At 42.7% G+C, this 60,948-nt stretch overlaps 2 protein-coding genes across 2 annotated transcripts; both read right to left on the reverse strand.

Moving 5' to 3' along the window:
* Window positions 1-22,327: 22,327 nt before the first annotated feature.
* On the reverse strand, window positions 22,328-35,471 carry LOC146658416 (dysbindin-A-like). Its single transcript, XM_085422041.1, has 10 exons — window positions 35,319-35,471; window positions 34,437-34,490; window positions 30,930-30,980; window positions 30,731-30,791; window positions 28,288-28,420; window positions 27,605-27,737; window positions 27,249-27,271; window positions 26,990-27,136; window positions 24,272-24,397; window positions 22,328-23,076 (listed from the first exon to the last, which is right to left on the reverse strand). The coding sequence occupies exons 1-10, from the start codon at window positions 35,372-35,374 to the stop codon at window positions 22,808-22,810; spliced, it is 1,053 nt and encodes a 350-aa protein (XP_085278167.1). The 5' UTR covers window positions 35,375-35,471; the 3' UTR covers window positions 22,328-22,807.
* Window positions 35,472-37,000: 1,529 nt separating this feature from the next.
* LOC146658417 (uncharacterized) lies at window positions 37,001-53,519 on the reverse strand. The gene is made up of 8 exons (XM_085422042.1): window positions 53,060-53,519; window positions 45,799-45,925; window positions 44,272-44,932; window positions 43,944-44,067; window positions 43,341-43,513; window positions 40,588-40,725; window positions 40,254-40,471; window positions 37,001-38,936 (listed from the first exon to the last, which is right to left on the reverse strand). The coding sequence occupies exons 1-8, from the start codon at window positions 53,062-53,064 to the stop codon at window positions 37,779-37,781; spliced, it is 2,604 nt and encodes an 867-aa protein (XP_085278168.1). The 5' UTR covers window positions 53,065-53,519; the 3' UTR covers window positions 37,001-37,778.
* Window positions 53,520-60,948: the final 7,429 nt, after the last annotated feature.

The following is a 60,948-nucleotide window of genomic DNA, read 5'->3' on the forward strand; positions in this document are numbered from 1 at the left end:
TCCTTGGGACATTTTTGTCCCCAAAAGAAATCCTATCAAAAATGTGTTTTTTATTCATCAAATGATCTGAAAATAACAGAAGTTATTCACTACTATGCTGTGCACAATTGGAGTTTTAAGTAATTTGATTTATTTATGGGTTTTTTATTGGATTTTATGACATCTCTTGTCCCCGGGGACAAAAAACGTCCACAAAGTACAAAATGTTGCAAAGGGCCATATTTTCACACCATACTGCTTTCAAACATCTTTGATCTTGGGTCACTGATGTGTGGGGTCAAACAAAGGTCATAACAACAACAGGCAGCACAATGAGGAGGCAGGTGCTCTACATTCAATCCAATTTCATTTATATACCACAAAATCGCTACAACAGTTGCATCAAGGTGCTTCATATTGTAAGGTAGACCCTACAATAACACATACACAGAAAGTTCCCCTCCATTGCACTGGAGGCTTGTGAGCTAATTTTTTTACCATGTTGTGCAAAGGAAAGACCGGTAGAACAATGCATATATTGTCCTCTGGTGTAATGAGGAGGAAGAATTCATCTTCAGGAAGATCCAGGGTTAGAAGATAAAGAAAATATTGCAAATATTTAGATCAAATATTTAGATCATCAGCTCCGGCAGCTTCAGGTGGGTTTTGATGAAGCTTTTCACTGTAGTCTCCGCGTCTTCTCCAGCAGATTCTGGAATACCAGAAAATACGAGATTATCTCTCATGCTACAGGCTTTTAGATCATGTTGAATTCTCCCAATTCTTTGAATCTTTGGGCTGAAGGAAGGACAATACTCGGTGTATAAATGCTCAATCAACAATCATTTATTTCCATACAATTCAACAGTCAGAGCATTACAACGTCCGGACGGGAGAGATGCCTGCAGAGGTTCGACAGCATGTCTCAAAATGGTGGCAACTTTCACAGACTTTTATAGCTAGTCACAGCCCCCCTCTTTGTCATAAAAGCTGCATCTTCACATGTTTTTCTAATTCTTAGCGAGCCTGGCTCCTGACCTTGCCTCCCTGTCTTTCTGTGTGAAATTGGAAGGGGGGTAAAGAATGTGGTTTTATCTCTTCTGCCCAGACACCTAGTCTCCCTCTTACAGCCTTCTTCACATGATTCAGCAATAAAACATCTCAAGAAAACAGTGTCAGACATTCACAGCTGATCAAGGATACAGAGTAATGCACACTTTGTCTAATGAACTACAAATGATTATGTTTCTTTTATTCAAGAGTATAATAGAGACTAAACTACATACATAGCACACCATTAGAACTAAAGGATAATATATGGCCTACAGCTGTTAAGCTAATTTACTACATTGACTACTGGTCATAAAATGGCATATGTTTAACTACTAGTCTTTAACAATCAATAACTGTCTCTTTTTTTATTTTCTCTATTTAGCTGGGTAACATTACAGTGAGACATTTCACTGACCCTGAAACAAATGCTTCCCAGGAAAAAACTACAAGTCGTGACCAAATTCTTTCACCGTGAGTGGCAGCAATGTCCATTCTACAAAATTCTCCGTTTTCATGCCTGTGGAGTTTATTATATAGACGTGTTGGAAGTGTAAAGACTGTAGCTGTGTCCCAAAACATCGGCTGCATCCTTCGAAGGACCCGGCCCACGTAGACCACGAAGGCCGGGTCCTCCGAAGACCGAGAAGACCGGAAGTGCGAGACTGTGAAATGGGACGGTCTAGCCTTCAGATTTGTGTCACCGCTGGGACGGTGGAGTTTAATAAACTCGGCCGTCTGCTCCTTGCTATCTAAAATATAACAGGACACTGGCGTAAATTCTCACCGTCTCATATTTCTGTTTAATCAGTTTTCTGTTTGACGTTTATTCAGCTGTGTGAAAATCCCGGAGGAACCCACCCGATGGATTAATAAAGTTGTATTTAATCTAATAACTTTGATCTCAGCCAAACCGATTTACTCCAGAACAAACAAAACACCGAAAAAAGCCCAACAATTACATTTTTAAGTTATCTGAGTGACTTATATATCATGTTTAACCTGAGTAGCGAAAAACCGGAAAACGATGACGCCGGGAGTCCGCTGCTCTCGCCGGCTGGAGTGACCATTGAACCCCCTGGCTTGCTATCGAGCGGGTGGGTAACAGACGTCGCTGAAAACGTCGGCACACTTTTGCAAATATACGATGTCTTGATAAACCAAGCAGATATTTGTAATTTACACAGCTACTTTCTCCCCTGGAAATATGTTAAAAGTTTATTTTGTGACCCAGAAAGATTAATAAGAGTAATTTTAAAACTTAGTAGCGGCCGCCATTGTTGGCAGCTGAAATTTGGCTGGGCTGCGCTGAATTCTGGGATATGGTGGGCCACGAAGGACACACCTGACCCATCCTTCAAATTCGGGGAAATGAAGGACACATTTGAGGGCTGCATTTCGAGCAGCCTTTGAATTGGGACAGCCTTCGTCGCGTCACTGTGACGTAATCGGCCTTAAAATGTGGCCTTTAAGGCTGCAGACCCTGAATTGGGATACAGCCAGAGTCACTACCCGATCCATACCGGAAACCCGATCGGTACCACGCATGTGCAAAACACCACTACTTCCGCTCGAAGCATTTTACGATAGTTACGGGTCAGAGTATCTGTTAAGATGTTAAGAATAATAGGTATCTCTTAAAATATTTTCTATAATGAAACATTTCAAGTTAATGTACGAAAAATAAAAAGATAGGTACAGATCAGGACTCCCCGATCCTTACTGCACATGTGCAGATGTTTTCTTCTTCTTCTGTTTCGTTTAACGGCAGTTAAACAAGTTTAACATTCAGAAACCTAAAGTATGTATCAGCAGCAGAATGTTTGTTACAGTTACATGAAGCTTTGAGTATTTTGGATTAGTAGCACTGCTGTGTTTGTTGCATCATATTGCTGTAATTGTTTATATGCTTTATACACGTCCTTCTCAAAAAATTAGCATATTGTGATAAAGTGCATTATTTCCTGTAATGTACTGATAAACATTAGACTTTCACATATTTTAGATTCATTACACACAACTGAAGTAGTTCAAGCCTTTCATTGTTTTAATATTGATGATTTTGGCATACAGCTCATGAAAACCCAAAATCCCTATCTCAAAAGATTAGCATATTACATCCGACCAATTAAAGAAAAGTGTTTTAATACAAAAAAGTCAACCTTCAAATTATTATGTTCAGTTATGCACTCGATACTTGGTCGGGAATCCTTTTGCAGAGATGACTGCTTCAATACGCCAGGATCCTGTTTGTGGACTTCAGCTCTGCCTTCAACACCATCCTTCCAGACCATCTCCGAGGCAAGCTTTCCCAGATGAATGTGCCTGATCCCATCTGCCGGTGGATCACTGACTTCCTGACGGACAGGAAGCAGCATGTGAGGCTGGGAAAGAATGTCTCGGACTCCCGGACCATCAGCACCGGCTCCCCTCAGGGCTGTGTTCTTTCTCCTCTGCTCTTCTCCCTGTACACCAACTGCTGCACCTCCACCCACCAGTCTGTCAAGCTAATCAAGTTTGCAGATGACACCACCGTTATTGGGCTCATCTCTGACGGGGACGAGTCTGCCTACAGGAGGGAGGTTGAACGTCTGGTGTCCTGGTGCAGCCACAACAACCTGGTGCTGAATGCCCAGAAGACAGTGGAGATTATTGTGGACTTCAGGAAGCACACAGCCCCACTCCCCCCCATCATCCTGACTGACACCCCCATCACCTCTGTGGACTCATTCCGCTTCCTGGGTACCACCATCACCCAGGACCTGAAGTGGGAGCCCACCATCACCTCCGTCATCAAGAAAGCCCAGCAGAGGATGTACTTCCTGAGGCAGCTGAAGAAATTCAACCTGCCAACACGGACGATGATGCAATTCTACACCGCAATCATCGAGTCCATCCTCGCCTCCTCCATCACCGTGTGGTACGCTGGAGCCACTATCAGGGACAAACAGAGACTGCAGCGTGTTGTGCACTCTGCTGAGAAGGTGATTGGCTGCAGACTCCCATCTCTGCAGGACCTGTACACCTCCAGGACACTGCGGCATGCAGCTCAGTCACAGCTGACCCTTCTCACCCTGGACACAGTCTGTTTGACCTGCTCCCCTCAGGCAGGAGGCTCCGGTCCATTCGCACCAGAACCTCTCGCCATAAGAACAGTTTCTTCCCCTCTGCTGTTGGACACATGAACAATAACCGTATGACTGTTCCCGCCACTAACACATGACCCTACGCTGTGTTCACTGCATCATTCCATGTTTTGGCACTGATCACCACCTGCACTCATGTATATATCTTTCTACGTAGCACTCTTAATTCTTATTCTTACTTTTATTTTTTCATGTCTATTTAAGCGCAATTTATGACAGTATGTTTGCACTGAAGCACCGCAGCAATTTCCTAATGTTGTAAACCTGCTCAACATTTGGCAATAAAACCCTTTCTGATTCTGATTCTGATTCTGCTTCAATGGGGCATGGCATGGAGGCAACCAGCCTGTGGCACTGCTGAGGTGTTATGGAGGCCCAGGATGCTTCGATAGCGGCCTTAAGCTCATCCAGAGTGTTGGGTCTTGCGTCTCTCAACTTTCTCTTCACAATATCCCACAGATTCTCTATGGGGTTCAGGTCAGGAGAGCTGGCAGGCCAATTGAGCACAGTAATACCATGGTCAGTAAACCAGTTACCAGGGGTTCTGGCACTGTGAGCAGGTGCCAGGTCGTGCTGAAAAATGAAATCTTCATCTCAATAAAGCTTTTCAGCAGATGGAAGCATGAAGTGCTCCAAAATCTCCTGATAGCTGCATTGACCCTGCCCTTGATAAAACACAGTGGACCAACACCAGCAGCTGACATGGCACCCAGACCATCACTGACTGTGGGTACTTGACACTGGACTTCAGGCATTTTGGCATTTCCCTCTCTCCAGTCTTCCTCCAGACTCTGGCACCTTGATTTCCGAATGACATGCAAAAGTTGCTTTCATCCGAAAACAGTACTTTGGACCACTGAGCAACAGTGCAGCGCTGCTTCTCTGTAGCCCAGGTCAGGCGCTTCTGCCGCTGTTTCTGGTTCAAATGCGGCACCTGTAGCCCATTTCCTGCACACGCCTGTACACGGTGGCTCTGGATGTTTCTACTCCAGACTCAGTCCACTGCTTCCGCAGGTCCCCCAAGGTCTGGAATCGGTCCTTCTCCACAATCTTCCTCAGGGTCCGGTCACCTCTTCTCGTTGTGCAGCGTCTTCTGCCACACTTTTTCCTTCCCACAGACTTCCCACTGAGGTGCCTTGATACAGCACTCTAGGAACAGCAATTTCTTTCTGTGTCTTACCCTCTTGCTTGAGGGTGTCAATGATGGCCTTCTGGACAGCAGTCAGGTCGGCAGTCTTACTCAGTTTTGAGTAATGAACCAGGCTGGGAGTTTTTACAAGCCTCAGGAATCTTTTGCAGGTGTTTAGAGTTAATTCGTTGATTCAGATGGTTAGGTTAATAGCTCGTTTAGAGAACCTTTTTGTGATATGCTATTTTTTTGAGATAGGAATTTTGGGTTTTCATGAGCTGTATGCCAAAATCATCAATATTAAAACAATGAAAGGCTTGAACTACTTCAGTTGTGTGTAATGAATCTAAAATATATGAAAGTCTAATGTTTGACCCATTTAGCAGAAGTCAGCCTGTTTAAGGCTCTGATATCTATTCTGTGTGACTTACAGCAGTTATGACATGGTCTGATTTTCTCACCCAATAAAGGAATATTTCATATATCAGTCTGCTCTTCATTCTATCAGAAACAGTTATCACAGCTCGTACATTTTCCTTTTTACACATGTATGTAAGCATTGAGCCAAATTTAGTAATGCCAACGTATTAATCACGTCATCCTTTAAAAAACTTACGTTCATCACCCTGGGGACCGTTTTCTGCCACGCCCGAAAAATGCTATAAAAAGATTATATATTCATATTTTTTTCCACTTTAAATTAGCCAGTCTTTTAAAACTACTTCTCCCTGAACTATTCATGTAAAGTTTTAATTATATTTCGGGGGTTTTAACCCTTTTAATCGCAGTTTAATTACATGAGCGCACCGTTTTTTTTAGCCCCCCAAAACAAAACTAAATATTAAAAAAAAAACCATTTGAAGTAATATTTGATTGTTATTATAATTAGGCCTTTAGATGGACTAAAGATTGGCACCAACCTTCATTTCGATCGCCTTTTTTTTTTTTCAGGACCAGAAAATGGTCTCCAGGCGGCAAATGCTCCTCCTCTAGGCCGAAATAAGTGCATCCTCCCGGGTTAACTCCCGACGATGACCGGGGCATGTTGCGTCGGACCCCTTTTTCCAACACACACGTCCGGTACCACGTCACAACAAATACGTCATTTCCTGTTGATTAAAAAAAAAAAAAAAAGCACCCTCAAACGGTCCTAGGGGCCGAAAATGGTCCCGCCCGATCAGCGGGTGAAGCCGCTGCTGCACGCCGGAAATGAGGCTTCGTTTCCCGCAGGTCTGTTTAAGCAGCCCGCTGTTTTCCAGCCCGGGGTCAAATGTGGAGCAAGGGCGCCACCCGGTGGACAAATAAAAAAATTACAACTCTAAGGCCAGTACTGCAAACGGAAACGGAAACATAACCGATCACGATCGATTTGACCGTAATTTTTTTGCCGTGAAAAATAGCGTTTATAATGGGTTTCAATGGGGCACAAAACGGTCCCTAGGGTGATGAGTGTGAGTATTTTTGCTGCTAAGCCGTGTTAGGCTGATGTAAGAAAATCAGACTGAAAATTTGAATTTTTTACAAAAACGAAACCGGGTGGCAAGTTTGGCTATGCTACACCCAACACAGCGGAAATGGCTTTCATACGAATGAAAAAAGTGGCACAAAAAGAGCCCAGTATGACGTGAGGGTTTAAACAAACAATATTTGTCTCTTATATATAATACATCTGTATATACACTGTCACAGATACTCGACTTTGAGTGAAGATGTAAGGTGACAGGAAATAACTGCAACTTGAATCTTTACTAAACCTCAGAGTTCAAGTTCACTGCTGTAATAACTAATAACGATTAATATAATATTGGCCATATTATATTTACATTACCACAGTGAGATGACTTTAGTCTCATGAGCAACATTAACTAATTGTCATTTACTAGCTAATCTTAAATGACTGTTCAGCACAGACATGAAGCCCAACAATCATGTTTACAGTCCTGTGGTCTCAGCCTCAGATACTCAGCTAATCAAAGTGATGTCATGACAAAAATAAATGACCAACAAAACATTTTTCTCCTTCATTTCTGTCTAGGGTTGCCAACTCCCTGAAAAATAAATAAGGGACACCTCGTGGCCAGGGCCGGGCGACCCAGTTGTCTTCACCCTTCCCAGTGTGGTGAATTTTCTAGCTCTTTTTTTGTGTGTGAAATTATTTTTTTAACCATTTGACTTGAATTTGATTTAAGTAGATGCATATTCTATTCTTTGTGATATGAACACATGTGAAACAAATGATCATTTAGCCATTTATTTTTAGCTCAAAATGACAACATTAACACAATAAAACAGGTCTCCTTCTTAAACAGAAGCCTGTCATGCTTAACTTTTGAGAATATAAGTAAATCTTTCTTTAAAAGAACTCTGTCCTGCTTAACTTAAAATAATAGAAAACAATAGAAAGAAAAATATTCTTGTAACAGTGCACATTTAGTGCATTTAGTACAATTGGCTTCAGCTGAGGTATTATTTCAGCTTTTCTAAAGCTAATCAGCTGCTCCTGTTTGTAAACCCGCTTGTTCCCATGATTACGCATCATAACTCATCATCATTATTCATCTATGTATTACTTTTATGTATTAGTCATCTATTTGTAATCATCTATCCTTGCAGTTGTTTATTACACAAAATAAATTATATTATCACACTTCTGGCCACATAGCGCTGATATTCATTGCACATGCCCATATTAACTTTTTCCAGCCAGGTGTTTTCCTTTTCCCATTCTTCCCTTTCTCTGAGGGGAACAAACATTGCTGCTCTAACGCTGGGCTTACACTGTGCGGTTTTAGGCCCATTTTGAGCCGATTTTTGAGTGATCTTCATCGTGCATCGTGTAGTATACGTGGGGTAACGAGAAGCGATTAACACCTCACGACCAGCTCCCGATCATCAATCGCTCGTGAGGGTCTCATCACAGCCGCTCACACTGCTCGCGCGCAAACACGTAAACGTTGGTGAAAAAGACGGAGCAGCACGGCTGTGCAGCGTGTGATCTGGACACAAGCGATGGAGGCACAACTTGTAGAACTTTGGAAAGCTCATCCGAGTCTTTTCGATGTGGTATCACAAAATTATCACGACCACAACAACCGTGAAAATAGTTGGATTTACATTGCTGCTCAGTCACAGCTGCCTGATCATGTTTTTCATTAGCAATTTAACAAAGTTGATGGTGGTGGTGTGTGTGTGTGAGTGAAAGACAGAGAGAGCGAGCGACAGATTTTCTGTTATAACCTTCATGTTATGGAGGCACAGTGTGAGCACTCAGGTCGCATCAGAGCATCGGGCGTATAGTGTGAGACCTGCATCGTGACCTACCAACTTCTAACCCCTGCGAGTCAATCGTGCAGTTTGAGCAGGAGCTGAATAACGTGACTGAAAAAATCGCACAGTGTCTGCCCAGCTTTAGGTGTACTGTCATCCGAGACTTGCACCGCAGAGTCGGCGTTTGTTCCCCTGTTGGCCATGCTTCTTGTTGTGGTCATCTGTTGTCTTCCGGTATTTTCGCCGCAAGCGACCTTTCCTCGACCAATGAGATGAGCGGTAATCTGAATTGTCATACTCGAATTGTCATAAGTGTGCTGTCAGCTCATTGGTCACAAAGCAGGAGAGGGGCTGGGAATTATGTTTTCAAACAAAGCGTTAATTCCATTAACATTTATAGACTACTTTTGATTCTCACTGTATTACGGGACAAAGTGCGTCCCTTATTAGCTCAATACGGGACGTGAACTTTTGTTTCTAAATACGGGACGATTCCGTATTTTAAGGGACGGTTGGCAACCCTATTTCTGTCACACAAAGCTGTATGTAACGTGTCTGGCGGTTAGTATCATGGTTGCTAGGCAACCTGAGCAGCGCGACAAAGGCCCATTTCACGAGCCTCTCACTTCCGCACTTCTCGTACTTGCAGTACTCACCGTACTATAAGTACCGAGCTCGTACTCCGAAGCATGCGGTCGCTGGATTGGGACACAGCCTGAGAGCTCCTCGATCCCGGATCGTGAGACTGCCCTTCAGTTGTCCAGCTTGCTACAGTGAAGTTAATTGTACCAACGGCTGCCTCTGTTATTTCCCGGCAGGAGTACGGAAGAAGACACGGCACGGGAGTCAGGGGCGCGCACGGAGATTTATTGCGTAATATTTACATCACTGTAAATAAACGCAACTGCATTCATCGCACACAGTCCCGCGTTTTGGGCCCTATTTCCCCCACATCGCCACGGTCTGCCAGCGCAACCGTGACAGATAACTTCAAAGTCCTGCAAATGTAAAACTTTAAAAAGATCACAGCAGCTGAGGACATGTCGCTGTTGTATCGGGATTGTTTAACATTATTTAAAAGTAGGAATTTCAAAAATATCAACAAAGGGAAATTTCACACAGAAAAAGGGTAAAAAAAAAAAGCTATAAATCAACAACTTTGAAATAACCATGGTGGCGTTTGGAGTACACATTGCTGAGTTTACAAGGTGCACCTAAAGGTATCAAGAATTTCCTACCGTCGTCCGCACTTTCAAACGTACACCGCCATGTAGAGCCAGGGGGGGATTCTTATTAAAAGGTACAGCTGTCCGCGTCGGACACCTCCGGGATGGACTTTTCCAGAAATGACAGCGTGTCTGATCCCATTGCGACAGGCTGTCCACTCCAGATGTGGACTGCCAGTCAAGCAGTTTATCTTCCTAACCAGAGACCTTTGCATTCTTAAGCTCTTAACCGCTGCTCCGGATCAAAGCATTACGCTCTGTTGCGTCACTCGGTGACATCACAGTGAGCGAACGCTGCCTTTGATCCAAAAGGTATAAATAGCCTGCTACACCCGCCTACTGACAGAACCTGCCAGCTTCATACTGCGGTCACATTGTTTTGCCCAGGTGTAAAACTTTAGATATATTTGTGAAAAAATGGTTTCGGATTCGTCTTCGTTGTCTTATGACAGTGATGAGGGTTTACAAACGAACGCCCTCATTCAAAGTAAAACATGTAAATACATGGTATATAAGCTCCTCGGACAAGGAAGCTTTGGGAGAGTGGTGGAATGTGTAAAATTAGACACTTTTGAAAGGGTAGCAGTCAAGGCAGCTAAAAGGGAATACAACAAGTTTGCTTGGAAAGAGGCCGCTGCTGTAAAAGAACTGAGTGTTCTGGATAGGGATCGGTGCAATTTGGTAAAGTACTACGAAGTTTTCGAGTACAAACATCGCACCTTCATTTCAATGGAAATGCTAGACATTAGTCTGCATGATTTCGTGACTAAAAGGTCTCGCGGTCCACTGGCTCTCTGTGATATTCGGGTCATTTTAAAGCAGATGTTTGTGGCTCTTACCGCTCTGAAGAGCAGAGGTATGATGCATGCAGACATCAAACCTGATAATATCATGCTTGTAAATCAGTCTCAACAGCCATATAAAGTTAAACTTATTGATTTTGGTTTTGCCACAAGTCCTGCAAAAATTCCACCTGGCACTATTATTCAGGCCCTTAGTTACAGGGCCCCTGAGGTCATGTTGGGCATACCGGTGACTGAATCGGCAGACATGTGGACTCTCGGTTGTGTCGCAGCTTTTCTATACTTGGGCCACCACCTGTTTTTCAACAGGTGTGAATATCAAATGATGCAAGGTTTTGTTCACATGCTTGGTCAGCCTAGTAAACGCATGTTACAGGAAGGGAAGTACAGTACGAAATATTTCTGGATGAGGAAAGGGATAATAGAACGCACATGGGTACTGAAGACACCAGCTCAGTATTCAGCATCTACAGGCACTGTGATCAAACAAAGTACAACAATCACAGACAAATATGCATGCATAGATGATTTAGCCAAACACCACCCACAGCCAAACACAGAATCCAAAGTGAAAGACACAGCGGCATTTTTAAGCCTGCTCAAATGGATGCTGTGTGTGGATCCTGTAAAAAGAATCACACCTGTTGAGGGTCTGGGACATCGTTTCATTACAATGAAACATCTTCCTGAGGACCCTGCAGTAGATTGCTACACCAAGTCATCCTGCACGAGCATGGAAGTGTGCCCACTCCTCAGTCTAGAAAATGAAATCGACAGCTTTGTTACCACCAGTGAAATCAAAAGGAACAGCCAACAGAGCGGTGGGAGATCTAGACGGGCTTCCACTTTTAACAACTGTGTGAATGCAGCTAAAATCCAAAGAAACCGACAGAGAAGAGCAGCTGCACGCAAAAAGAATCTGCCTGCATTTCGCAGGTTGGCATGGCAAGAAGAAGATGACAAGTCTTGTAGTCTGGGTGTCAAAGAAAAGCCTGGGATGACCCAGATACAGCTGGTAGGATCTTCCTCTGAATCCAGTGATTTAGATTCTAGCACAGAAAGTACAGACAGCAGTGAAGGAATAATCACAACAAAGCCTCCGAAAGGTCGGCTTTCATTAGGGAAAAGGATCAAAAACCTTTTCTTAAAGTCCAGTGAAATCAAAAGGAACAGCGAACAGAGCGGTGGGAGATCTAGACGGGCTTCCACTTTTAACAACTGTGTGAATGCAGCTAAAATCCAAAGAAACCAACAGAGAAGAGCAGCTGCACGCAAAGAGAATCTGCCTGCATTTCGCAGGTTGGCATGGCAAGAAGAAGATGACATGTCTTGTAGTCTGGGTGTCAAAGAAAAGCCTGGGATGACCCAAATACAGCTGGTAGGATCTTCCTCTGAATCCAGTGATTTAGATTCTAGCACAGAAAGTACAGACAGCAGTGAAGGAATAATCACACCAAAGCCTCCGAAAGGTCGGCTTTCATTAGGGAAAAGGATCAAAAACTTTTTCTTAAGGCTGTTTTGCTTTTCTTCATATGATGAAGAATCTTAAGATCAACCCTCCCCAACCGGTCGTGGCAGATGGCCGCCCCTCCCTGAGCCTGGTTCTGTCACAGGTTTCTTCCTGTTAAAAGGGAGTTTTTCCTGTCCACCGTTGCCAAAGTGCTTGCTCACAGGGGATCATCAGATTGTTGGGGTTTCTTTCTTATATTGTAGGGTCTTTACTCTACAGTATAAAATGCCTTGAGGCAACTTTGTTTTGTTGAAAATTGTTTTTTTTAAATGTACAAAATAAAATGTAATCAACTTGAATCAACTCTTACTCTCAAGTGTTTTTGTTTTGTCGCTGGTGTCACTGCCTCTCCGTCCGCCACTTTTTGATAAGTGTTAACCTGATCTGCTTCAGATTGAATTGATCGGGGCCCTGGTAGCTCCACAGTTCAACTTGAGGTGACTGGATGAGGGCTGGTCTCAGCACTGCGGTTCTTTGTTGTGTGGTGTGAAAATAAATGGCCAGCTCTTGTTCCCACTGATGCAAATTACGATTTCATGCAGTGAAGTCATAACAACAACCGGTTTAAACTGGTTTGTTGTCTGGATTTTGAATGTCTACCTTTTTATGTTTACTTAGGTTAACAGTCTGATCATATTCTGATTCTTGACAATAATCTGCTTTTCTTGTCACATAATAAAAAGGCATATAACTCTGTATTTACACAAAGTTAGACAGTTCAAATGAAGGTGTAATACACTGATTACAAATCATTTAGCTCATTAATGACTGTAGCTTTTGTATGTTCCTCATCTTCTCCTAGACAAGTGGATATAGTATATATGTTATATGTAGTTTATATGGTTTTGGTTTTATATATGTATTTTTAGAAAATGAATTAGTTCACTTACAGGCTGCCACGGCTTACGCTGCAGAGCATTCTGGGTAGCTAGTTCAAATGGGTTGCATCAGACTCCTGAACTGAAGAACTGAGAAGAAACTTCTAGCATCAGTTTTGGTCAACTTCACAGCACTGATGATAGATCCACACTGTGTGAACTCTTGTCCAGAGCTCTTACATTCAGTCAATTGGCTACAGCTGCCGTCTACAGCTTTAAATTACAATCTGGTTTCTACAAGTCCTGCTGAAAAACCAGTGTCCTTTTCTAGCTACAGCTTCCAATGATAGTGTTCATTGATTCCACACTTTCAGTCTGATGACACTCCCTGCCAAAATGAGAAGCTTTCCAAGCAGATGCAAGAGGGGATTTGCTGACACCTGCTGACGTACTGCCAAAATGACATGATGACATAATGGCCTGCATCAGACGCTATCTGGAATTTGGTCTTTCAGGAAATCTGTCTGTCAGACCCTACAGAGGCTGTGCAGTTAGTCCAACTCCTCCAGTATTGCACAGCAATAAGTGCTATTGCCAGAAGCTTTGCTGTGTCTCCCAGCACAGTGTCAAGAGCATGGAGGATATTTGAGGAGACAGAAAGTTACTCTAAGAGAACTGAACAGGGCTGTAGAAGGTTCTAACACATCAGGAGAACCGGTATCTTCTCCTTTGTGCATGGAGGAAGACGAGCTCTGCCAGAGCTACAAAATGACCTCCAGCAGCCCACTGGTATGAATGTGTCTGATCAAACAAACAGAAACAAAGAAACGCAAAGCAGGAGATGAAGCGCCGCTGAATGTTTCCAAACCAACTTCATTCTGAGCCAAAGACTAGAAAATATGGTGAAGAAAATCTTCCCTTTGGCTTCACCTGCACAGGTGCTGAGGTAGGTCTCCCTGCAGAACTGGTTTCCCTGCATCAGGAGCAGCGCTGGGCTCTTCAAATCACGGACAAACAGGATCCCACATTCTTGATTTTTAGTTCACAAACACTTGTTGTAATGACTAACTGCTCCTGACATGTTGGAGATGTTTGCTCTTTATACAGTAAAGTTACAGCAGGATACAAATAATATCAGGCTGATCCTGCCACGATTTTGTGTTTAAACCCATTTTGCACAGAGAGGCATTTTTTGAAAAATGTATTGATAGCAATGTTGAATATTATTACACAGGAAAAAACAACTACACGTAAAATAATCCCACCGTGACGCCTCTGCCTTTGTAAATGGAGGGACAGTAACTGCGTGTAAACCTGCAGACAGTCAGATTAACAGTATTTTGTCTCTATCTGCTATTCTGCAATTCATCTCATGTAAACAATAACGTGGCCACAGCGTGGCATGGAAAAAGGCACATACCTCTGACATTGTTTGTACATGTAAACGCAAAAAAGGAGTTTTAAAAAATGTCAATTTTCAGTGATTCAAAATGTAATATAATCCACCCACTGTTATCATCTTCAGTGCCCTGTACCAACACAGAGCAGAGCAGCTATCTGAACACTACCCCAACAGAGGTCGATTATCTTGTTAATAATTTCACCTCCTCACTACGTACGACTCTGGATACTGTAGCTCCAGTGAAAACTAAGGTCTCTAATCAGAAGTACCTGACTCCGTGGTATAATTCTCAAACACGTAGCCTAAAGCAGATGACTCGTAAGCTGGAGAGGAAATGGCGTGTCACAAATTTAGAGGATCATCATTTAGCCTGGAGAAATAGTTTGCTGCTTTATAAGAAAGCCCTCCGCAAAGCCAGAACATCTTACTATTCATCACTGATTGAAGAAAATAAGAACAACCCCAGGTTTCTCTTCAGCACTGTAGCCAGGCTGACAAAGAGTCAGAGCTCTGTTGAGCCAACCATCCCTTTAACATTAACTAGTAATGACTTCATGAACTTCTTCACAAATAAAGTTTTTATCATTAGAGAAAAAATGACCAGTAATCATCCCACAGATGTAATATTATCTACAGCTACTCTTAGTACCATTGATGTTAAGTTAGACTCTTTTTCTCCAATTGATCTTTCTGAGTTAACTTCAATAACTTCACCAGTGTGTGAATGTGAGAGTGAATGAATAGTGGCATTGTAAAGCGCTTTGGGTGCCTTGAAAAGCGCTATATAAATCCAATCCATTATTATTATTATAATAATTACTTCCTCCAAACCATCAACGTGTCTTTTAGACCCCATTCCTACAAAACTGCTCAAAGAAGTCCTGCCATTAATTAATGCTTCGATCTTAAATATGATCAACCTATCTCTAATAATCAGCTATGTACCACAGGCCTTCAAGCTGGCTGTAGTTAAACCTTTACTCAAAAAGCATCTCTAGACCCAGCAGTCTTAGCTAATTATAGGCCAATCTCCAACCTTCCTTTATATCAAACATCCTTGAAAGAGTAGTTGTCAAACAGCTAACAGATCATCTGCAGAGGTTTATTTGAAGAGTTTCAGTCAGGTTTCAGAGCTCATCACAGCACAGAAACAGCTTTAGTGAAGGTTACAAATGATCTTCTTATGGCCTCTGACAGTGGACTCATCTCTGTGCTTGTCCTGTTAGACCTCAGTGCAGCGTTCGATACTGTCGACCATAATATCCTATTAGAGCGATTAGAACATGCTGTAGGTATTACAGGTACTGCACTGCAGTGGTTTGTATCATATCTATCTAATAGACTCCAGTTTGTGCATGTAAATGGAGAGTCCTCTTCACACACTGAGGTTAATTATGGAGTTCCACAGGGTTCAGTGCTAGGACCAATTCTGTTTACATTATACATGCTTCCCTTAGGCAGCATCATTAGAAGACATAGCATACATTTACACTGCTATGCTGATGACACCCAGCTCTATCTGTCCATGAAGCCAGATAACACACACCAATTAGTTAAACTGCAGGAATGTCTTAAAGACATAAAGACCTGGATGGCCGCTAACTTTCTGCTTCTTAATTCAGATCAAACTGAGGTTATTGTACTCGGCCCTGAAAAGCTTAGAAATATGGTATCTAAGCAGATTCTTCCTCTGGATGGCATTACCTTGGCCTCCAGTAACGCTGTGAGGAACCTTGGAGTCATTTTTGACCAGGACATGTCCTTCAATGCACATATTAAACAAATATGTAAGACTGCGTTCTTCCATTTGTGCAACATCTCTAAAGTTAGAAATATCCTGTCTCAGAGTGACGCTGAAAAACTAGTTCATGCATTTATTACTTCCAGGCTGGACGACTGCAATTCATTATTATCAGGAAGTCCTAAAAACTCACTGAAAGCCTTCAGCTAATCCAAAATGCTGCAGCAAGAGTCCTGACAGGGACTAGAAAGAGAGAGCATATTTCTCCTGTTTTGGCTTCCCTTCATTGGCTTCCTGTTAATAATAATAATGGATTGGATTTATATAGCGCTTTTCAAGGCACCCAAAGCGCTTTACAATTCCACTATTCATTCACTCTCACATTCACACACTGGTGGTGGCAGCTACGGTTGTAGCCACAGCTGCTCTGGGACAGACTGACAGAAGCGAGGCTGCCATATCGCGCCATCGGCCCCTCTGGCCAACACCAGTAGGCAAGTCGGGTAAAGTGTCTTGCCCAGGGACACAACGACCAGGACAGAGAGCCCAGGGATCGAACTGGCAATCTTCCGGTTACAGATGCGATTCCCAACCCCCTGAGCCACGGTCGCCCGAATTGAATTCAAAATCCTGCTCCTCACATACAAGGTCTTAAATAATCAGAATCAGAATCAGAATCAGAATACTTTATTGATCCCTGGGGGAAATTATTTAAAACGGAGGAAAATACAAGTCAGAAAAAAAAAGAATACGTAAGAAAAAAGAGCTAAACTAAGAGAAAAGCAGGAGCGACTGTAACAGGCTGCACGCTGGTTGGCGCATGCGCACTAATCAGGCCCCACCTTATCTTAATGACCTTGTAGTACCATATCACCCTATTAGAGCACTTCGCTCTCGCTCTGCAGGCCTACTTGTTGCTCCTAGAGTATTTAAAAGTAGAATGGGAGGCAGAGCCTTCAGTTTTCAGGCCCCTCTTCTGTGGAACCAGCTTCCAGTTTGGATTCAGGAGACAGACACTATCTCTACTTTCAAGATTAGGCTTCAAACTTTCCTTTTTGCTAAAGCATATAGTTAGGGCTGGACCAGGTGACCCTGAATCCTCCCTTAGTTATGCTGCAATAGACATAGGCTGCCGGGAATTCCCATGATGCATTGAGTTTTTCCTTTCCAGTCACCTTTTTCACTCACTATGTGTTAACAGACCTCTCTGCACTGAATCATATCTGTTATTAACCTCTGTCTCTCTTCCACAGCATGTCTTTATCCTGTCTTCCTTCTCTCACCCCAAGCTTGCAATGACCGAGGTTTCAGTCTCTTAGCATCTACAACAGATCACTTTAGATCAGATATTACAATGAGAATGCCTCATAAGGGTTTAGTCTCTGCACACAAGACGGAAATATCAGAGGAGAAAGCTGGTCAAGATAGTTTGAGAGAGAAAATCTGTGATATAGAAAGGCATCATAAAAAGCCACATTCCCTCAAGTGCTGCAGAGGGTTTCACATTAAACCTACTGAGGAGCGTAAGACCTTACTGAAGGACAACGGTATCTGTTTTAGATGCTGTTCTTCCAACAGTCACATCGCCAAGAACTGCAACACAACAATCAAGTGAAGTGAAAGGAGGAACCATATCTCTGTCCTTCATCCAGGACCACCCCTTCCAACTCTCTTTGGTCATGGGGGGGGGGGGGGCACAGAAGAGACAACTCAGCCTGCTGTAACATCCACTTGTACTGAAGTGTACAGAGAGGCTAAGAGAGAAGCTTCCTGTCCTAAGATCTGCTTGGTGAAAGTTTTCCTGAAAGTGCAGCAAGAGCAAGTGACAAAGGCTTATGTTGTGCTTGATGATCAGAGTAATCGGTCCCCTGCCAGGACAGAGGTTTTTGATGTTTATGACATAAAGGGATCAGAGTCTCCATTCACACTCTGTACATGTGCTGGAACAACAGAAATGATGGGTGGAAGAGCCACAGGCTTTGTAGTGGAGTCACTGGATGGAGCCACATCAGTCGCGCTGCTGAGAATAATTGAATGTAATAACATCCTGAGTAACAGAGCTGAGATAGCTACCCCTGAGGTGGCAGCAGAACATGCTCATCTCAAAGGCCCACCTTATCCCACCACTCGATAACAAAGATGAGATCCTCGTTTTACTGGCATGTGACCTACTTAGTCTCCATAAGGTGAGGCAGCGTAGAAATGGTCCTCACAATGCCCCATACGCACAGACCTGTGATGGGTTATCATTAGTGTTGTCTGTTTAGGTGATGCTCACAAGCCTGCAACTGTGGATGCCTATCACACTAATTTGCTTGAGAACAATCGCCCATGTCCAAGGCCATGGTTCATATCAAAGAAAATTATGGGTGTAAGCCTGAGCAGGAAGTCTTTCCTACCACTGAAATACTGAGAGTTAATGCATGCACTCTTGGAAGCACTCTCTTTGATACATCTGAGGACGATAACAAAATCGGCCTTTCTGTTGAAGACAAACTTTTCCTAGAGGTCATAAAGAGACAGATGTTCATTGATGACAGCGGCAGGTGGGTGGCACCACTTGCATTTAAGGGACCTCGCCAGCGGCTGCCCAACAGTCACGACCAAGTGGTCAAATGCTAATCCTCTCTTTATCGCACCCTTGAAAAAAGGCCTGAAATGAAGAGGAATTTCTTTGCCTTCATGCAGAATACATTTGATTGTGACCATGCTGAACAGGCTCCTCCACCTGAAGTGGACAACCAGTGTTGGTTTTTACCTACCTTTGGGGTGCACCATCCTCAGAAGCCGGGTCAGATCAGAGTTGGTTTTGACTCAAGTGCAAAGTGTCATGGCGTCTCTCTTAAAGATGCCCTCCTCTCTGGACCTGACCTCAATAATAGCTTGTTGGAAGTATTGTTGAGATTCAGATGTGAAACTGTTGCAGTAACCGCAGACATAGACAGGTGTTTCACAGTTTCACTGTTAGAGAGGACCAACAATCCTGCCAATGACTTCTGTGAGCATCGCATGAAGGTTCACGTGTTTGTCAACACGTAACCAGACGAAGCGTTTCTACGTATATCTCACTAACACGGTGCAGCGAATCAGGAGGATTTCAGAACCGAAACAATGGCACTGTGTTTTTACGAGCGCTAACACTGCTGACGTAGGCACACGCTCTGCGACTGTTGCCGTGGTGACAGTGCCTGGCTCAAGGGACCTGCTTTCTTGTTACAGTGTTACAACAGAAACTGAAACCTATGACTGTGTGGGCCCCGAGTTGGATGATGAATTCCGTATCAGATTATCCATAAATGTATCACCTGCAACAGACTCAGGAAGAGAGCAACTGAGCAAAGAATGGCAGACCAATTTTTAACAAGAAATTGAGAAAATTATTCTGGAGTTTGTGGATTTTGCGCTCTCTATGTAAGGGTAGGAATTTTAAAACAAACTCCAAAATCATTTGGGAGCCAATTTAAAGAAAGTAAAATAGAGGTAATGTGAGCTCACTCGCTAGAGTGTGTTAAAAGTCTGGCTGCAGCACTTTGCATTGCTTGCTTGGTGTAACAGGGATGATTTGTCTAAGCTTATAAAAAGGCAGTGGATGCATAAAGTTTTCTCTAGTTCAGAGGAGATTATAGCTTGCAATTTATAAATGTTCCTTAAATAAAAGAAGCAGCAACATGAAATAGTTTGTATGCGACTCAAAGTTCACAGGCTGGTCAGCATATGAGCAAAAAAGAAGAAATCACATGACTGGTTCTTTTTCCAGATATTTTTTATTGAAATTTATGCATCAATTTTACAGAAGACAAATCTAATAATATGCTGTTTTCCTTTTTGTAGAATGTAAAAACAATATGAGGCATACATTCCCACCTGATAATTACAACAGTGCCAGTAGATCCAAGCTAATAATACAAATAATAAACAATAATAAACTCACAGTGCTATCCGGTTGTTCAGTGATGACGCGACGAATCCTACTTCCGGGTCTAAAGTAGTCTGCGTTTAATATGGCTTTTGTGTTGTTAACATGTTTAATGTTATGTATTTTCTTCTATTTGATCTCAAAAAGCTCCTAAAACAGTCAGTGATCACTGTTGACCTCCCTCGGCTTTTATTACCGCTAATCATTTATTTAAGCTCAGTTTTTAAAACCTTAGGATGTAACTACAGCCCAGCCCATGCAGCAGTATATGAATGACTAACCTCGTATTGTGGATGGATTATCTCAGTTGTTCTCCTGGCTGAAGTTTGGTCCTTTTACAGCATCCTGCCATGCGATTACATTTGTTCCTGACCACCGAGAACACTCACGTTAACTTTTATCCAGTGGAAAAAAAGTTAGCTTGTTTATATTATGCTAACATAGCTGTGTCGCTAGCGGTCACGTAGCACATCATTATATACCAGCTAGCCCAACTTCAGTAGCCCTACAAACGTCACTGCTGTTTAGTTTTCTGTCTTCATTTATGCTGGAAGTGATAACAGAGCTGTACGTTTTAATTTGTTTCCAAAACCCCGCAGTCAGGACATGCTATATTGTATTTAGATAGAAGCTAGCGAGCTAACTCCCTGCTAACTTCTAACTCCGTTAAATGTCATAAATTCCGTTTTCATGGATGCCTGGATGTTAAACTCAATTGTTACACCTGGTAGAGCAGAACGCTGATCATTTTATTAAAGATGAAAGACTTTAGACAGTTTTTCAACTCTCAGTAATGCCACAGTGATCGTTTGATATATGGACCTGCAGCGGAGTTTAGGCCCAGACATGGCTAGTGACGTCAGACTGAACAACCGGATAGAAGTTCAGTTCCTTATTAGTAAGTTATTCAAATTAAAAGAGGGTTTTTACACAGAGGCATTCTGTCAGGACACCAAGGAGAGCAGTGTGTTTCTAGTGAAATCGTAAAACAATCCACTTTCACCTCAAACTGCTCCATAAAGCTACTTGCCTGTTTGAGATTACAGCCATCTTGTGGTTGCAGTTAGTTATCGTTGCGTATAGCTCTGGTCTCCGTGGATCCTGCTGCATAATGTCTCCATTTCCGATGTGTATCCATGTCCTGTTAGCTTGAGCTAATGAAGATGACAAGCCAGCAGCTTTTTCCTGGTTGTTTGCACGTGCACATTAAGAAAGAACCTATGGACTGATATTAAACTGATGGGAGACCAGCTGGCTCTACCTTCACTGCTCTGAGATCATTTTGTCCTAACGATGAAAGGGGTGGAAAAACATTTTTATGTTGAAGAAATAAAAATGATCCAAGGTTTCTGATCACTGCAAAGGTTAATTCACTGAAGTGCATCAGATTCATGTCAATTTGCACAATTCAGCCTGTTCATGCCACTCTATAAAGACAAGCTAAAGCTTTGTGGCGCACGTTGTCTTGCTGTCTATCTTGGCTCCACATACGCTATAGCTCTTAGTTTTGTTGCTATTGGATTTAGACCAGGAAACATCTGGGATGAAAGTCCAAAATAAGAATTAATGACCTGCACACAAGCAACTGCTAAATGAGCTGCAGCATACTGGCAGCCATGCAGCGTGCCTCATTCCTTGGGAAAGGTCACTGAGATTCACAAGACATACATATTTCTGTCCTTGCTGGCTGTCGATGGTTTAGGAGCTGACCAATGGTCAATCTCATCCTCGTCTTAAAACGGATTTTCAGACTCTGTCTAATCAAAGCGCTGCTTTCATTCACCGGGTTGAGCAGCTGACTCTTGTATTGAAGGATAGACCCATTACTAGAGGTGCCTGGTCTAACTCTACTGTCAATCCAATAAAGGCAAATAACCTCCTGTTCTGAATCTTCCAAATCTTCGAGCCTCACTGAGTTTCTCTTTGCAGAAAGAATATTTCTAGCAAAGCTTATCGATCAAGATTACGGCGTCCTGTCCCTGATTTCCTGATTTGCAGCTGAGAAAATACAGATAACAGATAAGCAGTGCAGGAACGCACGAGCAGACTTAAAATGCAACAGTGGAACCTTTGATAGAAAAAACTGAAAGAACAAGAACACGTGCACAGAAATACAGACAGCTCGTACAGCAGCAGTTGGTACTATCGAGTGTTCTGGTCTGCTCGTCTCTGGGGCTTTTCCACCGGTGTTTTTCCCCCAGTGTAGACTGTCCCCTGTCTGTCCCTTGGCCCAAGCTAGTGCACTTTTTTCAGAACATTTTGGTTGTCATCCACATATTGCTGGAATCAAATATTCTAAACAATAACGTGCAAGAGAGGAAATTAACGTGCAACCACATCATCCTCAAATGTAATTCATTAAAAACAAAAACATTACAATATGAAAACCATCCATTAGACATTTGTCTGAGTCAGAAGAATTTATCATCATCAGCTTGCCGGGTTTCAAAACTGACAAAAGATCATAAATTTCACATAAACATGCAAAACACTGCTATGACAGATTGATATTTTTATAACAGGTTATGATTGTGAAACACTTTGCATACAGCGCCCTAATGTTAAAGGCTCAGGTCATCAAATTGGGTTTGTTTGTTTTTTTTTAAACAAACCAACAATGATTTTGGTTCGAATACATTTTTGACCTGCCTACACGTGGTTAGTAGAATCAATTCATTGTTTCAAAAGCTTTACATTTTGAAAAAACAAAGAAAATATATCTTTAAAAAAAGCATTGTAGGCTAACATTTGGAAGATCTTTGAGGACCAGAAAAAGCTCTAAGCCCTGCTAAATCAATGCAGTAGCCACAGGTCCAACATTCAGGCCTTTCCAAGGGCGTAGGTGCCAGTGCACAGGTCTGCTGAACTGTCACTGTCGTCAGAGCCTCTGAGTGTACCAACATCATGGAGACCAACCAGCGCCATATCTGGATGAATATCCTCTTCGTCTGACTGCACCAGAGGCTCATCGCTCTCCTGACTGGCCAGTTCCTCTTCTGGCTGCCAGAATACATCCTTGTTGGACAGCTGGTCGTTTGGGGGAGAGGTTTGGTTCGAAGATTCAGAAGAGCAACGTGTAAGGTCTGGACCTATTAGAGAAGACGAGCCTTATTTCACAGAGTACCCGACAAGCTTAATTTTCAGTCCTCATCTGACCGTAATATTTAATGCTTCCATCATTTATAGCTCCTCTGTAGAGACGAGTTGTGTGTTTTTAAGTAGTTTTAAACTTTGTGATCCACAAAAAGTAAAAGAAGAACTGACTGCGTTACAGTCAGGGTGGGTGCAGCGGCTTCGTCATGTGCGATTCATTTGCAGTTTGGATGCGTAGGGGTCAGCACCTCCTGCTCTGACAGCAGCTGGAGGTGACTGCTGCGTGGGGACCGCCACCTGTGAGCGCTTTGGCACGGGTCAGGTGGCCACGGCAGCACCCGGTGCTTGTGGAGAGTAAGAGCGATACGTGCTCTCATCTCAAAAAGTGGTCATAAGTCTTCCTAATAACACCAGCAAAAGTCGCCAGATTTGTCGCTAGTCACTTTTTTAGAAAAAAAGACGCAAAGGGGGTCTGAAAATCCGCTAAATATAGCAACAAAGTCGCTAAGTTGGCAACACTGGGCAGGGGTCAACCTCAAAAAGAGCTCTTAGATTGTTTTCTGTTTTAGGGTGGAATGATTGTACAGCATACATCTTACTTGAAAGAATGATGGATATTAGTACTGACATTAGTACATATCCATACAGCTGCACTAATACACCTTCAATATTTGGTTAAATGTCCTTTAGCAAGTTTTACTCAATGTTGCTATTAACAAGCTTCTGGCATGATGTAAGCAGGATATTTGACCACGCTTCTTGACAGAGTTGGTAACATTCATTTAAATTGGCTGGTTTACTATCACAGACACAGCTTTTATGCATTTTCTAAATGCTTCAGGTCATTCCAGATGCTTTATATTCACCTTCTTTTACTCATTATAAAACCATTTAGATGGATGTTTGGGATCAATTTCCTGGCTTGTTCTTATGCACTTACTGACTTCCCCTGTATGGACCATTGGAAAAGAACAGTTCAAAGAAATCATGAAAAGTCCAAAATGACCATGACAGCCATGTCCACGATCACTACATGTACACGTCTGACCACAAGTGTGAAATATTGTATTGGAACATTAAACATGCTGATGTTTTGACATGTTTGTATGAGTTTACCAAGCTGATTTTGTTTTGTCAGGATAAATAATTCTGCTTTGTACTCTATGACAACATGTCTTGAGTTGAGATTACCTGATGTCAATGATGATTCAGTAGTGACTTCATCTCCACTGGAGTTGAGGAAGTCATCCAAAGCCTCTTGGTCTGTGTTAGTTAGTGTCACCTGATCCAGAGAGCAAACATCAGCACCTGCTGGCTCTGCAAAAGTAAACGTACACTCCAATTATGCAATTTGCTAAACTTAATATACGAACTCTACAGTTACTGATACATACTACATGTGGCAAACAGTGCATCGTTTCAATCAACAGGGTGTATATTTCACACACGTTCTGTCTTTACACCTACTTTCACTCCTCGTTTCTCCAGAACATGCATCCACCTCTCCAGACTCACTACAGATCACAGTGTTGTCTGCCAGAACACAATATGGATGCCCCTGCAACCTCTCAATCACCACTGCAAACACGGGACTGATCCCCTCACCTCGCCCTTATTTTAATTCTCGGTTGTCTCAGACTTTTTTTTAGTACTCAGTTCAGGTAAAATAATTAGAGTGGGTGATTTTAACATCCATGCAGTTGCTGAAAATGACAGCCTTTGCATTTAATCTATCATTAGACTCAAATGTAGGGCTGCCACAAACGATTGTTTTGATAGTCGACTAGTCAGATGATCATCCATTGGACGTACAGCGTTCAGCTTCTTGCACCAGCAGCATCTGCTCTTATATAACTATCATTAGCTTACAGCTTTAAGCTTTTAAGGTGCTAACTAAAAATAAAGACAAGATGATAGTTTATTCAATTTTAATGAAATTTGCAGATTGTCTCGGTGAAGTTTAATAAACTCCTTGCTATCTAAAATATAACAGGACACCGGAGTAAATTCTCGAGCATCTCACACTTCTGATAATCAGCTGTCTGCTTGACGTTTATTCAGCTGTGTGAAAACTTTAATCTCAGCCAAACCGATTTACTCAGGAACAAATAAAATACTAAAAAAAATATAACATTACATATTACAAATAACATTTTTAAGTTATCTAAGTGACTCATATATCATGTTTAACCTGAGCAGCGAAAGACGGCGGTGGGTTTGAAAACGATCTGCCGGGAGTCCGGTGTTCTCACGGCGCTAGTGAGCCTAGCCCCCGGCTCGCTATCGAGCTAGTGGGTAACAGACGTCTCCGAAAACGTCGGAGCGCTTTTGAAAATATGTGGCGTCTTGATAAACTGAGCAGATATTTGAGGTTTCCACAGCTACATTCTCGCCTGAAAATATGTTAAACGTTTATTTTGTGACCCAGAAAGAATAATAAGAGTAAAGTTAAAACTAACTAGCTGCCGCCATTGTTGGAAACTGAGCTGGGCTATGCATTTGTCGGAGTCTTCGGCCTACAAAAGTGGGCACAGTAGGATGCGGTTCCTGAATTTGGACACAGCTACGACACCGGACACAGCTGCTTCTTCTTCGGGGTTTAACGGCAGCTGGCATCCTTGTACATGCAATGCTGCCATCTTCTGTTTCAGTCCGTTATTACACTCTTAAATCCTGCTACTTATTCCTGCGTCTTTTGGGATCTTACAAAGCTTCAAACGACGCGTCGACTATTAAATTAGTGGTCGACGATTTTGATAGTCGACTAATCGTGGCAGCCCTACTCACATGACTTCTAAAAATGTAAAAGAGGCTGTATGTGGGCTCTTTTAATGGGCTACATACCCCAGGCCTTCAAATTAGCAGTAAATAACCATTGCTTGAAAAGCCATCACTTGACTCAGCTGTCTTAGGATAAGCTCCAACCTTCCTTTTATCTCTGTAAACCAGCGAACAGATCATCTGCAGAGGCTTATTGAAGAGTTTCAGTCAGGTTTCAGAGCTCATCACAGCACAGAAACAGCTTTAGTGAAGGTTACAAATGATCTTCTTATGGCCTCTGACAGTGGACTCATCTCTGTGCTTGTCCTGCTAGACCTCAGTGCAGCTGCAGGTATTAAAGGTACTGTGGTACAGTGGTCTTCCTCTCCTAACCCCCAACTAGTCCTGGCTGATACAGTTCAATTCAATTTATTTTGCAGCAAATTACAGCAGCACTCGCCTCATGGCACTTTGTATTGCAAGGTAAAAACAACCTCTAGCAGAACTGTTTGGGCTGATGGCAGGAAGAGAGGACAAAGACACCGTGGAAGAGAGAATAACAATAATGACTAAATGCAGAGTGGTGTATAAATACACAGTGAGTGAAGAAGAAACACCCAGTGCATCATGGGAATCCCCCAGCAGCCTACGTCTATTGCAGCATAACTAAGGGAGGATTCAGGGTCACCTGGTCCAGCCCTAACTATATGCTTTAGCAAAAAGGAAAGTTTGAAGCCTGATCTTGAAAGTAGAGATAGTGTCTGTCTCCTGAATCCAAACTGGAAGCTGGTTCCACAGAAGAGGGGCCTGAAAACTGAAGGCTCTGCCTCCCATTCTACTTTTAAATACTCTAGGAACAACAAGTAGGCCTGCAGAGCGAGAGCGAAGTGCTCTAATAGGGTGATATGGTACTACAAGGTCATTAAGATAAGCTGTGCTCCATCTTATATATGAAGAGACGGAGCCGATGAAAAAAGCCCATTTGGAGGAAGATATGGATTGTTTTTTATTATCCTGAAGTTATTCACCATTAGTCATTTTCTTAGCAGATGTCTTTGTTTGGGTGTTAAAGGCTATTTGTCATTTCATTATTTATACATTTTCATATAGTTAGACAAAGTAGTGTTAACAATCTTTCATTTGTCTTACCTCTGTTCTGCAGGTATCCAGTGGACAGGTATTTTTCCACATCTTGGTTAAAGGCTTCTTCGTAGACTTTCTGTCGCTCTCTCAGTTTTTGCTGCATGACCAGCTCCAGCTCTGCTACTTTCTGAGCATGCTCAGAACCCAACTCCTCTACAAAACAGGAAGAAACGCAGCTTAAACAACATCTGCTGGTATTGTACCAGGTTTACCATTGTTGAGAATAACATGTAAGAAACTGGAGGATGAACACGCAGAAACTCACCTTCGAGTAATTCCAACTCCCTCCTATTTACAGAAAGGAAGATTTTCATTAATCACATAAACATTTAAGGTCATTCTGTTTCTCTGACCGTTTAAATAATGTGGTGACACTTCTGCTTTTTCACTTTGAATGTAATTAGTGTAATCAAACTGACAGGAGTCACAAAGACACTCAAAAATGACAGCCATAAATCTAAGACAATACATTTCACTGATGCCTGCCTATTTCTATATAAATGGTCTGTTTTTGATGTTTATAATTACATAAAGATCATTTTATCACTTTTTAAATCAGTTTGATTTTAATATCTCACATATAAAGGTTTTTCATTAAGAAGGAAAAATAAACTGTCATACCTTTTTTTTTTCTTGTAGTTTTCTGATTGGTTGATATGTTGCTGTTTGGCTGTCTGCTGCTCACACTGCAAACACAGTACCTCCAGGTAAACCAGTCTGCTCTCCATTTCCTCAAAGTCGCCTTCCAAATGAGCTGGAAACAATCGCACATAAACACCACAAAAACCTGCATCTTTGTTCCATTTTGTCAAAAACACTGCCCATGTGTAAAAAGTCAAATTCTGTTGTCTTTGTTGGCCAGATTGTTTCGGTCACTTTAATATGAGCAGTGCAGGAAGAGCTGCTGGAAAATGTGAAGCCATAAACTGCATGTCCTTGGAATTACTGATATACTAAGGTGCTCACATACAAGTTGCTTTTTAATACAATCTCTGTTAATAAGACTACATTTAACGTATTGTTATCATCCCTTTACTAAGTTTCTCTCATTGCTTAAGTCAGGTTAACAATCTAACAAATTTCCCACACGTGGACTAATAAAGGTTTATCTTATTATTTTGTATCAACACTTGACTAAGCTTCGTAGCATAGCTGTCAGACCTCGGTGTAAAGCATTACTCAACATGGAAACTTGAGGTTTTGTGTTCAATCCTTAAAGTAGAAGCTCTAAACGCTGAGGCGGCTGACATCATATCATCATCTGACCCGCTGACTGTCATCTGACCACAGAAATGAACACGAACCTATGTTAGCAGTGATGGCATCAAGATCGCTGATAAAGGCTGGCAAGCTTTGCAGTTGTTCATGCAGTTGTGTTAGTGACGTCATTTTTCTCTCCCAGTGTGCTGAGAGCATCACTATGTCACCATCCAGTGCCTGAAACAAACAGAGGCGTGACCGTGAGCAGACCAGAGGCAGTAGGAACTGTTAGGTCGTCTGTGATCGCCACCGGCACAAAACCACAGGCTGTCTAACTGTTAACTAACTGAATATAAGCAGAGCTGATTCAGAGTCGTTGTTTTTATTTTTCAGGTTGAAGTCACTGTGTTGTCCTGCAGCCACTTCCTTAGTTGTAATCTATGAATTGCTAGAAATCACTGTATCTGTGAAGTGCTGAGCTTAAAAAAAATTATAAAGAAATACAAACATAAACATTTATTTATGCCGTTCTACTTTTAAAGAGCCTACGAACTGATTCTGGATTTAACAGGAAGCCAGAACAGGAGAAATCTGCTCTCTCTTTCTAGTCCCTGTCAGGACTCTTGCTGCAGCATTTTGGATTAACTGAAGGCTTTCAGGGAGTTTTTAGGACTTCCTGATAATAATGAATTACAGTCGTCCAGCCTGGAAGTAATAAATGCATGAACTAGTTTTGACTTTCATCAGTGTTACTGTACAATAACAATAAAGAGCTAAAACTATAAGTCTGATTAATATGATGAATGAGAATGTAATAAAACATGAAAATGATAAGAACAGAAGCCTGGTTTTAAGAGTTCACAGTTGGAAATTTCAACAGACTAGAGACCAAAGAAAAGCCATCTGGTGTCCGTATTTGGTTGGACATGTTTCTCAGATTTTTAGTAACCTCAATCACATGTGCATTTAGAAGCAAAAGTGCAGGTCTCTACATCTCTAAGACATTCCTGCAGTTTAACTAATTCATGTGCATCATCTGGCTTCATGGACAGATAGAGCTGAGTGTCATCTGCACACCAATTAAATTGTAATGCAACACCTTTGAATGATACTGCCTAAGGGAAGCATGTATAATAGGCCAACTGGTCCTAGCACTGAACCCTACATTACGCTCAGTGTGTGAAGAGGACTCTCCATTTACATGCACAAACTGGAGTCTATTAGATAGATATGATACAAACCACTGCAGTGCAGTACCTGTAATACCTACAGCATGTTCTAATCGCTCTAATAGGATATTATGGTCGACAGTATCGAACGCTGCACTGAGGTCTAACAGGACAAGCACAGAGATGAGTCCACTGTCAGAGGCCATAAGAAGATCATTTGTAACCTTCACTAAAGCTGTTTCTGTGCTGTGATGAGCTCTGAAACCTGACTGAAACTCTTCAAATAAACCTCTGCAGATGATCTGTTAGCTGTTTGACAACTACTCTTTCAAGGATGTTTGATATAAAGGAAGGTTGGAGATTGGCCTATAATTAGCTAAGACTGCTGGCTGGGTGACGATGAGGAGGAAGCAACTTTGTGTAGGAAACCTGGTCGTGTTAAGAGACAGCATTCATCCCACTTTGGATGGCACAGCTCTCATTTCTAGAAATCTGGCCACATTTATTAAACGCCCCAAAAAGTGACGATCCAGAGTTGGGACCAGGAAGCAGAGCTCCAGTCTTACGTACCTAACAGATCATCTGCAGATCACACAATGAGTTAAACTGCAGGAATGTCTTAAAGACATAAAGACCTGGATGGCCGCTAACTTTCTGCTTCTTAATTCAGATCAAACTGAGGTTATTGTACTCGGCCCTGAAAAGCCTAGAAATATGGTATCTAAGCAGATTCTTACTCTGGATGGCATTACCTTGGCCTCCAGTAACACTGTGAGGAACCTTGGAGTCATTTTTGACCAGGACATGTCCTTCAACGCACATATTAAACAAATATGTAAGACTGCGTTCTTCCATTTGTGCAACATCTCTAAAATTAGAAATATCCTGTCTCAGAGTGACGCTGAAAAACTAGTTCATGCATTTATTACTTCCAGGCTGGACGACTGCAATTCATTATTATCAGGAAGTCCTAAAAACTCCCTGAAAAGCCTTCAGCTGATCCAAAATGCTGCAGCAAGAGTCCTGACAGGGACTAGAAAGAGAGAGCAGATTTCTCCTGTTTTGGCTCCAGTTTGGATTCAGGAGACGGACACTATAACTTTTCTTCAGTCACTAATGAATATTAAAACGACCCAGCTTTGCATTAATGTGACAGTCGCAAACTCTATACAACTGATATTCAAGCAACCCCAGACAAACAGTGGAAAAAAGAAAAGAGGTATCATACCCTCATTCAGTCCTACTGTTTTACTTACACAATAATAATTTTAAAAGAGGTTTTTTAGTTCTTCTACCTCTTAAATTTAGGTAAACGAACGATGCCGCGAGACGTGAAAGTAGATTTCTAACAAGGCAAAAACAGAGAAATAGCTCGTACCTCTGCAGCCTGAGCACAGTCCTTCGTTCTTTTATGCAGCAGAAACCAACTCTCCTCATACCTACAAATAATCATTTTAACAGCATAAACACAACTTTTATATCAAACTTCCTAATACACTCAATGTGTGTGTGTGTGTGTGTGTGTGTGTGTGTGTGTGTGTGTGTGTGTGTGTGTGTGTGTGTGTGTGTGAGGACACCTGTTCAGGACTTCCAGGCCAGCACTGAAATGAGGAACATGCTCTTCAAACCTGGACAACAGACAGACGGATCACACAATGTTTGTCTGTCACAAATGAAGCTGCTTACTTACATGGTCAGCTTGTTATGGCTAGCCATTTCTGCTAATCCTTATACTCCAATGAAACAACACTGCATTTATTGCATTATATCCAGACACTAAGTTGAGTTTCCTGAGGAATCTTAAGCCTTTTTCAGGCATAGGATAAGCAGCACAGTGATGAAGTGGTTAGTACTGTTACCCGACAGCAAAACAGGTTCTGAATCAAACCTGCTGGTTGGCTGGTGAAACTCAGCCTTCCACAAGAACGTGGCTGGTCACCGTTACTTAATGATTTAACAGGAGGCAGCAAATACTTTCTCACACAGGGTCAGTAGTTTTGAACAGTTTATTTGTTTTGTTTTTTTGAAGAATTCAGTGATATAAAAACACTGGCACCTGCCACGACTACCTCTCAGCCTCCCAGCAGACACACCTGTGGTATCAACTTCAACATTTCAGGGAAGTTGTTTTCTGGCCTTTACCTGGAGGTCGAGGTCACTGAGATTTGATCTCCTCCAAGATTTTTAGTAAATGCATGTATGCTATCAATTCTCAGTATCACATTCACAAGATTTTCAGAAATCTTGACCTCTGACCTTTAGGTCACCCCGAGATTCAAACTATGGATGTTCCTGGTGACTAATTTCTTAATTGACTAAATGAGGAAAAAAACATAGACTAACCCACTAGACTAAAACTAAGAAACACTCAGATATTAATTTCAGTTTGAGAACTGTTTAATGGAAAACGTCGAACTAATGAACTCACTAAATGATGAATCATGCCGCTTAAATTTGCGGCATATATATATATATATATATATATATATATATATATATATATATATATATAGCAAGCTGTCCATACCTGAGGCCTTAGAAACTGCCAAGCAAAGACTCACAGCCTTGGCCAGCCGCTTGAGGAGGTACACCAGAGAGATAGAAGGCAGGAGAATAAACCAGCTGTTCTCCACAGAGCCAGCAAAGGTGTACTCTCAGTGGCAAGGGAACAATAATAATAAGAGAACAGCACCACCAAGGCTGGAGACCGAGCAATACTGGAAGAGCATATGGGAGAAGGACGCAACCCATAACGGCAATGCTCAGTGGCTAGTGGATCTGAGGGCAGACCACAGCAACCTCCCCGAACAGGATCCAGTAACCATCACAGTGGCAGATATCCAAGAAAGGGTCTCCAGTATGAAGAGTTGGACAGCACCAGGGCCCGACATAGTTCACGCCTACTGGCTGAAGAAGCTGACTGCACTCCACGAGCGTCTAGCAGCACAAATGAACCAGCTGCTAGTTAACGAGAGACACCCGGAATGGCTAACCGAAGGTCGGACGGTCCTGATCCCCAAGGACCCCAAGAAGGGACCGGTCCCCTCCAACTACCGACCAATAACCTGCCTCAGTACTACATGGAAGCTCCTGTCAGGCATCATATCGGCTAAGATGAACAGGCACATGGGTCAATACATGAGCGGGACACAGAAAGGAATTGGCAAGAATACCAGAGGCGCAAAACACCAGCTACTGGTAGACAGAACAGTCAGCCGAGACTGCAAGACCAGACTGACCAACCTGTGCACTGCCTGGATTGATTACAAGAAGGCCTATGACTCAATGCCCCACAGCTGGATACTGGAATGCCTAGAATTGTACAAGATCAATGGGACCCTAAGAGCCTTCATCAGGAACTCAATGGGGATGTGGCGTACAACACTAGAGGCCAACTCCAAGCCCATAGCACAAGTCACCATCAAGTGCGGGATCTACCAAGGAGATGCTCTGTCCCCACTGCTGTTCTGCATAGGCCTGAACCCCCTCAGTGAGATCATTAACAAGACTGGCTACGGATACCGACTACGGAACGGAGCAGTTGTCAGCCACCTCCTGTACATGGATGACATCAAGCTGTATGCCAAGAGTGAACGAGACATCGATTCACTGATCCACACTACCAGGCTATACAGCAATGACATTGGAATGTCGTTCGGACTGGAGAAGTGTAGTCGGATGGTAACAAAGAGAGGGAAGGTAGTCAGAACTGAGGGGATTGAACTACCAGAAGGCAACATTGCAGACATAGAGGACAGTTACAAGTACTTGGGGATCCCGCAGGCGAATGGGAACCATGAAGAGGCCGCTAGAAAAGCTGCAACCACCAAGTACCTGCAGAGGGTCAGGCAAGTCCTGAGGAGTCAGCTGAATGGTAAGAACAAGATCCGGGCCATCAACACCTATGCCCTGCCCGTGATCAGGTACCCTGCTGGGGTAATAGGCTGGCCAAAGGAGGAGATAGAAGCCACTGACATAAAGACAAGAAAGCTCCTTACCATGCATGGAGGGTTTCACCCCAAGTCCAGCACCCTGAGGCTGTACGCTAAGCGGAAGGAAGGGGGCCGGGGACTGGTGAGTGTCAGCACCACAGTCCAGGATGAGACAACGAACATTCAAGAATACATTGGGAAGATGGCCCCAACTGACCGAGTGCTCAGTGAATACCTCAGGCAGCAGAAACCCAAGAAAGAGGAGGGAGACGAGGAACCATCATGGAAGGACAGGCCCCTGCACGGTATGTACCACCGGCAGATAGAGGGGGTGGCTGATATCCAGAAATCCTACCAGTGGCTGGACAAAGCTGGACTGAAAGACAGCACAGAGGCACTAATCATGGCAGCACAAGAACAAGCTCTGAGCACAAGATCCATAGAGGCTGGGGTCTATCACACCAGGCAAGACCCCAGGTGCAGGCTGTGTAAAGATGCCCCAGAGACAATCCAGCACATAACAGCAGGGTGCAAGATGCTAGCAGGCAAGGCATACATGGAACGCCATAACCAAGTGGCCGGCATAGTGTACAGGAACATCTGTGCCGAGTATAACCTGGAAGTCCCGAGGTCAAAATGGGAGATGCCCCCAAGGGTGGTGGAGAATGACCAAGCTAAGATCCTGTGGGACTTCCAGATACAGACGGACAAAATGGTGGTGGCTAACCAACCGGACATAGTGGTGGTAGACAAACAGAAGAAGACGGCCGTAGTGATCGATGTAGCGGTTCCGAATGACAGCAATATCAGGAAGAAGGAACACGAGAAGCTGGAGAAATACCAAGGGCTCAGAGAAGAGCTCGAGAGGATGTGGAGGGTGAAGGTAACGGTGGTCCCCGTGGTAATCGGAGCACTAGGTGCGGTGACTCCCAAGCTAGGCGAGTGGCTCCAGCAGATCCCGGGAACAACATCGGAGATCTCTGTCCAGAAGAGCGCAGTCCTGGGAACAGCTAAGATACTGCGCAGGACCCTCAAGCTCCCAGGCCTCTGGTAGAGGACCCGAGCTTGAAGGATAAACCGCCCGCAGGGGCGTGCTGGGTGTTTTATATATTTATATTTATATTTATACTTTTTTTTAGACCCAGCTCTCACCTGGGTCTCCTCTTCATTTTGGTATTTCTTGATTTGTCTCCAAGTATCTTGAAGCTGTGGGGAGACAAGAAAAGGAAAAAGTCAGCTTAGCCGAGATCCTCTTAGAGCGGATCAGATTTTTGGGTCAACCCACTGAGACTGATTCAGGTGATTTTTAGTGCAAAATATGTCGAGGCTCGGTCTCTAACTTTCTGAACATTTCAAAAAGTTTAATATTCATCCATTAAAGTTAACATGAACTGTAGTCAGAACACACGCTGTCTGCAGGCTGCATTATTTTCAGTTTAGTGTGAGACTCATATTCATTCAAATATTGACAGCATCTCCATGACCACATTGTTACAAAAACGCATTTAAGTCAAGAACACAAAGTAACAAACTAAGGTAACTACCGTCTGTTACCTTGGTAACTGACTCAGAGTTAACGCTAACTCTATTTGATGAACACAAACAGAGTTTCCCTCCTCTCAGAGATAACAAACGCGTTATTAGCTGAACCTGCTTCTTAGAATAGAGCCCGATTACACACACTCTCCCTCAAACACACAAAACAGCTGCACTCCAAAAGTTTGTTTGTGGGAGGGGGTCATCACATGACTATCAGCTGACAGCAGTAACGTAAACAGCTGGGATCGCACCAGTTGGCACGCAAACAAATGGAAATTAGTACTGGGTATGCTGACGCATTCAGCCAGCACAAAAGCAGAATAAGAACTGGTTGGTTGGTTGGTTGGTTCAGTAACCGCTGCTCTCTGTAGCACACACTGCAGTTGTTTTTTCATTAGCTATCGTTACCTGCTATGCTACACGCTGGCAAGACCTAATGCACGAACTCAGCTAACGTTACCCAAAGTTCACTAGTGCAGAAAACAGCGGACCAACCCCGTTGTGAAATCCTGCTGGACGATGTGAAGCTTTTCTCTGAAGTTTTCAAACATGATTCCTCTCGGACACGCGCGATTTCGGTCCTGACAGCTAGCTGCAGCCACCGCTCGCTCTCGTCTTGTTGACGTTTATTAGCGGCTGCAAACAGCAGAACGGTGCATTACTGCCACCCACTGTTATGGAGTGTGGACAAAATGTGCTCAAAATAAATCATATCGAACAAACGACTGAACATGGTCTCGTCATTTTCACTTCTTGAGGTCTTATGTCGATAAGTCGAGTTCAGCTTTCATTGGACTGAGTTGCTGTCTTGTCTTTTTTCTGTGGTGAAAAAGCAGCTACAACACAGGACACAGAGCATCAGTTCAGTCAGTCACATTATTTCACTTTGATCTGTGACACATTAAAGTGATTTCCACATTTCCTTTATCAGCCTGTGGGACAGTTTAGCTTTCCATCACCTTAAAAGTAAACAGCAGCTCAGTGACAAGATAATTACCTGGTATTAAAGTGTTTATTTTGCTGCTCTGCGTGCTAAATCACCAGATGAACGATTCACCTCTTGTCCTTTTTACAATCCTGTGGTGTTTTACTGGTATATTGCTTTTATTTTCTTTACAGGTGACACGCAGAGGAATCCTTTTCTGTGAAAGAAAAGTGTTATGAACTGTGAGATGCTCTTTTAGATTGGTCAGATGTTGTCACACCAGCCCTTTCATGCAAACATGCAGGGAAAACCCTGGGTTAACATAACAAAGTGGGTCCCAGCTTTTTGTAACCATGAAGCCAAGATTGATGACGTAATATAAAACAGGTGCTTGCAAACCCAGAAAAGGGAAACTGCCTATAGGTCGAGTCATAGAGAACCATCCAGCTGAGAAAGAGAAAAGATTATAAAATTGACTCTATGACAAGAAGAAAGCAGGAAAACCCTCAAACTGGGCCGGAGTATAACAATTTGAACAGCTTATGTATTTAAATGTTTATTTTATTAATCAACCACTTTCTATGCATCAGGATACAGTTACAGCTGTAATCTCAGCGTTTGCTTCAGCTTCACTAATCCTGCAGCCGATGATTTTCCGAATGAGCAGTTCTAATACTTGTGAGCTTGACTTGTCTGTGCTGGTGTCAGTAACATGTTCTGGGACATGAACATTGAGAGGAACAGTCTGTCAGCACTGAGTCCAGATTCCGCCTATGGCAGTTTGATCATAGGGTCAAAGTGTGAGGAAGGCTCGGAGAACAACAGCTTTTGGTGGAGGCAGCATAAAAATATAGGGTAGCATAGTCCTTACTGGAAAAATGAGGCTTGTCATTAATCTCACTCAAGAAACATATCAGTGGAAATCTTGTGTTTCCATCGTCTAGGACCAACCTCCATCCTCCAAGATGGCAACACTTGCCCCACAGAGGGTTTGATCCCCCGGGTAGCAAACACCCAGGGGTCATGCTGCACGTTGCTTGATGCAGCAGTGGTGCCGTTATTGCATTCTTTACATTCTAGCATTAGTAAATTATGTTAGCTGAAACGTTTATTATGGTCCTAAAATAGTGCAAAAGTTATTATTGGCAATGCAGATAAAATATGCAGACTGATTAAACGCGACATTATGTAGTACAACAAACTGTCTTGGGTCAAAATGTAGCAGTAGTATAAAAATGTCAAATGTTAAAGCTTCAATTTTAAAACTGTTTTTATTATTTTGAATACATAAATTTCAAGTTAGCAACACGTTTCAGAAATGTTAGGACAGAAGCCCGAGGGCAGCTGGGAGCCGAGGAGACCAACTACTGTAGCTGTTCAAACAAAATGTTGACCTCGTGGTGGCCGCGGCTCCGAGGCAGAGCTGGTGCTCTACCAGGTCGGCGGCTTGATGCCTGGCTCCAGCTGTCCATGTGTCACAGAATCCTTCAAGCAGATAATGAACCCCGAGGTCCGCTCATGGATCTCCCATCAAAGTGTGTGCGATTGTTATGTAAATGCACTTTAGACAGATAAACGCATTGTGCGTGAATGAGTGAATGAAACGTGTAGAAAAAGTGCTTTGACAGCTCACACTGAGTAGTCCATTTACCTTAATGTGCTAAAAGGTGCCCCCCCCCCCATACTTTTATTTTTTTCCAAGATACAGTAAGAGAAATAGCAAGCAAGAAGAAAATAAACAGACAAAAAGCAAACAATGAATAAACTGAAAGCTAGCAGCTTTTAAGCTTTATCACTTCTGCATCATACAGTCCACGTTATAGTGCATCAGCCAGTATCATGACTTCCAGTTTATTTTATCTTCAACAATGACACCAGTACAGGACATGTACTGTCTGACAGGAAACCCATCATCATGCTCTGCCACTATTCAACACAATAAAAGCTTTTAAAAACATTTCTGTACTTGTCATCATAAAATCTTAGTTACATAACAGTGAGTGTATTCATGTTTGGATACTGTTTAAAAATCAGTGCTTTAGAAGGATTCTAGAGCTGAACCTGGTCTTGATGGCTGAGGTAGTAGGCTTGGCCTGGAGAAGCCCCTCTTTGGAAGTGCTACAGTAACTGATGGTAAGTGCACCATCCTTGCATGTGTCCTTCGTGGTGCTCATTGAAGACTGTTTTGTAGCACTTTTGGATTCATGGGCTATGTTGGTGCCGGCTCGTAAACTACTCTTCTTAATTTTCTTGCTGTTATCAGTACCCTTGGCACTGTGCCTGGAAAAAGAATTGGCTGGTGGGTCAGATGTCACTGAGTTAATAGCAGCTTTAGTTACACTAGTCCTAGCAGCAGCCCTGGACTCATTAGCCCTGGCAGGTGGCTTTAAGATTGTAGAGTTCTGATGTTTTTGGAGTGTTTTCTCTCTCAGGTGTTTCCATACAACCTCACCAGCAGGCATGAGGTTATAGCTAGTGCTGACATTAGTGAGGCTTTCCCTTTGATCAGAGGCCTCCAGAGCAGCTGTGCTTGCCACAGGCAGCTTTTCTATATTTCCCTTTCCCCTCTCAAGTTTCACATCTCCAACATGCCCGTATCTTTTTCCTACAGCTTTCACATCGTGGTTACCAGAGTGTTTACACATGTTCACATAATCCTCTCTAACATTGTCCCCTTTCTGCTGAATCTCGTAAATATCACTCTCCTGTGAGACACGAGCATCTTTGTCCTGAGATGTCTGGCACTCATTTGATGAGTTTTTGTCCAAGGGAACCCGATTCGGAAGGACAGGGCTGGTGTCTGGTGGAAGGCCTCTCCTCCGTCTGGATAACCTCAGGACCACAGGGTTCTCATTCAGCCGTCTAGACACTGAACGTTTATTTAAACATGGAGTTTGGCATGAATTTCTTCCTGAATTGTGGAGAATACTGAAGGTTGTGTGGATGCTATAGTATTTAGAAAGCGTTGGGTGGCGAAGGTGCTGATTGTTAGCCCGACGGTGGTTGTGATGTAGGGGGTGGTACTTGTTGCTGCTTTCCTGGGCTCTGCTTTGGGGATGGCGCCTTGATTTGTATGTATTGCTTGGCCTTGTGCCTTGTTTGTTACCAACACCAGTTCTCGGCGTTAAAGGAATGACTGACGCTACACAGGAGGTTCTTTGCTCAGAGATTTTAGTAACCATGGCAACCTGCAACAGAGAGAAATTGTGATAGTCTGCATACTTCTGTGGATAATCATTTTTGTAGGCCTGAAGTTAGCATCACCCTGGTTTATGATGCTTAGATGTTTTGGTTTCACAGTAACCATGCAATTTTTGTTTAAATGCATTTGGCAACATATGAAGTCAACGACGCATCCAGAGGAACAACGCCACCATCACATGACTTTAGCGTTGGCATCACTGAGCCGTGATGACATAGCCCAGAGATTGAAACTAAATACGTTCACACACACAGACAAGGTGAGAGGCTTTCAGTCTGATCACAACTTAAATTTCTAAAGGTTTTAGTCACTTTCTGGACTGTTTTTTGTTTCTGAGATCTGTGTATAAGATGATGGAAGGAGGTGTCACCACTGCTCCTGTTTCTCTGTCCATTTATTTTTAGTGCTGATCCAACTATAGCCAACTATGGGGGGGTACACAACAGATAGTTCCCACGTCCATCGGAGGACTAACCCATGGAGTAAAACTTGCATCCGATCGACGATTTACATTAATTAGTGATCGTAATTCCATCAAACTAACACTGATGTCCTTGGATTGTGGGAGGAAATCAGAGCATCCGGGGAGAATTATTTAACATGTATGACATTGGGGGGAGGACCCTCCAAACCCCCACAGTCTGTCTTGGGGATTTTCTTTTTTAACAAATGCTAATCTCAAATGCACAAGGGGTGCACACACACACGGGTGAAGAAATACTCAGATTTCCTTTGACATATAAGCTGTAGCAAAAATATACAAACACACAACACCAAAATAAAATAATGCTATGTTGGTGTATGATAACAACAAACCAGAAGCAAAACAAACAAACAAATCCATCATTTGTGTACACTAAAGCTGATTCATATCTGCAGACCCAGTGTTTGGACTGTTTGTATCACTTACCAGCAACTTTAACTTTAGCTCTAGATGTCAGAGAGGCGACAGCTCTCTATGCATTTGTATTCAATATTGCACATGTCAGGTTAAATGTCACTGTGACTGTTTCAGCTGTTTGGCAGCATTGACAGCAGCGCTGTGACTGTCAAAGAGCAGCTTTATTAATCCACACACACTCCAGTCAGTGGCCCTCTTCAGCCACCATCAGGTGCCACTGACAATGTGTCCAAGACCTTTTACTCTTCTCATCGAACTTAGTAAAAAACTGTTGACAAAGTCCAAAAGGAACAACCCCGGGTGTTAAAAGGACCTGTATGTTTATTAGTGTTTGGTTTCCATACCGATGATACAACAGCACACTTTTCACACAAGCAAACGTGTAGTAAAGCATGACCAGACCTTGTTAGCCCTCTTGACATGAAGTAAGTGCTGGCGAGGTCTCAGGAGGTGTATCTGAGCGCCCTCTCGCCTGTCCTCCTCCACTCCCTTCTTCTGTTGCTTCCCTTCTCTTTCATCGCTGTCCATCCTTTTCTGTGCTCGAGCTGTTAAAGGGCAGGTGGATCTGAGCACAGCAGGGCTGGCAGGCCTCCTCTTCAGTGACCTGGAGTCACTGTGCACTGCAGGACAGGCACAGAAACTATCATTTCAAATAGCAGCTAGAGTTTAAGGAGGAATAATACACTTGCAAAGAAAGATGCAGAAGTTTACAAAAACATTCCCAGCAGGCGAGTACCTGTTTTTCTACATAACATCCTGATTTTCTTCTCCTCAGCTGGAGCCTTGTGACAGGAAGGCAAACGCTGACTGTCACCTGGCTCCCTGTCTTGCTTACTTGTTAAGAATGCCATGTTGCGCGGTAATGCTGCTGAACCTGAAGTGAAAGAGGAAATGGCATCATCAAGTGTGCGTGGCATGTCCCTTTTTTATTTTTAATCTCCGTAGTCTCTCACAGAGTTACTTCACCAAAACAGTTTAAAGATGCTCTGAGAAACACTGTGCAGCCTGACTCTGCTATCAACACAGTCCAAACAACCTAGCTGCTACCAGCTAACTTCACTGTTATACTTAACTGTCGACTGATGTTCCACTAACAGCTTTAGCAACACAATGTAACCCACACCTCCTCCAGCACTCATGCTCAACATGTGCATGAATAGAGGGAAACTTAGGGTTAATGTCTTGCCCGAGGATATTTGGCATGCAGGCCGGAGCAGCCAGGGATCGCACCATCAACCCTCCAGTTAGTAGATGAGCTGTACAGGCCGGATAAAACTTTTAAAACAATTTCATTTCCTGCATCCATTTTTTTATGTCAAACAGGGAACTCAGAGGAGCGGCAAAGGCAGGACAAACAAGGACAGGCTGGAAATGACTACAACTGCAACAACATCAGGTTGTGTTGCTCGCAATAAATCAGAATATATTCTGTACGGTGGTGAATTATGTGAGTAGCACATTTTTCTGTTAAAAGTGTGGAAAAAGACGAGTAAGCAGACAGAGAGCTGAAAACAGGCCGTGTGCCCTCTCTGCTGATATGAGTGAATAGTCTCAGTTTTTTCCTCACTTTCTCTCATGATGGTAATTATTCAAGTAACATATCTGCGTATTATTTATATGATGATTATATGAATAATCCATCCATTCACTTCCGCTTATCCTTTTCAGGGTCGCGGGGGGCGCTGGAGCCTATCCCAGCTGTCATAGGGCGAAAGGCGGGGTACACCCTGGACAGGTCGCCAGTCTGTCGCAGGGCCAACACACAGGGACAGACAACCATTCATACTCACATTCACACCTAGTGACAATTTGGATTATCCAATTAACCTATCCCCACAAGCTGCATGTCTTTGGACGGTGGGAGGAAGCCGGAGTACCCAGAGAGAACCCACGCAAGCACGGGGAGAACATGCAAACTCCACACAGAAAGACCCCGGCCTGATGGTGGAATTGAACTCAGGACCTTCTTGCTGTGCGGCAACGGTGCTAACCACTGTGCCACCGTGCTACGATTATATGAATAATATACAATATTTATGTGATTAATGTGTAATGTGTGTAAGAAGTATCAAACATTCATGCTGTAATCACAAGGCCCGGCCCAAACGAGGGGAAAATGGCAATCCTTGCCTAGAAGCAGCTATACTCCCTTGCACTGATTTATTTGGCGCCACTGACAAAAAAATGAGGTTACACTCTTTGTTGATGGCTTAAGCTAATGCAGGAGGGTTCACAGAGGGAATGTCAACAGATACAATTACCACACACAGCCCATCTTATTTGAACCGGACCAGTGAAACTAAGTTCAGTTGTGTCAGTCTTTCTACATTATAAACAAATGCTTCATTCATTCAGCATAACCCTTTGGGCTTAAACTTAAAGAAATAAATGTGTAAAATCACAGAAATCTATAATCAAATTACTTTGATGTGTTGTGAGTAGCCATGTAAGAGTTTTTATCAGTCAACAAAACTTTTAAAATTACAGATAAAAGTCCAAAGCTGAAATACCCCTCCACAAAAAAGTCCAGTGGGCCAGATTGGAGCCCTAGCCGGGCCGATGTTTGATATTCCTGGTCCACAATCAATATGCCACCTAGGAAACATCTAGATGACCCAAAAGTCATCAAAAGTGCACATTTCTGACAGCCAAATGCTGCAGAACAGGGAACTGGTGAAACAACAGAAGTTATATTTGACCCTACAGATTTATGGATAAATGATTTAAATGAAAAAATTGTGTTGAGTTTCACGTGACAAATGAGCCTAGACTTTATTTTCCTTGCAGGTTCAGGTTGCTTGGAGTGCATCCAAGGTTATGAGGTTTTACATTTTGTCTGGCTACACAGGGGGTTGCATCCAAAAGGGGTCATTGTTTAAACACCAGTGAAGATTGTCCACAGTGGGACTCCTGATTAGAGAGGAAATAGGCAGGGATCGAGAAATGAGGGAAGGGACAGACGGACGGACGGATAGATAACTAGATCTCTCTCAGGCTGCAGTCTTTCTTCCTAATCTCCGTATGCTCACAATTATGTCCAAAGTTAGTTAGACAAAGAAAGTATTTTTGTCGATATTTGCCTGAAGTGCAGACTTTCAGATTTAATTCAGTGGGTTTAAAAAAAATCGATATGACATCATATGATATGATACGCTGATTCAAATGGTATTTACAGCTTTCATTGTAAATGAGGCCAAAGGGATCTTTGTGCATTCGGCTGTAAGACCAAAATAAACCCATCAGAGTTACCAAAGAGCTTAGGAGCAGTCAGGTCTACATTCTCAAAAAGGTGAATCCTGGCCAGCTCAGCAACATCAAAGGCTTGGAAACCACAGAAAAAACCAACGTGGATGACACAGAGACAAATATCCTGCTGGGCTCTGAGAGTTCGAACGACCCATCGTCCAATGAGTAGATAACATCCTCAGCTACAGCCACCCCTGTGCACAGCCTGGTCACGTGAGAGCAGCTTCCGTGTTTTCAGCTTACCTCTTAAACAGAGAAAAGACAAAAAGTCCTCAGTCTTAGGGCGACGTTTGGTCAGACAGGTGACTACAGCCAGGCTGTGGGAGTGGGTATTCTGTGCAGACCTCATCAGCACCAATGGTCCTGGAGAGCTGGGTGGGGACTGAGCAAACTTTCTCTGTGCGTGCAGCCGAGGTCTGCATACATACATCAAGTCAAGCCAAACAAGTGCATTTATTAATAATGCAACAAACATTTAATCCTAATCTCTAGTAAGCCACAGTTCAGTGACGACAGAGACTTTAAATGAATTTAGTCTCAAAGTGAATTTCATTTTCTTGATGAAACGCAATGACAGGATTCGTTTTAGAAACTGTTGTGCTGTTGTACACAGATGGAGCAAATCACAAAGTATAAATATTCATCTGTTGCACCAACTCGCGTTCAGTGAGTGATACAGCATCACTCAAGTTGATGAGTGCATACTTTTGGCAACACTGTGTTTATTAAAATCTATTCGAACCTCTTGGGATGTGATTTTTGTTTAAAAAATCAGCTTCTGATGTTGGAACATCACAAGTTTGAGAAGCATAATCACAACACACACAAAAACACACTGGTGCCTACCTGTTTTTGGCACAATCATCTTCATCACCACGACTGCTGGTAGGATGGCGTTGTTGCGTCTGTAAGGACCAGCTCCAGTTTGGACCAGCTGCCCGACGCTTGATCGCAGTGTTAACTACAGAGCCTGAAGAGAACAGGCACAAGCCCAGCTGTGTGAGAACTGACCTCCACCTACAGTGTCATGACAATCAAAGTAATAACACGTGATGACACAGACAATCTGCTCGTGGCTAAAGTTTGGGACCAAAACGCTGTTTACTTCCAGGGAGCCTCCAAATAACCCCAAAAACAACATTAGACACACATGCACGCTTGTTGTGTTACTCACCACAGACACTTGTTGGGGTGTGCGACCTCAGAGTCCTGGCTGAGAGAGCAGCTCTCAGTGGCATCTTTGTGTTTTTAGATCTGCACATGTTGTTCAGTGAGTGTGTGTGTTGAGCAGTGTCTGTGCGTTTTGCAGGTTTGGGGTATTTTGAGTTCTGCAGCGACAGCGTGTTTTGTGTTTTATTTGAGCGTAGTGTCCTGGTAGAAGACGTCTTCTGGTCCGTGCAAGTACGCTGCCGAGTGTGTGCAACTTTCCTTTTACACAATTTCATCTGAGTTTGTGTGTTCCGTAGTATCCGAGTACATTTACTTTCTGGAGAGTGCGAGACCCAATTCAAGTGAGCTGTCTGCCGTTTGTTTGTGTGTTCAGCGTGCAGGCGCTTTGAAACGTGCAGGTTTTGTGCAGTACGTGTGTTCGCCTGTGTGTATGTATTTAGCTGTTTGCATGTGAGTCTTTGCTGTTGTGTGTGCATGTTTTTTCTTGCTTGTGTTTTCTTGTGTGCATTAGGTTTTGTCAGTGTCTTTTGCAGAGCATGTGGACACTTGTGTATGTGTGAGTGAGTGTGTGCAGCACGGTGTTTGTCTCTGTATTCCCTGAGAGAAAGGAAGAGAACTTTGCGGACCAGACGTTCTTCACACCACGGCATCCCGTCACTGATGTCCTGCACCACAAAAACAGTGTCTTCACCTTTAGTTCCACGGATTTTGGGGCATCAACACAATTTTTATTTTATCTGTTTACTAAAACGTATTGATGTTACAGGTACAAGTGAAATGTTTCATCCTGAAATCTGAAACATACTTGGCCTGTGGGGAACATTCTGCCAGCTGTGACTTCTTTGACTAGTCTGAAACTGAGTTATGTGGGGATTTACTCAAATACACTTTTCACTTCAATGTTATTTACACAGCGCCAAATCACAACAACAGTCACCTCAAGGTGCTTTATACTGTAAGGTCGACCCTACAATGATATAGACACAGAGAAAAACCCAACAATCATATGAGCAGCTCTTTGGCGACAGTGGGAAGGAAAAACTCCCTTTTAACAGGAAGAAACCTCCTGCAGAACCAGGCTCAGGGAGGGGCGGGGCCATCTGCTGCGACCGGTTGAGGGTGAGAATCCGATATTTCAAACAAACTAGCAAGTCTACCTCTGAAAGGCTCAGAAAGTGGCCCAGTCAGGTTCAGACTTAAATCAAATTGAGATGCTTTGGTATGACCTTAAACAGGCTGTTCATGCCGAAAAAGCCCTCCAATGAAGAGAGCCAAATCCTTCCACAGCCAAGTGAAAAGACTACTTGCCTCAGACCTGACTGCAGTTCTTGCTGCTGGCACAACCAATGTTTAGGTTTCAGGTGCAATGACTTTTTCCTCCGTTAATAAATCTAATTATTATTTAAAAACTGCATTTTGGATTTACTTATATTATCTTTGTCTGATATTAAAATTTCTTTTATGATCTGAAACAAAAAAGTAATCAGGAACAGGCCACGTACACTTTAAAGAGGAAAGCCAGTTTACTTACATATCTTTTTCTGATGACGTTCCGCTTGGGTCTGTCTGTACTCATGTTGCCCAGCAGAGAGTCTCTGTGTTTTGCCTGTGCTATGTTTTCACTGCAGGGGCTGGAATAAACATTCGTCTGCTTCTTTCTAGATGAGAAGAATTACGAAATGCTCCAATTAAAAAAAGCCATTGGACAGGGCTGCAGTAGAGAGTCACACTATTCAATATGACTTCAAGTAATTTTAAAATCAGTCCATTATGTGGCACAGAGTCACTCATGGTGTGCAAAACCACCAGCTAGTCAAGAAACAGTCGTCTAAAGGAGCAGTGAATCTCACTGGAGACACAGCAGCACTGCGTCTATCTGATGACACAGGTGAGCCAGTGCACTGATTACTCTTCAATACCTGAGGGGAAAAGATTTAATTAGGATAAATTAGACAGCCTGGTTCAAATACAATTCCAAGTGCAGATTGCGTGGAAGAAGACATGCAACTGCCACGGAAACAGACAATTCTTCAATAGACATGAAGTTGTGCTGAGATCTAGACTTGTAGTCCTAAACCAAGACAAAGACAATACCAAGACCAGAGGGTATCAAGACCAAGACAAAGTCGAGACGAGACCAAGACCGAGACAAAAGTCTTTAAACTGCAGCCAGATGCTGCTTCGTTTACAGGTCTCAGGCATATTTATGTGTTTTTGCGATGCACAGCCCTCCTCACCGCTGTCTACTGTCTCACTCACTTACTGAGAGGACGGACGAACGCTTCACTTTTCTGTCGCGTCCATCACCCTCTCTGTTTTTCGCACAATGATATTATCCTATATCCTCACATGTGATTGGCCACAATATGGAGGGATTGGAGCATAGCTGAGCCACTGTGTGAGAGCTGAGCAGCCAAAGGAAATTAGGTGAGGAGCGGCTCTCGCTCAAGGGGAGTCGACTCTTCTGATTCACTACTAAGCACTCTGTAAGCACGGCTCTTAGAGCTGATGCTTTGGCACATGACACATTATCGAACGTTACGGTGTGTGTCATGGATACTGTTGACTCCAAATCTCCCGACCACTATGTCGATCTGAGACAGCGAGACCAAGACAAGACTAGGGGTGAGGGAAAAATCGATACTGTGTAGTATCGTGATATTTTGTTTGCTAATAATGTATCGATACAGGGACAGTAGAAATCGATATTTTGTTACAAAAAATTTTATTTAATGTAAAATTATATTTTGTTTTAATTTACTTTCAAATTCTTTAGTTGCTGAATGGGCTGCATAGTTCTCATAAATTACATAGTTCAGAATAGCTATAATTGTACCAGATGGTTGCATTCAGTTAAGTTGGACTAGACTGTAATACAAACCGTTCAGTTTGTCAACAATAAAACTGACTGAGATGAGAGAAAGACTGAGTGTGAGACTTTGATATTAGATAAAATGAATATTGATAAAGTTTACCTTTATGTACAGAATCTGAATATCGCAAAATATTTTAAAAAATTGCAATAATATCGTATCATGCATTAAGTATTGTGATAATATCGTATCGTGGGATGTATGGTGATTCCCACCTCTAGACAAGACCATCTCTGTCTGATCAAGCCATCCTAATCATGATAACTACCCTAATTGTCACACGTCCGTTTTCTCGTGTAGGTCACATTGACAATTTATAATTCATGATGACGTTATTATAAACATCAGGGTGACAGGCTGTAAACATGAAATCGTGCAGCTGCTCAGAGCGTTGTCAGGCTGCAGGACGGTCGCTCTCCGTTTTTCCTCTCACATGGCCTACTTCTGACAGGAAGTAACCATGGTTACAGGAGGATGCTCTCAAACCCTCGTGATCTAAAAGAGCTCCGGTTATTGATGCAAAATCCAACTGTACCCCAGTACTAAAACCTCATAAAAGAAGTATACTGTCTCAGATGCGCGTAATTTCTAGGGGGTTAGGGGGGGTTATGACCCCCCCAATAATCAGACCCACAGTTATCCAGTCAATTCAGTAGGAATAAACAGCAACAGACTGAGCCACGTTAATTAGCTTTTCTGCAGTCTGGTTGAATAATTGGTCGAGTCAGAATATAAAATAAGTTAATACATAGCATGGCTTAAATAATCACATCAAAAACTATAGATCTGGATGGAGTTTGATTGACACGTGCTGATTACATTCTTCATATAACCAGGACAGATGAGAGCACAGGGAGCAGCAGATTGGTTAGACACGGAGAGGCGAGCATCAAACGGACCTGCAAGCAGCCACACAGGAGCCATTATGACTGAATAAAAACAGGAGCTATGGGGGTACTGACCAAAGTGCTTAAAGCACACACATGTTGATACAGCACTTTATTACTGTGTGGTCCATTTGCTGTTAAAAATGCTTATATTGATGAACTGCAGCAGCTGTGTTACTTTCAGTAGTTCATATTTTTATAATATCACAATTTTAACTTCCTTTGTAAAACCAGTTAATTTGCAGGGTTAGACCATGTATGTGACTGGTCAAATCTGCCATCCTCATGACTGGTTTGGAAAACGTGGCTCAAGCTATCGAGCTGATAAACTCTTGGACCACATATCCTGATTGTCAGTGTCAGCAAAGTGAAGCCAGATAGAGGAAAGCTATCCTGGCTACAGTGGGGCAAAAAAGTATTTAGTCAGCCACCGATTGTGCAAGTTCCCCCACCTAACATGATGACAGAGGTCAGTAATTTGCACCAGAGGTACACTTCAACTGTGAGAGACAGAATGTGAAAAAAAAAATCCATGAATCCACATGGTAGGATTTGTAAAGAATTTATTGGTAAATCAGGGTGGAAAATAAGTATTTGGTCAATAACAAAAATACAACTCAATACTTTGTAACATAACCTTTGTTGGCAATAACAGAGGTCAAACGTTTACTATAGGTCTTTACCAGGTTTGCACACACAGTAGCTGGTATTTTGGCCCATTCCTCCATGCAGATCTTCTCGAGAGCAGTGATGTTTTGGGGCTGTCGCCGAGCAACACGGACTTTCAACTCCCGCCACAGATTTTCTATGGGGTTGAGGTCTGGAGACTGGCTAGGCCACTCCAGGACTTTCAAATGCTTCTTACGGAGCCACTCCTTTGTTGCCCGGGCGGTGTGTTTTGGATCATTGTCATGTTGGAAGACCCAGCCTCGTTTCATCTTCAAAGTTCTCACTGATGGAAGGAGGTTTTGGCTCAAAATCTCACGATACATGGCCCCATTCATTCTGTCCTTAACACGGATCAGTCGTCCTGTCCCCTTGGCAGAAAAACAGCCCCATAGCATGATGTTTCCACCCCCATGCTTCACAGTAGGTATGGTGTTCTTGGGATGCAACTCAGTATTCTTCTTCCTCCAAACACGACGAGTTGAGTTTATACCAAAAAGTTCTACTTTGGTTTCATCTGACCACATGACATTCTCCCAATCCTCTGCTGTATCATCCATGTGCTCTCTGGCAAACTTCAGACGGGCCTGGACATGCACTGGCTTCAGCAGCGGAACACGTCTGGCACTGCGGGATTTGATTCCCTGCCGTTGTAGTGTGTTACTGATGGTGACCTTTGTTACTTTGGTCCCAGCTCTCTGCAGGTCATTCACCAGGTCCCCCCGTGTGCTTCTGGGATCTTTGCTCACCGTTCTCATGATCATTTTGACCCCACAGGATGAGATCTTGCGCAGAGCCCCAGATCGAGGGAGATTATCAGTGGTCTTGTATGTCTTCCATTTTCTGATGATTGCTCCCACAGTTGATTTTTTCACACCAAGCTGCTTGCCTATTGTAGATTCACTCTTCCCAGTCTGGTGCAGGTCTACAATACTTTTCCTGGTGTCCTTCGAAAGCTCTTTGGTCTTGGCCATGGCGGAGTTTGGAGTCTGACTGTTTGAGGCTGTGGACAGGTGTGTTTTATACAGATGATGAGTTCAAACAGGTGCCATTCATACAGGTAACGAGTGGGGGACAGAAAAGCTTCTTACAGAAGACGTTACAGGTCTGTGAGAGCCAGAGATTTTCCTTGTTTGAGGTGACCAAATACTTATTTTCCACCCTAATTTACGAATAAATTCTTTACAAATCCTACCATGTGAATTCATGGATTTTGTTTTTCACATTCTGTCTCTCACAGTTGAAGTGTACCTCTGGTGCAAATTACTGACCTCTGTCATCATTTTAAGTGGGGGAACTTGCACAATCGGTGGCTGACTAAATACTTTTTTGCCCCACTGTATGTTCAGCCTGCTTTGTAGTGCAGGGACCAGAGGAACCAGGCCAGCATGCTGTTGTTGTTCACTGACTTGCAGCTTGAGACCTGACTCAAGTCAAGTTTGACAATGATTTCAAATGTAAATAATCCTAGCAGCAGATGTCTGTCTCCTTCTGGGCTATCTGCAGTATGTTTCTATATCTAGTCCTGTTCTGTGCACACACCTTCTCTCGGCCAACATATTTACAAGCTCTAATGAACGGGTGAAACTGGAAATATGGTAGGCTATGAGAGAGCATACGAAAGACCTATGTGGTAAGAGGTTGTAGGGACAGTAGGACTCAGAGCACAAACAAAGCTCCATTCAGCTGACTTTCATTATTTTGCCAGCGTTTTATGTGGGTTATAGCATTTTGTTCAATTCAAAGGCTTTCAGAGACAGCATATTGATACTGCCAAGTCAGTACATTAATTTAAACTCAATAGCTTACAGTGGGAATTATGAAATATGAATCAAATAATATCTCCCAACCCCACTACTGTAACCTCTCACTATACTTCTGTCCTCGCTTAACACAAGAGCCTAGCTGTACTGTAAATGCATTCAGACAGATTTACAACAACCATTACCCTAGGCTCAAGTTTGTTTCTTATAATGGAGGTAGCTAACCTAAGGCAGTTAAATCACCATGTGATTATGCTGTGATTAATTCTCTCATTAGCAGCAATAACGCCGGGCACTCCTCTAAAATCCCCGTGGAAAGGACTAGAGATGGCACGATACCACTTCTTTTTATGTCCGATACAGATATCATAAATTTGCATATCTGCCGATATGCAAATATGGTGCATTTTATAATCAATAAAACTGTTTTTTATAAATATCTTGCTGCATTTTGTATAAGTTCATAGACAAGTTTAAAAAACAACCAAACACTAAAGCTATTCTGTTATACCTGTATGCAAAAAAAAAAACACTGATCAGCAAAGCTGATCAATCTAATAAACTTAACCCTGCACCATCTTCCCTATTCTGGTATTTTAAAGAGTACTTAGCAGAAAAATTAAACAACCTAAATAATAGGGTTGCAAACTCCTAGCAAAAAAATAATAGGGACCCCCCCCCCCTCCCACCCTCCACCTTGTGATGCTTAATCGACGTAATCAACTTTAATTTAATGCACATGTAAAAAAAATAAATAAATAAAAAAAAAAAATGCACAGAAATCAATAACTTTTCTACAATAATGAAATAGTTTCAACATCTTTCTTCAACAGAACTGCAGACTGCACAGATGGTGCCTTCCCAAAGGAAAAAGTACTCTAGCTTACTAGGGTATATTAGACTTAACAGTTACTATATACAGTAATGGACTTCTATACATTTTACATCAGATTAAAACTTTGGTTTAAGATTCATTCAATTTATTAAAAGCTCGACATTTTAAATGAGAATAAGAAAGAAAAGTATGTCTTTGTGCCCCCTTTTCCCTGTTCATGCCCTATCGGCCCCCCTGGCTAAACTTTGCTAGATCCGCCCCTGCACAGTTACAGCCGTCAGCTGTAGAAATAGATCCTGGTGTAGAAAGTATTAAATACATTCTAACAACAGCTGATCAAGCTTAAACGTGCTGCTGTTGTTCAGCCGCTGGTTTCTTTCTGGTGCAAAGTGAGACAAAAACAAACAAGAGAGACGATCAGCTGATCATTGATCAGTTTCATGATTGAAGTAGCAGCAGGAGAGAGAGGGAGAGAGGCAGTCGCTCCATATATGGTTGTTAAGCTTAATGCAGGAATGCTTTACTAACATTCAGAGATGAACTTACACACTTGCTTTACTTCTGTCTGGGATCACTTCCTGATGAAATGCTGGTTTGGTAACGAGGCTACAAATACTCAACCAGAGCTCTGACAGGTCTCGCGCCACAGCCGCTCTATCACGTGACGTGTACTGCTCCGACTGCTAAGGTTATGAGCTGAGTTATGTCGCAAGTTTTGTGAGGTGCTTTCGTGATATTTAATTTAATCGGATTATATATATATATTTTTTTATTTCTCTCCGATATCCGATCCAGTAATTTAGGTCACTATCGGACAGATACCGAGACGTAATATCGGATCAGTCCATCCCTAGAAAGGACCACGCTTCGTGTCTCACTCACTGATTTTGCACCTCATGTAATCCTATCATCTACACTCACTCAGCACCTGTAACAAACCACACATGTAGCGTGCAGTACAACAGGTGTTGTGCCAAAAAGTGATTGTCTGCCAAAAACTGATTTCCAGTGTTTCTGTGTATTTTTTTATGTGTAATATCTTTACGTATGCTCGTAAATAGACTTCGGTGAACAGGGTTTACAAAGGGGTTATATAGAGAATTAAAACAATATCTGTTTTTCAAGTATCTTTACAACTCTCTGCTATTGTACTTACATTATAACCAATCCGGTCCTTTATCCCCACTTAAAATATTTTTACAGAAATATTGTAATATTTGCTGCCATTTCTGCTGTCCTCTTGGCCAACTTACTCTTACAAAAGACATTTGTAATGTTAATGAGATTTTTTTTAACTGCATAAATAAAGGTTATATAAAAGTCACTGCCAAAAACTGATTGCGCCTTCTACCTTGTTACACGAATGTTGTTTGTGGCTCAAGATGACTTTATGTCATCCATGAGGGATGCATTTGACATATGTTTCACATATTATAGCCCAACAAGTTACTTATAGCAGTTTAAATACGAGCAATCAGTTTTTGGCAAATACCGGAAATCAGTTTTTGGCAGACAATCACTTTTTGGCACAACACCGGCCTGCAGCCCTCTGGCTTCTCCCACACCCTGACACGGACACTCCCGTACCGCTACAGCGGGAACTAACATGCGCGGGTGGATGGATTTATTTCTGAGGCGCTTCCAGCCCTGACGACTGAGCAGTCTGCGGATCATTAAACAAACGCAGATGAACGAACAACATACAACGTGTCTTCCACTGAGCATGTTCCCTTTAACAAAGCAGGCATTAATAAAAGAAAACACGCACCCCATCCAGGATCCCCGGCCTGCAGCATGGACACATCTAGGATCTGAGAGAACGGCTCACAGCTTCACCGACTAACAGCAGCTCATGTCAGCTGTCCCCCCGCTCCCCTGGGCTGTTATTCCCGTAGAGCTGGAGCTTGGAGTCGGCCCCTGCACGGCTCCTCAGCGCAGTGAGGAAGCACCGACTGCGGTCATGTGAGCCGCAGTTGCCAGACAGGCTAGAGCCGCTGAACCGAGAGCCGCGTCAGCAGACGCTCAGAACGCAGAGTCGTCACGTGGTTCAGCGTGAGTTTCCGTCCCTTTTCACGTGGGTCATATGTTTTGATTTTAACAGGTTCCCCGCAGCACTTATCCTGTCTCCCACGTCCCACGTGTTTTCAATAAAACATCAGTAGCAGTGAGCAAGCTTCTTTATTTTAACGTGGCTCACATCCACGCACGTAAACATAACCTGCCGCTGCTTCTACGACACAGTCTATATCACAATTTGGTTAGACAGCCCCCTAGTGGTGAAGCTGAACTACCCACATGACTCCTATCAACACACTACTGTTACATGTTTCATTTTATTTTGTATTAACATTAAACCCATTTTAACTGACTGTATGCCTACGCTCTGTCCTATTGAAATAGGCACCTACCACCCCACATGGAAAAGATATAAATCTAAAGTTTTGTGGCTTGTGTGAAACCTGCATGAAAAGCATACAAGAGTGAAAACAGATATAAGATCCATTGAAAAATTATATAAATGAAACTTGTATGTTTTGGAAACTTACTAAAACAATATATGAAAGTAATGAGAAAGTGGCCACTTTCATGAGGAAATCTTATGCAAGTCTTTTATAAGTTTTTACTATTTCTTTTCCATATGGGACGGGTCACACTGTGGTTATTAAGATAAATGTGATAAGCATTTTGGCCTGTGTGCGGAGATGCTGCATATATTTTGTCACACTATGGTGGGCAGTGCTCTCTATTATACTGCTGTGTGTTGGTGGTGCGGCGTGACAGACAAAAACACCAAGCAGCTGGACGAGCTGGTGAAAAAAGCCAGCTCAGTGCTTGGCAGGAGGCTCGCTGGTCTTACATAGGACTGTGGTGGAGACCCCCGAAGCCCCAAATAAAGTCTCTCTATCTTACACATTTAGCTAAAAAAAATGTTTTTTTCTGTTCATCCTGTATTTATTGCATTTTTATTCCCAATTTCAACTTTTTTTTGTTTATTATTGTGTTTGCAGTCACATGGTTTTATTATATTTTCTTCAAGGAGATAAGCAGAAACATTTTTAAGTAAGTAAAATTATATTTATTTAGCAGCTTTCAAGACAGAGATCACAAGTGCTTCACAAAAAATACCAGAGCATTTAAAAGAAAGCAAACAGAAGAAAGTTAACCAAATGCAACTCCAAAAGGATGATTTTTGTTTTTTTGTTGCAGCAGCAGCCCGCCTTTTAACAGGTACCAGGAAATTTTGCCATATCACCCCTGTCCTAGCTAGCCTGCATTGGCTGCCCATAAAGTACCGTATTCAATTTAAAATATTACTTCTTACTTTCAAAACTATTAATAAATTAGCGCCAAGTTATCTTAGTGAACTTCTCAAACCACACACTCCTGCTAGAACACTCAGATCTGCCACTCAACTACTTCTGACCCGACCCAGATCTCGACTGAAGTCCCGGGGTGACCGTGCGTTTGCTCTGGCTGCCCCGGTACTGTGGAATACCCTTCCTCTCGACCTCCGCGCATCTGATTCTATTGCACTGTTCAAATCACGATTAAAAACCCACTTATTCAATCTTGCCTTTCCCTCTAGTTAATATTTCTTTTATGATTTTATATCACGCACTTTTATGCTCATTTAAATTCTTGTTTGCTCTGTACCTGTTGCTTTCCTATGTATTAGTGACAGTTATCTGCTTGCATATTTAGTACTTGCTTTGGTCCTATTTCTATTATCCTCCTCATATACTCTATTTTACTTGTTAAGCACCTTGGCATACCCTTGGTTTTTAAGTGTGCTTTATAAATAAAGTTTATTATTGTTTTTTTTTGTTTTGCAGCACGGTGGCATGGTGGTTAGCACTGTTGCCGCACAGCAAGAAGGTCCTGAGTTCAATTCCACCATCAGGCCGGGGTCTTTCTGTGTGGAGTTTGCATGTTCTCCCCGTGTTTGTGTGGGTTCTCTCCGGGTACTCCGGCTTCCTCCCACCGTCCAAAGACATGCAGCTTGTGGGGATAGGTTAATTGGATAATCCAAATTGCCACTAGGTGTGAATGTGACTGTGAGTGTGAATGGTTGTCTGTCCCTGTGTGTTAGCCCTGCGACAGACTGGCGACCTGTCCAGGGTGTACCCCGCCTCTCGCACTATGACAGCTGGGATAGGCTCCAGCGCCCCCTGCGACCCTGAAAAGGATAAGCGGAAGGATGGATGATTTTTGTTTTAGTTAAGACCATCCAGCAAAGAATATACAGAGGCTAAGACAAATCAAAAAGAATCGGGTGTTGAACAGAGATAAAAATGTCCTCAGAATAAATAGAAACAATATTTAAACCCAAAGTAAAAACAAGGTCCTGTGTGTGTCCTTTGTGTTGTGTGGGGCTGGACACATGCTGGCTAAAATGAAAAGAATCCATAATGCTGATAAATCCTCTGGCAAAGGGGTTGGTGTCATCATCAACATGTATGATTAAAATATAAGTAATACATTCAATATCAACAACTATAAGCAGTCTGGACAGCTTCATAGTGGAGGATAAGAAGTCAATGAACTCCAAAAAAAAGCTACTGGGCCGAGTGGACGATACACCACAGCATAATAAAAAGGATCCTTATTCTCGGCTTTAATCAGCTCTAGTTCAAACGAAGGAAAATGTCCAACATTCGCTGAACGGCAGGAGAAACAGCCGTGAAAAACCCCCACAGCAAGACCTCCTCCATGACCAGACACCCGAGGCTTGCTGATGAAGAAATAGCTGTGTGGGCAAAGTTCAATGAGGGACAAATAGTCTAAGTCACTCTGCCAGGGCTCAGTCAGAAATAAATAATGATTTTTTGGGGGGAAAATATCAAATAATTCAGCAAGAAAGATTTATTAGTCATGGATAGGCTATGGCCACACCCTCTAACAGATCATTACATGAAGGAACCTTTTAAAAAAACAAGCGCGCTCATGCTCTTACGTGCTGCACAATAATGTTTAATATTTAGTATTTACTGTTATATTCCCATAGATTATCGTGATGTTGTTTATTATATTGCTCTCTTTTTTCCTTGTTTTCTCTTTTTTCTTTCTCAACAGGTGATTTCTCCCCTTTCTTTCCCCCAGTCAAGTCTGTCCCGTGTAGTAAGTGAAAATAAAATAAAATAAACAATAAAAGCAAAGGTGAATCATATAGACCAGGGTTCCCCAATCCCAGTCCACGAGGGCCGGTGTCCTGCAGGTTTTAGATCTCACCCTGGGTCAACACACCTGAATCACATGATGAGTTTATTACCAGGCCTCTGGAGAACTTCAGGACACGTTGAGGAGGTGATTTATCCATTTAAATCAGCTGTGATGGATCAAGAAGACATCTAAAACCTGCAGGGACACCGGCCCTCGTGGACTGAGATTGGGGACCCCTGATATAGACCAATACAGCAAGGCTGGGATGGTCCATTTGGTAAAGTAAATCCGTTGGGCATCTTTCTTTGCCTTTAGACAATAATTCTGATGGCAAAAGAACCAAACGGGACAGGCAGTCTCGTCATGCATTGAAAAGCACCAGGGTGTGCGCGGTAGAAGCCTTATTATTAGCAGGATCTCGAGTTAGGGGGTGCAATTACTCAGGGTTTGGGCCAATTCCACTCACCGCATGATCCCAGAGACCCGAGCCCTGTGTATCCAAGCAGGGGCGTGAAAGACAAATTCCCCTCCATGAAAATTTTCTGAGTACAGGAAACAAGACACCTCGATGTTGCGTACCAGCCACACCCCGCTGCCAGAACAGCCTGAGGTTCACATGGACACCTGCTCTTCTCCCTCGTGGTCTGAGGACACTGCTGAGGTCGCCGGACAAGGATCCAGCCACCGGCAGAGGATGGAAAATGCCGACACAAGAGGATGAGGCCCATCATTGAAGATAAGTTAGATAACAGCGTCTATCATTGATACGGAGCGCAAACAATAGACCAGGACAAACGTAAACACCGGTGCCATCACTCTTATGACCACGTTTTTAAGACTAAGAACTAGGAAACATTTACAGATATGCAAAGAAACTTCTTGGGACACTCACAGCCAACTGGATGCGATTTACACTTTTGATTGATTTCAGCCAGTCACACAGAACGACCATTGCCTGCTGCTTAGCTGATGGCACATTTGAAACTGACGACTCTCACTGGTGGACTCAGTTTTCCTCTCTAAATCTCTTGTATTTATGGGTTTAAAACGTGTTTTCATAACTTGCCTCCCCCTCTCTCAAACAAACATATGGCATTGGCTGAAATGGATGTGCACACATTTTCAAGTTGGGTTTTTTCCCTCTCTCTTTTGTACTTTTTTGCAAAAGTGCTTTAGCTCACCCTCAATCTTTTAATTCCCCCCATGGCTGAAGAACCAGTCTTGTTCTTAAATGGCTACTCAGTTTACTGAATAAGATCAAAGGTCATAAGGGTCATGGTCTGTCGGTCCTCACCATCCAACCCTTTTTGCTATGTTTTGTTATGTTCTCTCCTGGATTCCTGCTTCCCTCTGTGTAACAAGGCAACCTTTTGTAGCTTGATTTACAGTGAAGATGGAGACTAAGACAAAGTATGGTGGAAGCAAGAGGTGTTTATTTGCCTACATATATCTAAACCATGACAGTCAATAGCAGGTCAAGCCTTCTAACAGCAATCACTCCTCTGTCTAATGACAGCCTTAAATACTCTCAGCTGTTAAGGACTAAACCATTATTTACTCTCAGGTGAGTTTACCAAATTCTAACATTCCACAAACATTGTACAGTACACAATCTCAATAAATGAAAATACACATACAGAGAGTGCAGAATTATTAGGCAAATGAGTATTTTGTCCACATCATCCTCTTCATGCATGTTGTCTTACTCCAAGCTGTATAGGCTCGAAAGCCTACTACCAATTAAGCATATTAGGTGATGTGCATCTCTGTAATGAGAAGGGGTGTGGTCTAATGACATCAACACCCTATATCAGGTGTGCATAATTATTAGGCAACGTCCTTTCCTTTGGCAAAATGGGTCAAAAGAAGGACTTGACAGGCTCAGAAAAGTCAAAAATAGTGAGATATCTTGCAGAGGGATGCAGCAGTCTCAAAATTGCAAAGCTTCTGAAGCGTGATCATCGAACAATCAAGCGTTTCATTCAAAATAGTCAACAGGGTCGCAAGAAGCGTGTGGAAAAACCAAGGCGCAAAATAACTGCCCATGAACTGAGAAAAGTCAAGCGTGCAGCTGCCAAGATGCCACTTGCCACCAGTTTGGCCATATTTCAGAGCTGCAACATCACTGGAGTGCCCAAAAGCACAAGGTGTGCAATACTCAGAGACATGGCCAAGGTAAGAAAGGCTGAAAGACGACCACCACTGAACAAGACACACAAGCTGAAACGTCAAGACTGGGCCAAGAAATATCTCAAGACTGGTTTTTCTAAGGTTTTATGGACTGATGAAATGAGAGTGAGTCTTGATGGGCCAGATGGATGGGCCCGTGGCTGGATTGGTAAAGGGCAGAGAGCTCCAGTCCCACTCAGACGCCAGCAAGGTGGAGGTGGAGTACTGGTTTGGGCTGGTATCATCAAAGATGAGCTTGTGGGGCCTTTTCGGGTTGAGGATGGAGTCAAGCTCAACTCCCAGTCCTACTGCCAGTTTCTGGAAGACACCTTCTTCAAGCAGTGGCACAGGAAGAAGTCTGCATCCTTCAAGAAAAACATGATTTTCATGCAGGACAATGCTCCATCACACGCGTCCAAGTACTCCACAGCGTGGCTGGCAAGAAAGGGTATAAAAGAAGAAAAACTAATGACATGGCCACCTTGTTCACCTGATCTGAACCCCATTGAGAACCTGTGGTCCATCATCAAATGTGAGATTTACAAGGAGGGAAAACAGTACACCTCTCTGAACAGTGTCTGGGAGGCTGTGGTTGCTGCTGCACGCAATGTTGATGGTGAACAGATCAAAACACTGACAGAATCCATGGATGGCAGGCTTTTGAGTGTCCTTGCAAAGAAAGGTGGCTATATTGGTCGCTGATTTGTTTTTGAATGTCAGAAATGTATATTTGTGAATGTGGAGATGTTATATTGGTTTCACTGGTAAAAATAAATAATTGAAATGGGTATATATTTGTTTTTTGTTAAGTTGCCTAATAATGATGCACAGTAAGTCACCTGCACACACAGATATCCCCCTAAAATAGCTGAAACTAAAAACAAACTAAAAACTACTTCCAAAAACATTCAGCTTTGATATTAATGAGTTTTTTGTCTATTTATTTGTCTACTTTTTCTATATAATCCATCATACAAAATGTAGACATACAAAAATACAAAAGTCCCTTTTTATAACTTGTTTTATTAGTTTTAATCTTTTAACTTTATGCATCAAGCAAAAACTTAATTATATGCAACATTCTCTGACTGGAAGAAATGTGTTTAACATTTAAACCTATTTTCTGCACATTCCAGCACATAAAATATATATTTTGTGTTTACACTCACTCACAAATAGATGCAAGTAAAACACAGCAGAAAATAAATAAAGTCAAAGACTTTCTGATGGCCTTGTGAGGATTATCACCACTTCTGGTTTAACTCTCCTTGCCTCTGATGGCCCTCAGGCTTTTATTCGAGGCTTTGTCTTGTCTCTCCTGACATCTTCAAGTCTTCCTGAAGCCTTTTTGCCATCAGTTTCAATCTGTATCCTTCTCACTAACTTCTCCTCCCCATATTCTCTTCACGTATTATGTCAGTCTGTCTTTAACGTTGAGCTGCAGCTAATGTCATGTGACTTATTTTTCTTAGAGTTGTTTCTCCCTGCCACGGTATGACTGGTCTTATTTTTTGGCGGAGGGACTCCACTTTGCTCTGTAGCTTCATCAGACTTCAATCAACAGCTACTTCCTTACTTACATCTTTTCCTTTCTTTTCAACTCTTATCAGTCACTCAATGTTTAAATTCTTAGTATTTTTTAAAAACTGCTTCTCAGGTGGGGTATCAGCCCCTAAATGATGCTCAGATCACACTTTTGGAATAGATGCTGCTATTTCTGCAACCAGATTTCCTCAATATTTAATGACTGAGCTGCTGGTCATCATCAAGCTATTTGTCGTACATCAGTTTTGACTCTGTCATATTTTTACCTCAAAGTCCTGGTAAGCCATGACATGGAGCTGGTGGTGGTAACAAACTCTTTTCCATTTTTATCCACATTTCTGTTCGTCTTTACAAAAACTTTGTTCTCTAAACTTTGTATAATAGCCTCTCCTGGCCTCCAATTACCTCTGAGCCTTATTACAGGCTCTCTTCTTATCTCTCTTTATGGACTGATAGCTCTCAAGCCTTTGTTTCATTGCTGACTTCATTACTATACTCCAGTCATTGTCTTGCCCACCTTGTGTGAGCTAATCAGCTCCCATTCCATATACTTTAAATCTCACTGCTCTTCTGTCATCCTGCCTGTCAGACTCTCATTTGTGTAACCTTTGTCTCACCGCTTTCCCTCAGAGCTCCATCCAAGCCTCCATCTTCATCTCTGGGGGAGTCCCATCCTAAATCCTATCACTGCTGGGATCCTGTTGTGATTTGTCCTGCTAGAAGGTGAAGCTCCGTCCCAGTCTCAAGTCTTTCACAGACTCCAAGAGGTTTTCTTCCAAGATT

The sequence above is a fragment of the Rhamphochromis longiceps genome, linkage group LG11 (assembly GCF_057381845.1).
Source record: "Rhamphochromis longiceps isolate RC_006_pf linkage group LG11, R_longiceps_female_GT1.1, whole genome shotgun sequence".
Lineage (NCBI taxonomy): Eukaryota > Metazoa > Chordata > Actinopteri > Cichliformes > Cichlidae > Rhamphochromis > Rhamphochromis longiceps.

Bases quoted from the DNA above. Each gene is read 5' to 3' on its own strand.
- LOC146658416 (XM_085422041.1), bottom strand. From the start codon at position 35,374: ATGTTTGAAAACTTCAGAGAAAAGCTTCACATCGTCCAGCAGGATTTC. The intron at 34,491-35,318 runs GTTGGTCCGCTG...GTCTCCCCACAG, and splicing joins CAGCAGGATTTCACAACGGG to CTTCAAGATACTTGGAGACA. The intron at 24,398-26,989 runs GTAAGACAAATG...TTACTTTTGCAG, and splicing joins TGGATACCTGCAGAACAGAG to AGCCAGCAGGTGCTGATGTT.
- LOC146658417 (XM_085422042.1), bottom strand. The intron at 43,514-43,943 runs GTAGGCACCAGT...GTATGTATGCAG, and splicing joins GATGATTGTGCCAAAAACAG to ACCTCGGCTGCACGCACAGA. The intron at 38,937-40,253 runs GTCTGGTCATGC...TCTCTGTTGCAG, and splicing joins ATGTCAAGAGGGCTAACAAG to GTTGCCATGGTTACTAAAAT.